Raw genomic sequence first — 72,089 nt, 5'->3', positions numbered from 1 at the left:
CCTTTCGCCTAGTTGAAATTGAAAGTCATGGGAAAATCTCGATTTTCAGCGGAAATATGAGTTTTTGCTTATAACATTCAATATCATCATAAAAACTCGTTATTTCACGAAATTGGAAGTGAAAACACGTTGCCTCGGCGTCTCTCGAGTGCAGTGAGAAATTTCTCCCTGTTTCTTCAGTTTCTTTTGCCTATTTGGAACTGAAGATCATGGCGGAAGGTCGATTTTCAGCGGAAACATGAATTGCGCCTTATAACATACAATTTCATGGTAAAAACTCGTTTTTTCACGAAATTGGAAATGAAAAAACATTGCCTTGGCTTCTCTCCAGGGCCGTGAGGATTTTTTTCTGTTTCTTCTATTCCTTTTGCCTATTTAAAATTGAAAATCATGGGAGAATCTCGATTTTAGAAGAGATATGTATTTCGGTTCATAACATGAAAGTTCGTGATAAAAACTCGTTGTTTCACAATATCGGCAGTGAAAACACGTTGCCTAGGCTTCTCTCGATTGCAATGACACATTTTCCCCTGTTTTTTCAGTTTCTTTTGCTTATTTGGTAATGAAGATCATGAGAGGATCACGATTTTCAGCGGAGACATGATTTTCGCCTTATAACGTTTAATTTCATGATAAAAACTCGTTATTTCACGAAATTGGAACTGAAAACACGTTGCCTTGGCGTCTCTCGAGGGCAGTGAGAAATTTCTTCCTGTTTTATCAGTTTCTTTTGCCTATTTGGAACTGAAGATCATGGTGGAAGGTCGATTTTCAGCGTAGACATGAATTTCGCCTTATAACATACAATTTCATGATGAAAACTCATTTTTTCACGAAATTGGAAGTAAAAACACGTTGCTTTCGCGTCTCTCGAGGGCAATGAGAACGTTTTTCCCGTTCCTTGAGTTCCTTTTGCCTATTTGAAATTGAAAATCATGGGAGAATCACAACTTCATGAATTTCTGCTTATATCATGGAATATCATGATAAATACTCGTTTTTTCACGAAATTGGAAGTGAAAAAACGTTGTCTCGGCTTCTCTCCAGAGTCGTGAGGATTTTTTTTCCGTTTCTTGAGTTCCTTTTGCCTAGTTGAAATTGAAAATCATGGAAAATCTCGATTTTCAGCGGAAATATGAGTTTTTGCTTATAACATTCAATATCATCATAAAAACTCGTTATTTCACGAAATTGGAAGTGAAAACACGTTGCCTTGGCGTCTCTCGAGTGCAGTGAGAAATTTCTCCCTGTTTCTTCAGTTTCTTTTGCCTATTTGGAACTGAAGATCATGGCGGAAGGTCGATTTTCAGCGGAGACATGAATTGCGCCTTATAACATACAATTTCATGATAAAAACTCGTTTTTTCACGAAATTGGAAGTGAAAAAACATTGCCTTGGCTTCTCTCCAGGGCCGTGAGGATTTTTTTCTGTTTCTTCTGTTCCTTTTGCCTATTTAAAATTGAAAATCATTGGAGAATCTCGATTTTAGAAGAGATATGTATTTCGGTTCATAACATGCAAGTTCGTGATAAAAACTCGTTGTTTCACAATATGGGCAGTGAAAACACGTTGCCTTGACGTCTCTCGATTGCAATGACAAATTTTCCCCTGTTTTTTCAGTTTCTTTTGCTTATTTGGTAATGAAAGTCATGAGAGAATCACGATTTTCAGCGGAGACATGATTTTCGCCTTATAACGTTTAATTTCATGATAAAAACTCGTTATTTCACGAAATTGGAAGTGAAAACACGTTGCCTTGGCGTCTCTCGAGGGCAGTGAGAAATTTCTCCCTGTTTCTTCAGTTTCTTTTGCCTATTTGGAACTGAAGATCATGGGAGAATTTCGATTTTCAGCGGAGACATGAATTGCGCCTTATAACATACAATTTCATGATAAAAACTCGTTTTTTCACGAAGTTGGAAGTGAAAAAACGTTGCCTTGGTTTCTCTCCAGGGTCGAGAAGATTTTTATCCCGTTTCTCGAGTTCCTTTTCCCTATTTGAAATTGAAAATCTTTCGAGAATCCCGAGTTTTAGCGGAGATCAAGAGACTCGGCAGAGTCTCGGGACAAGTACATTGACAGCACTGTCGTCTGCTAGCCCGAGGCTCTCGCCCAGAGACTATATTATCTCTGAATAAAACGATTCGCGGTGGTGGGGGTAAAATCGACATGTCATTTTCTTGAATTGCGAAGCTCAGGAGTTATGTCGCAATTTGAAAATTGAACTTTCAGCTAATTAAGAAATTCTCTTTCGATTGCGCCCAAAATCAGCATGATCGGTGGCGTAATTGCTGAAAAAAAACTTTGCACGGGCTCATGATTATGCAAAAAGTACCAACACATTCACGCAGCTGACGTATCCGTATATGGGTTCAGACCGATACATACAAGGGCTTCTTGATGCCCATCATAACCAATCACCGGTGAGAATCTATCCGTCTCGACCAATCGCCGATGAGAAAGTTTCTGATAGTCCTCAATGTTTTCTTGTATACCGTCTGTTATCGTCTGTTATGTTATTATAAAGTGATTGCGATCGTAGCCCCGTGGATCAACGGTGCAAGATTTGAAAATTTCGTTTAAATAAATAACACATTATTGGAAATAGCAGTGGATATAATCAATTTTATTTTTTTCATAAAAGAAGTTTCAATAAGTTTCGAGCCCAATTCACGACAATAATATCTATAATAAATAAAACCTCAAAAGTGGATTAATTGATCTCATACAGTGTACTGAGAGTGAGTAAAATATTGAGAAGTAAAAACGTGAATAATGTGTATCGTGAAAATTAAGAATTATCTGTTCTACTTCGATATCGTAATATATACATAGATAGCAAATTTGCGAGATTTCGCGTCATGTTGACGTTTGGGGTTATGACCGCCGGAGTGCTGTTGCGTGCAGAGTGTAGAAAAATAAAAGTGGTTATTGAAAAGTGGAAGGAATCGATATTATTAATGACGTGACTAATTAGTGTTGAATAATAATAATAATAACAATGAGAAAAAAAACGTTCGTTCATTATAACCTCTAAAATGTTCTTTCCAAACAGAAATTCTATGTTGTGTAATTACATTAAAGAAAGAGGTGGATGGTTGTGTGTAAACGAATTCAAATAAATTTTAAAAAACTTTGGTCAAGTAATTCAATGTATTGTTGTCATAATTTCTTTCATTTAGTTTGGCTGTGTTCACCGGTCCCTTTTTTCCACCTCCTTAGCTTACAGTGTATTGTCATACCAATTTCTATTTGTTCTCCAGACAATACGAGAGATATTCGTATTTCTATTTTTTTATATTAATTTCAACAAGATAATTTGAAATATTTATAACAAAAAGCCTTCATGATTGCTTGTTCATACACCCAAGTTTTGAAAAATCTTTGGGCCATGTAAATGCATAGATATATTCACTTGAGTTGTTACATGATAAATTTGGAAATTTATTTCAATAAGTCATTGGGTGCTTAATTTTCATGATATCAAAATTTGTATCTTCGAAATGCAATGAACACCTCTAAAGTTCGACAAAGTGATGAAGTGACATGTATATTGAATATTTCCAGACCATGTTTGCGATTGGCATTGTGGGTTGAAAAATTCATGTCTGCAAGTCTACACCTGATCATTTTTGGATGTGATCAAATATTTTGTCTGCGGATAACCAAGGAGACATACAAAATTACAGCATTTTGCTTGCTTCAACATGCATCGTATCTGTCACTTTTTTTTTGAATGTGTCATAATAAGTTTCAAAAATGTGGTTCATGTAATTTTGAAGTGTTTTTCCCTATAGCACCAAAGTCTGTATAACTGGTACGTAGCAAGTACCTATGAACTTTGATATTTCTGTGAAATAGCAGGTATGCCAATCTTTTAACTTTTTGGTTCCGACTGGAATATATTAACGAAGATATTCATTAGTAAAGTCTTCACCTACTTATTTCTGAATAGATCTGAAATTACTGTCTTCAGAAACTAATGCACAGATACATGAAACAATTTTGATTTCTGTTCTCTTTCAATTGCGCTGTCTTTTTTCTTTTTAACTATGGCTCTGCTCTTTCCGATCCTTGATTTGACTCCATCGGTTCGCAGTGGATCGATGCATATTATTAATTGGTTGCCTAATATGTGTCCTATGATTTTCTACTATTTCTTCATGCTGATTGTGGTAACGTGATTCAAGAGGTTTCCAATTATGATCATCAATCGCACATTTTGTACATCAGATTCTCAAAACAGTTTCTGGTCTTGATATAAGTGTAGTTATTCTTTTTCCACCTGGTCTGTCGAGTAATAAATTTTGAAACTTGTTCCAAAAAGTCTTTGCATGCTTTTTTTGCTGATAATATGAAAAGTTGAATCTTCGGAATGCGGTAGGCAAACACAAATATTGACAACAATACTTATGAAATGACGTGTATGTTGAGTATTCCTATTCTGCAAACTGCAAATGTGAAATTATTGGTGAAAACATTCATTACGATAAGTGTACAGTTGCTCAGTTTTCGATGCGATTAAGTATAATACCTGCCAACATCATGGAAACTTACAGAATTTCTGAATGTTATGTGCGCTATGTCATTTTAATGTAACATCATGACTTCTAACAACTTTCCACTCCAATACTATAGATTTGGATCATTGAAATACAGCAAAAATCTGCAAACTATAAAATTTATATACTGTGCCATTCATTTTATTTTTTGACTCGCACCGTAACATAAATATCAAGTGAAAAATTCATTACAAAAGTCTTCAGTTGCTCATTTATGGATGGATTTGAAATTGCTGTCTTCCAAACTCATTGCGCAGATACATTGAATCGCAGCAGATACCTGCGAATTTGGAAATTTCTGTGGATAAGTATATGTGCTAAGTATCACCCCCTATCTTTATGGTAATATGTAATGGAACTTTGTTCAGCAAGTTTTGAAGTATTTCTTTTCAAATAGTATTAAAGTTTGTATTACTGCGGTATGGAGCGAATACTTTCAAACTTTGATATTTTTGTGTCGCAGCATGTGCGCCAATTATTTAAATTTTTTACTCCAACCGTAACATGTAATTTCAAAAATTCATCACAAAAGTTTTCAGCTTTACTAATTATCTTAATTTTCCTTTTTCTAAATTCTATGCTAAATTTCTGAATTTAGTAATTTATTTCTAAATTATCCTGAAATGAAATTGTTTTCCTCCACAAGCAATGCAGGTACCTTAAACGTCTTTGAATTCCGTTGTTCTGTTGAATCAAGTACGCTCAGTTTTTTTACTTTTTTGAATTCTGACATAATAAATGTTTCCGGGTGCCTTTTTTGTGCAACTATCAAACTGTAGATAATTGGATCTCCGCGGCCACTTGCAAACTTTGAAAATATATTTCATCGGGGGCATGTTTTGGATGACACGAAAATGTCTAGATTCAGAATGCAAAAACGACATTTAAAAATGGCCAATTCTGTTGTATTCGTTGTGTCTTGAATTTGATCTATCTTTTCTCTTTTCCTTTCTTTTCACTAACGTTATAAGCCGGAAATCATATCTCAGCCCGCAACACGCATTGCTACATGCTCTTGAGTTTCCAATGGACAAAACATATTAGAAGACAAGGAGAAAAATCACCAAAGTCCAAGAACAAACCTCTATCGAAATATTTCCAGTACAATTTTGACGAAATTTAGGTCTTTTTTTGTGGAAACCAACGTTATAAGCCGAAAATCATGTCACGACCTACAACCTGCTTTTCACCGTGCTCTTTGGTTCCTAATTGACAAAACATATTAGAGTACAAGGAAAAAAATCGCCAAAGTCCAAGGAGAGACCTGTGACGAAATATTTTCAGTAAAATTTGGATGAAAAATAGGTCTTTTTTCGTAGAAACCAACGTTATAAGCCGAAAATCATATCTCGGCCTCCAACTCGCTTTCCATCGTGCTCTTTGGTTCCTAATTGACAAAACATATTAAGGTACAAGGAAAAAAATCCCCAAAGGCCAAGAACAAACCTGTGACGAAATATTTCCAGTTCAATTTTTACGAAAAATAAGTTTTTTTTAGTGGAACCCAACGTTATAAGCCGAAAATCATATCCCGGCCTGCAACCCGCTTTCGACCGTGCTCTTGTGTTCCTGATTGACAAAACATATTAGAGTACAAGGAAAAAAATCGCCAAAGTCCAAGAACAGACCTGTGACGAAATATTTCCAGTTCAATTTTTACGAAAAATAGGTCTTTTTTCGTGGAAACCTACGCTATAAGCCGAAAATCATATCCCGGCCTCCAACCCGCTTGCGGCCGTGCTCTTGGGTTCCTAATTGACAAAACATAGTAGAGTACAAGGGAAAAAATCGCCGAAGTCCGAGGACAGACCTGTGACGAAATATGTCCAGTACAATTTTGACGAAAAATAGGTCTTTTTTCGTGAAAACCAACGTTATAAGACGAAAATCATAAATAATTCATAGAAATTTAAACTAAAATCCTATAGTCAACTGAACATAAATAAGGAACTTTTGAGAAAAAAAACGTGTTATCAAACCATAAACTTCCCCTAGGAAAAAAAAGGTTGGGACAAGTACATTGATGGTCCCTCGTTTGCTGATAATTCCATCCATGAAAAAAACTTTAAAACAAAATTTTTATAAAAAATGGGCAAAAAAATTATTGTATAAAAAAAATACAGAACAACATTTTTACGTGATAAACTTTCATATGGCTAAAGGATTTGATAGGTTACCGAAGATTATATCAAGAAATTGACGATCGAAAATAGAAATATAACACGGCATCGTATGAGAAACCCATCCCGCCAACACTATGATTGCAGAATTCATTTCCTTATCGATTAGATATAGTTTATGTTAAAATTGCTCCTCATAGATTATATTATAAAGATTCTAATGTGACCATAAAAATATAGGGCCATCGACTAATTCGAAGAGAATTTTTTAAATAATCTCGATGAAAACTCAGAAAATGGCAGGAGATCGACTGCCATGAAGTAGCTCGATATACTTGGCAACGTTAAGAATGTATACATATATATATATATATTGAAAAACCGGATCAAATAAGCAATCGTAAGATATTTCTAATCATAAATTATTAAACATGGTCTTGTATAAATTTATACGAATACAGTTAAAATTGCCCCAAGATTTATTCAATACAGAAAACCTTTCTTATAAACTATTTTATTTCGACGATTAATAAATAGTCATTTGACCATAGAGTCGCGCGACTCTTACCTTAAAAAAGAATCAAATAACAAGTAAAAAATAAAAACCAAAAAATCGCGCTTGAAATCATTTTGGAAACCGATGCCTCATTCTTCTTATTTGATTCGAAGGGCTAAATCAATTTAAAAAAATTCCATCTAATTTACGTGCAGCATCAAAATTTATTATATCAATTCGAGGCCAATTATTTTCTAATAAATTGAAAAAAGTTACCATTTGAGTTACGGTTTACAGCGGATCGATTCATATTATTAGTTCGTTCCCTAATATGCGTCCTATGATTTTCTACTTCTTCATGATGATTGTGGTAACATGATTCGAGAGGTTTCTAACCATGATCTTGAATTGCACATTTTATAAATCAGATTTTCAAAAAAAAATCTGGTCTTGGTATAGTGTGTAGTTATTGTAATTAAAAAATTGATTATAAAAGTCTTCAGTTGCTCATTTATGGATAGATTTGAAATTGCTGTCTTCGAAGCTCATTGCGCAGATACATTGAACCGCAGCAGATACCTGTGAACTCTGAAATTTTTGTGGATAAATATATATGCGACGGATCACCCCTTATCTTTGATTATGGTAATATATAATGGAACTTGGTTCGGCAAGCTTTTAAGTGTTCCTTTTCAAATAGTATTAAAGTTTATATGACTGATATGCAGCGAATACTTCCAAACTTTGATATTTCTGTGTTGCAGCATGTGTGCCAATCATTCAAATCATTTACTCCAACCGTATCATGTAATCTAGAAAATTCATCACAAAAGTCTGCCGCTTTCCTAAATACTTCAATTTTCCTTTTTCTACTCTATTCTGAGTTTTTGAATTTCTAAATTCATTTCTGAATTGTCCTGAAATGGTTTTCCTCCAAAACCAATGCAGGTACCTTAAACGTCTTTGAATTCTGTTGCTCCGTTGAATTAAGTTCGCCTAGTTTTTTTGCTGCTTTGAGTTCTGGCATAATAAATGTTAGAAGTTTTCGGGTACTTTTCTTCAGCAACTATCAAACTGTGGATAATTGGACTTCAGCGGCCACTTGCAAACTTTGGAAATATATTTCATTGGGGGCACATTTTGGATGAGATGAAATCTCTAGATTCAGAATGCAAAAGCGACATATAAAGTGGGCAAATCTGTTGGATTTTTCGTGTTCTTTCATTTGAATTTTGAAGAAAAGGGATAAATAAAATGTGTTCTATTAAGGAAATCTTTACCTCAGTTTTTTCTTCGTTCAAAGACTTGGAAAAAATTGCCAAAGGCCAAGGACAGACCGGTGACGAAATATTTCCAGTACAATTTTGACGAAAAATAGATCTTTTGTCGCGAAAACCAACGTTATGAGCCGAAAATCATATTACAGCCCACGAGACGCATTTCTTCACTCTTTTGGGTTCCTATTACACAAAACATATGAGAAGATAAGGGGGAAAATCACCAACGTGGAAGAAGAAACCAGTGTCGAAATATTTCCAGTACAATTTTGACGAAAAATAGGTCCTTTTTTGTGGAAACCAACGTTATAAGCCGAAAATCATATCTCGGGCCCCAACCCGCTTTCTACCATTCTCTTGGGTTTCCAAAAAGTATAGCATATTAGAGTAGAAGAAAAAAAATAGCCCAAGTCCATGGACAGACCTGTGACGGAATATTTTCTGTACAATGTTGACGAGAAATTTGTTGTTTTTCGTGGAAACCAACGTTATAGGCCGAAAATCATATTACGGCCCACAACGCGCATTTCTTCATGCTCTTGGGTTCCCAATAGACAAAACATATTAGAAGACAAGGAGAAAAATCACCAAAGTCCAAGACCAAACCACTGCCTATATTTTCAGTACAATTTTGAAGAAAAATTGGTCTTTTACGTGGAAACCAACATTATAAACCGAAATTTATTTCTCGGGCCTCATCCCGGATTCCTCCATGCTGTTGAGTTCCTAATAGGCATAACATATTAGAGTATAAGAGAAAAAATCGCCAAAGTTCAAGAGCAGACTTGTGACGAAATATTTTCACTACAATTTTTACGAAAAATTCGTTTTCTATGGTGGAAACCAACTTTATAAGCCGAACATCATACCCAGGGAAAATAAGATTGTGAAAAGAACATTGATGGTCCCTTATTAGCTGATAATTTCATGAAAAAGATTATCCCATAAAAAAATGTTCGTATGAGAATGGAATCTATAAAAATGTACTAAGCTAATAATTCATAGAAATTTAAACTAAAATCCTATAACCGTCATAACATAAATGAGGAACTTTTGAGAAAAAAGGCGTGATATCAAACCATAAACTTCCCCTTGGGAAAAAAAGGTTGGGACAAGTACATTGATGGTCCCTTGTTTCTGGATGACATAGAAAAAAGATTCAGAACCAGGAAAAAAATTCTATAGAAATAATAAACGAAAAATTGAAAAGTTCAAAAAAATTCATAAATATTGAACAAATTGAAAAATGTACTATCCAAGTTACATGCAGTATAAAAATGTATGATATCAATTAGAGGCCAAGTTTTTATTGATAATTTGGAATATTTATTGAACAAATCGGAAACTTTAATTGAAACTCATGATAATTATTTTCAAGAAAAAAGTTAATGAAAAAAAAGTCATAACGGAAGTTACGTGCAGTACTAAAATGTATTATATCAATTCGAGGTCAAGTATTTATCAGTTATTCGAAATATAATCTCCGGCGACAAATGAGCGTTGAGAATCCTTGTCGGGCTCACAACGTTTTATCAAAATTACTAAAAAATTAATGGAAATGAAATCATTAAAAATTCACATGAAAGTCATTCGTTACTTCAACAAGGTACACACTTTAAAGAATCGATTCCCCTCCGATTTTCAGGATCCCCTGGTATTATTCACAACATTCAACTTCGCTTGGATCGGTACAAATTATGTTCAAATACGTCTTAAACGTACTTGTCCGGCCCATCACTTTTTATTCAAATTGCTCATTCGAAAACAAATCAAAAACAAAGTTAATGCATGTGTTAATATTAAGGAACAGTAATTCCCGAGAAAATAATTTTCCTTCGAATCGCTCTTGTCAAAATGAAACGAAAATGAAAGATAAAGTTGATTAATCTATTTATATCATATAAAGTCAGAATTCACAACAAAATAATTTTTCTCCAAATTCCAGGAATCCACGTGTCGTACTGACTAGTGGTATTTATAAAAATGTGTACGTGACTTTAGAAAAAAAAACATTGCATGGCTGAGTAGGTTCGAAAATTTCTTGTAATGTGCCTGATTATTTCTCATTTTCATTGGTTCTTACCGAATGATATGTGTTCACTAAAGAAAATGAGAAGTGGATATTGCTATACGAACTTGCGAACAATCAAGTTCAAATTACTTAGAGATATTATTTTTATTTCAGACGATTTTATTATATTTGTCATTTTAGAGCAGCCCTGATTTGTTTTCGAATGAGCAATTTGAATAAAAAGTGATGGGCCGGACAAGTACGTTTAAGACGTATTTGAACATAATTTGTACCGATCCAAGCGAAGTTGAATGTTGTGAATAATACCAGGGGATCCTGAAAATCGGAGGGGAATCGATTCTTTAAAGTGTGTACCTTGTTGAAGTAACGAATGACTTTCATGTGAATTTTTAATGATTTCATTTCCATTAATTTTTTAGTAATTTTGATAAAACGTTGTGAGCCCGACAAGGATTCTCAACGCTCATTTGTCGCCGGAGATTATATTTCGAATAACTGATAAATACTTGACCTCGAATTGATATAATACATTTTAGTACTGCACGTAACTTCCGTTATGACTTTTTTTTCATTAACTTTTTTCTTGAAAATAATTATCATGAGTTTCAATTAAAGTTTCCGATTTGTTCAATAAATATTCCAAATTATCAATAAAAACTTGGCCTCTAATTGATATCATACATTTTTATACTGCATGTAACTTGGATAGTACATTTTTCAATTTGTTCAATATTTATGAATTTTTTTGAACTTTTCAATTTTTCGTTTATTATTTCTATAGAATTTTTTTCCTGGTTCTGAATCTTTTTTCTATGTATGAATTTCTGCTTATAACATCCAATATCATGATAAAAACTCGTTATTTCACGAAATTGGAAGTGAAAACTCGTTGCCTTGGCGTCTCTCGAGGGCAGTGAGGATTTTTTTTCTGTTTCTTCTGTTCCTTTTGCCTATTTAAAATTGAAAATCATGGGAGAATCTCGATTTTAGAAGAGATATGTATTTCGGTTCATAACATGCAAGTTCGTGATAAAAACTCGTTGTTTCACAATATGGGAAGTGAAAACACGTTGCCTTGGCGTCTCTCGAATGCAATGACAAATTTTCCCCTGTTTTTTCAGTTTCTTTTGCTTATTTGGTACTGAAGATCATAAGAGAATCACGATTTTCAGCGGAGACATGATTTTCGCCTTATAACGTTTAATTTCATGATAAAAACTCGTTATTTCACGAAATTGGAACTGAAAACACGTTGCGTTGGCGTCTCTCGAGGGCAGTGAGAAATTTCTCCCTGTTTCTTCAGTTTCTTTTGCCTATTTGGAACTGAAGATTATGGGAGAATGTCGATTTTCAGCGGACACATGAATTGCGCCTTTTAACATACAATTTCATGATAAAAACTCGTTTTTTCACGAAATTGGAAGTAAAAACACGTTGCTTTCGCGACTCTCGAGGGCAATGAGAAAGTTTTTCCCGTTTCTTGAGTTCCTTTTGCCTATTTGAAATTGAAAATCATGGGAGAATCCCAGCTTTATGAATTTCTGCTTATATCATGCAATATCATGATAAATACTCGTTTTTTCACGAAATTGGAAGTGAAAAAACGTTGTCTAGTCTTCTCTCCAGAGCCGTGAGGATTTTTTTTCCGTTTCTTGAGTTCCTTTTGCCTAGTTGAAATGGAAAATCATGGGAAAATCTCAATTTTCAGCGGAAATATCAGTTTTTGCTTATAACATTCAATTTTATGATAAAAACTCGTTTTTTCACGAAATTGGAAGTGAAAAAACATTGCCTTGGCTTCTCTCCAGGGCCGTGAGGATTTTTTTTCTGTTTCTTCTGTTCCTTTTGCCTATTTAAAATTGAAAATCTCGGGAGAATCTCGATTTTAGAAGTGATATGTATTTCGGTTCATAACATGCAAGTTCGTGATAAAAACTCGTTGTTTCACAATATGGGCAGTGAAAACACGTTGCCTTGCCGTCTCTCGATTGCAATGACAAATTTTCTCCTGTTTTTTCAGTTCCTTTTGCTTATTTGGTACTGAAGATCATGAGAGAATGACGATTTTCAGCGGAGACATGATTTTCGCCTTATAACGTTTAATTTCATGATAAAAACTCGTTATTTCGAGAAATTGGAAGTGAAAACACGTTGCCTTGGCGTCTCTCGAGGGCAGTGAGAAATTTCTCCCCGTTTCTTCAGTTTCATTTGCCTATTTGGAACTGAAGTTCATGGTGGAAGGTCGATTTTCAGCGGAGACATGAATTTCGCCTTAAAACATACAATTTCATGATGAAAACTCGTTTTTTCACGAAATTGGAAGTATAAACACGTTGCCTTCGTGTCTCTCGAGGGCAATGAGAAAGTTTTTCCCGTTTCTTGAGTTCCTTTTGCCTATTTAAATTGAAAATCGTGGGAAATACCCAACTTTATGAATTTCTGCTTATATCATGCGATATCATGATAAATACTCGTTTTTTCACGAAATTGGAAGTGAAAAAACGTTGTCTTGGCTTCTCTCCAGAGTCGTGAGGATTTTTTTCCCGTTTCTTGAGTTCCTTTCGCCTAGTTGAAATTGAAAATCATGGGAAAATCTCGATTTTCAGCGGAAATATGAGTTTTTGCTTATAACATTCAATATCATCATAAAAACTCGTTATTTCACGAAATTGGAAGTGAAAACACGTTGCCTTGGCGTCTCTCGAGTGCAGTGAGAAATTTCTCCCTGTTTCTTCAGTTTCTTTTGCCTATTTGGAACTGAAGATTATGGGAGAATGTCGATTTTCAGCGGACACATGAATTGCGCCTTATAACATACAATTTCATGATAAAAACTCGTTTTTTCACGAAATTGGAAGTGAAAAAACATTGCCTTGGCTTCTCTCCAGGGCTGTGAGGATTTTTTTTCTGTTTCTTTTGTTCCTTTTGCCTATTTAAAATTGAAAATCATGGGAGAATCTCGATTTTAGAAGAGATATGTATTTCGGTTCATAACATGCAAGTTCGTGATAAAAACTCGTTATTTCACGAAATTGGAAGTGAAAACACGTTGCCTTGGCGTCTCTCGAGGGCAGCAAAAAATTTCTCCCTGTTTCTTCAGTTTCTTTTGCCTATTTGGAACTGAAGATCATGGGAGAATTTCGATTTTCAGCGGAGACATGAATTGCGCCTTATAACATACAATTTCATGATAAAAACTCGTTTTTTCACGAAGTTGGAAGTGAAAAAACGTTGCCTTGATTTCTCTCCAGGGTCGAGAAGATTTTTATCCCGTTTCTCGTGTTCCTTTTCCCTATTTGAATTCGAAAATCTTTCGAGAATCCCGAGTTTTAGCGGAGATATGAATTTCTGCTTATAACATCCAATATCATGATAAAAACTCGTTATTTCACGAAATTGGAAGTGAAAACAAGTGGCCTTGGCGTCTCTCGGCGGCAATGAGAAATTTCTTCCTGTTTTTTCAGTTTCTTTTGCCTATTTGAAACTGAAGATCATGGTGGAAGGTCGATTTTCAGCGGAGACATGAATTTCGCCTTATAACATACAATTTCATGATGAAAACTCGTTTTTTCACGAAATTGGAAGTAAAAACACGTTGCTTTCGCGTCTCTCGAGGGCAATGAGAAAGTTTTTCCCGTTTCTTGAGTTCCTTTTGCCTATTTGAAATGGAAAATCATGGGAGAATCCCAGCTTTATGAATTTCTGCTTATAACATGCGATATCATGATAAATACTGGTTTTTTCACTAAATTGGAAGTGAAAAAACGTTGTCTTGGCTTCTCTCCAGAGTCATGAGAATTTTTTTCCCGTTTCTTGAGTTCCTTTTGCCTAGTTGAATTTGAAAATCATGGGAAAATCTCGTTTTTCAGCGGAAATATGAGTTTCCGCTTATAACATTCAATATCATGATATAAACTCGTTATTTCACGAAATTGGAAATGAAAACACGTTGCCTTGGCGTCTCTCGAGGGCAGTGAGAAATTTCTCCCCGTTTCTTCAGTTTCTTTTGCCTATTTGGAACTGAAGATCATGGTGGAAGGTCGATTTTCAGCGGAGACATGAATTTCGCCTTATAACATACAATTTCATGATAAAAACTCGTTTTTTCACGAAATTGGAAGTGAAAAAACATTGCCTTGGCTTCTCTCCAGGGCTGTGAGGATTTTTTTTCTGTTTCTTTTGTTCCTTTTGCCTATTTAAAATTGAAAATCATGGGAGAATCTCGATTTTAGAAGAGATATGTATTTCGGTTCATAACATGCAAGTTCGTGATAAAAACTCGTTATTTCACGAAATTGGAAGTGAAAACACGTTGCCTTGGCGTCTCTCGAGGGCAGCAAAAAATTTCTCCCTGTTTCTTCAGTTTCTTTTGCCTATTTGGAACTGAAGATCATGGGAGAATTTCGATTTTCAGCGGAGACATGAATTGCGCCTTATAACATACAATTTCATGATAAAAACTCGTTTTTTCACGAAGTTGGAAGTGAAAAAACGTTGCCTTGATTTCTCTCCAGGGTCGAGAAGATTTTTATCCCGTTTCTCGTGTTCCTTTTCCCTATTTGAATTCGAAAATCTTTCGAGAATCCCGAGTTTTAGCGGAGATATGAATTTCTGCTTATAACATCCAATATCATGATAAAAACTCGTTATTTCACGAAATTGGAAGTGAAAACAAGTGGCCTTGGCGTCTCTCGGCGGCAATGAGAAATTTCTTCCTGTTTTTTCAGTTTCTTTTGCCTATTTGGAACTGAAGATCATGGTGGAAGGTCGATTTTCAGCGGAGACATGAATTTCGCCTTATAACATACAATTTCATGATGAAAACTCGTTTTTTCACGAAATTGGAAGTAAAAACACGTTGCTTTCGCGTCTCTCGAGGGCAATGAGAAAGTTTTTCCCGTTTCTTGAGTTCCTTTTGCCTATTTGAAATGGAAAATCATGGGAGAATCCCAGCTTTATGAATTTCTGCTTATAACATGCGATATCATGATAAATACTGGTTTTTTCACTAAATTGGAAGTGAAAAAACGTTGTCTTGGCTTCTCTCCAGAGTCATGAGAATTTTTTTCCCGTTTCTTGAGTTCCTTTTGCCTAGTTGAATTTGAAAATCATGGGAAAATCTCGTTTTTCAGCGGAAATATGAGTTTCCGCTTATAACATTCAATATCATGATATAAACTCGTTATTTCACGAAATTGGAAATGAAAACACGTTGCCTTGGCGTCTCTCGAGGGCAGTGAGAAATTTCTCCCCGTTTCTTCAGTTTCTTTTGCCTATTTGGAACTGAAGATCATGGTGGAAGGTCGATTTTCAGCGGAGACATGAATTTCGCCTTATAACATACAATTTCATGATGAAAAATCGTTTTTTCACGAAATTGGAAGTAAAAACACGTTGCCTTCGCGTCTGTCGAGGGCAATGAGAAAGTTTTTCCCGTTTCGTGAGTTCCTTTTGCCTATTTGAAATTGAAAATCATGGGAGATTCCCAACTTTATGAATTTCTGCTTATATCATGCGATATCAAGCGACGCGGTAGCGGCTCGACGCCAAGTATTAAAAGGAAAAACTGCAGCGCAAAAGAAAAGCCAGCGCGAGCCCTGCCGCTACTCTTATATACGCGAATATGCCGGTTTTATGACGTCACAGAATTTTCAAATGGCTCTCACAAAAAAACCATTTCATAAAAGAACTTGAAAATTTGTGACGATTTTTTTTCGATTTTTCTCTTTCCATTGGTCTTTGTTGCAAGTAAATCCGTCCAGCAGATCCTGAGATATGTAACATTAGTGATTTAAAATCCATCATTTCGGGATTTTCATTTTCTTAGAGACAGAGGGGCGTAAGTTACGCTTGTTTACATTTGGACTTACGTCCTTTGCACGATTTCTTACTTTTGTCACACTCTACGTCACGCACTACGCTGAACGCGGCTACCCCCTCTCCTTCTGCGTCGCCGAGCGAGAGAGACAGAGAATGGGCGCAAAGCGGGGGCAATACCAGCTCCTGGTTTGCGCATAAAATATGTATATAATTATATAATATATATTTTATTTATTAATATTAATTAATAATAAAATATTATTATAATAAATATTTTATTATAATTAATATATAATATAATATATATATTATATTATACTATAATATAAAATGATAATAATACAATAAAATGAAAAAATTGAATAATACGAATAACATTAAATAATAAATAATAAAACTAAATAAATATAAAATTCTGGTCGACGCCGCTGGATTATTCGGGGATGTCTAGGGCGATAGCTCATGGGTTTTGGAGGACTAGGTTTAGGTACATTCTATCGCGATTTTCGATTTCTAGGTGGACGACCCCATAGTTTTTTATGTCCAAATATATTCCTCCATGGCTTTCGTCGTCAAGGTATGTTTTTTCATGGTTTTCGAGGTCTGGGTCGACGGCTCCTTAGTTTTCGATGTTCAGGTATGTTTCTCCATGGTTTTCATGGTTTCGGATAATTCCTCCATGGATTTCGATGTCTAGGTATATTCCTCCATGGTTTCTGATGTGCGAGTGTATTTCTCCATAGTTTTTCATGGCCACGTGTATTTCTCTATAGTTCTTGATGTCTAGGTATATTCCTCCATGGTTTTCGCGATCGAGGTTGACGGCTCCACAGGTTTCGATGTCCAGGTATGTTTCTCCATGGTTTTCGTGGTCTCGGATAATTCCTCTATGGGTTTCGATGTCTAGGTATATTCCTCTATGGTTTCTGATGTGCAGGTGTATTTCTCCATAGTTTTTAATGTCCAGGTGTATTTCTCCATAGTTCTTGATGTCTAAGGTATATTTCTCCATGGTTTTCGTGGTCTAACTAAGTATGTCTCTTCATGGTTTTCGCGGTCGAGGTCGACGGTTCCACAGTTTTCGATGTCTAGGTATGTTTCTCCATGATTTTCGTGGTCTAGGATAATTTCTCCATGGGATTTGATGTCTAGGTATATTCCTTCATGGTTTTCAATGTCTAGACGTGTTCCTTCATGGTTTTCGTGGTCCAGGTATATTCCTCCATGGTTTTCGATGTATGGATATTTTTCTCCATGGTTTTCGTGGTCTAGGTACAATCCTCCATGGTTTTCGTGGTCTAGGTACGTTTCTTCATGGTTTTCAATGTCTAGGCATGTTTCTTCATGGTTTTCGTCATCCAGGTATATTCCTCCATGGTTGTCTCGGTGTAAGTAGATTCCTCCATGGTTTTCGTGGTCTAGGTATGTTTCTTCATGGTGTTCGTAGTCGAGGTCGACGGATCCACAGTTTTCGATGTCCAGGTATGTTTCTCTCGGGTTTTCGTGGTCGAGGATAATTCCTCCATGGGTTTCGATGTCTAGGTATATTCCTCCATAGTTTTCAATGTCTAGGCATGTTTCTTCATGGTTTTCGTGGTCTAGGATAATTCCTCCATGAGTTTTGATGTCTAGGTATATTCCTTCATGGTTTTCGATCTCTGGATATGTTCCTACATGGTTTTCGTGGTCCAGGTATATTCCTCCATGGTTTTCGATGTATGGATATGTTTCTCTATGGTTTTTGTGGTCTACGTAGATTCTTCCATGGTTTTCGTGGTCTAGGTATGTTTCTTCGTGGTTTTCGCAGTCGAGGTCGACGGCTCCACAGTTTTCAATGACCAAATATGAAGGACCACGAAAACCATGTTCCTTCATGGTTTTCGTGGTCCAGGTATATTCCTCCATGTTTTTCGTCGTCCAGGTATATTCCTCCATGGTTTTCAATGTCTAGGCATGTTTCATCATGGTTTTCGTGGTTCAGGTATATTCCTCCATGGTTTTCGATGTCTGGGTATGTTTCTCCATGGTTTTCGTGGTCTAAGTTGATGGTTCCACAGTTTTCGATGGCTAGGTCTGAGTTTCCATAGTTTTTGTTCTCTAGGTATATTTCTTCATCATTTCCGTGATCTAGGTCGATGACTTCATACTTTTCGATGTCTAGGTATGTGTCTACATATTTTTCAGTGTCTAGGTATATTCCTCCATGGTTTTGGATGTCCAGGTATATTTCTTCATAGTTTTAAATGTCTACGTATGTTCCTTCATAGTTTTCGTGGTCCAGGTATATTCCGTCATGGCTTTTGATGCTAGGTCAACAATTCCATAGTTTTCGATGTTTGGTTATGGTTCTCCATGGTTTTCATGGTCTAGGTCGACGGTTCCATTGTTTTTGATGTCTACGTCGACAGCTCCATGGTTTTCGATGGCTAGGTATATTTCTCCATGGCTTTCGTCGTCCTGGTATGTTTTTTCATGCTTTTCGAGGTCTAGATCAACGGCTCCGTAGTTTTCAATGTCCAGGTATGTTTTCCCATTGTTTTCGTGGATTAGGTTGACGACTTCATAGTTTTCACTATCCCGGTCGATAGCTCCATAGTTTCCGATGTTAAGGTGAATTTGTCCATGGTTCCCGATATGAAAGTCAACGGCTCCATAGTTTCCGATAGTGTGGTGAGTTTTTCTAAGGTTGTCGATATCTAGGTCGTCGGCTCTATAGTTTTCGATGTCTAGTTTGGCGACTATAGGGTTTTCGATGTCTAGGTGGATGCCTTCGTATTTTTCAATATATATTCGACAATTTTATATTTCCCGATATTTAGGTAAACGGTGCAATGGTTTACGATATATTTCCTCATAGTTATCGATATCTAGATCTGCGATTTAATAGTTTACATTGACGAGGCAGGTTCAGACGTTACAGAAGAATGATTACATGAAAAAATATCACTGGACACCAATAACCATAAAGCTGTGGTCTTAGACATTGAATACCATGGAAACATCTCCTTGGACACTGCAAACCATTGACAGTATCCATGTCAACATGGAATCCATGAATGAGGAGAAGATAGTTTCAAAAATCATTTTTCCAAGTAAACAAGTGGAGCTTTTCAAAAAAAGGAATAGAAAATGAAAATATCATCCCATTGCATAGGAATTTCCCAATCTTTCATTGGAAAATTCGATTTGCTGAATGCATAATCAAAATCGTCACCATTATTGCTTGTAAAAGGTTTCAACTCACATGAACATAACCGCACAGTTTTCGTCCGTCTACATAGAAAAATTGGCTGTGTCGATTGCTTTTGGCACATAGAGAAAAGCACTCAACTTGAAACAAATCGTTTTAAAAATTTTCGTCGAAGACGAGGAATGTATTTTTTTTCTTAAGTAAATATTATCACGCCTCTAAAAAATAAGCTAAATCACAAAAAAAATAATTGACAAAGTAAAAAAAGAACGCCAATTATTAAAAGGTCGCGACCGTAGTTTCCAATAATTTTCTATATTTGCATTATCAATAAAAAATTTCAAAATATAAAAAAAAATGAGATCGTTTTCTGAAGTTGACAAATATAGTGAATGAAATACGATTCCTATATAGTTGTCACGTCTCGCAAAAAGAAGTGAAATCAGTAAATATTAAAACTTCAAAAAGTAAAAAAGGCACGCCAAGTATTAAAAGGTCGTGACCGTCGTTTTAAATGATTTTCTATATTCGCATTGTCAATAAATAAATTTAAAAAAATGTTTAACTGTGAAAAAATATGAGATCTATTGTAACATATACAGTGAATGAATTACGTTTCCTGTAGGAATTCTGAATTTTGGAAATAAAAAAAAATGAGATCATTTTCTAACGTAGCCAAGTACAGTGAATGAATTAAGGTTCTTGTGGAATTCATTCGTGTACACTTTTAGCCCTAATCCCTCACTTATTCATAAAAATTTTCCAGCAAACGTCACAGAGCAACAAAGGTTTCTCGAATGATTCTGCAATTATTAAGAGATTATCATCTGTTTTTATGCTAGCTCGGGTTATAAACTTAAAACAGTTTACGCGTACAAGTGCATGCATTGTATCTATACGATGAACTGCACAAATTCATTTTCAACATTACACACAAGCTTGGCGTGCATGGTTTTCAATCGGAAGCTCGGCGAAGGAATGCCTCATCCGTCCATATATTTGAAGAAAACTTGATGATCCTCTCATGTAATTGTTTTTTAATTTGCCATCCCTTTTCCATCCAACTATTTTATTGAGTAGTCCGACGTGAGATCCCACGCTGTGTACACAAAGAAAAATATCTATTCTTGACTAGTTTGACTGATAAATTCATTACTCCAAATGTTTCGTATTCAACGCGTTTTCTTTTCTCAAATCAATGTTTACACAGCTTACTTCTTTGTTCATCCATTTCAATACTTGTGTAATTCATCCAATCATCTGCCCATTTGGTAAAAAAAAGAGTGTACGGACAAACGAGTGAAAGTGACGCGTGGATAAATTAAAATGCGTATGGGCATGAAAGAATGGCCGTATCTATCCGTACAAGATAAAGGCATATAAAGGGATTGATTGATTTCATTTCTTTATCCGTTCGTTTAATCGTTCAATTTTATCCACAAATTTCACCCATCTGTATTGTTTACCAAATCATTATATAACAGGGCCCCTCTTATTTTATTGGGGGATCGGTTTTTTTCACACTCGTTCATACAATTCTAATTAATTATTGTTTTCATAGTAAATTTGAACAATTGTCTCTTCCCGAGCTTCCGATTGAAAACCATGCACGCCAAGCTTGTGTGTAATGTTGAAAATGAATTTGTGCAGTTCATCGTATAGATACAATGCATGCACTTGTACGCGTAAACTGTTTTAAGTTTATAACCCGAGCTAGCATAAAAACAGATGATAATCTCTTAATAATTGCAGAATCATTCGAGAAACCTTTGTTGCTCTGTGACGTTTGCTGGAAAATTTTTCTGAATAAGTGAGGGATTAGGGCTAAAAGTGTACACGAATGAATTCCACAAGAACCTTAATTCATTCACTGTACTTGGCTACGTTAGAAAATGATCTCATCAAGAGACTCGGTAGAGTCTCGGGACAAGTACATTGACAGCCCTGTCGTCTGCTGGCCCGAGGCTCTCGCCGAGACTATACTTTCTCTGAATAAAACGATTCGCGGTGGTGGGGGTAAAATTGGCATGTGATTTTCTTTAATTGCGCAGCCTATGAGTTATGTACGACTTGGTAAATTGAACTTTCAGCTAATTGAGAAATTCTCTATCGAATGAGCCCAAAATCAGCATTATTGGTGGCGTAATTGCTGAGAAAAAACTTTGCACGGGCTCAAGATTATGCAAAAGTTACCAACACATTCAAAAATTTATGTGTCTGTATATTATAGTATAACACCATCAAAGGCACTTTGATGCTATCGAGTTTCTGATTGGTTGGATCTGACGACATCCATTTTTAGACGTTGTGATTGGTTGTTGAAATTAGTTGTTGATGATTGGAAATCTGACGTCAACTTCATAACGTAGCACACGACGCAGCACAGCTGGTAACAGCAGTCATAAATTCGATCGATATACATATATATATACAAACCGTGTGTCAGTTTTTGATCGCATGAACAGAGTTTCGACATTACGAAGTGCGTGCGGGATAAATAAAAAAATAATTTTCGTCATCTAAAGAAGTGCATATAACTATTTATTTTGTTAAAATTTGTGATATATTAAACCGGTATCAAAGCGGCCGCGTAAATGTAGTTTGTGATGTGTGTGTGAAAAAGAATATAAAAAATGCGCGATGCATATGTCAACGAAACTTTTCAAGATTTCATTATTTCGTTCGATTGGAAATAAGTGTTGACTGAAATAATCCTTCAATTAAACCAGATTACAAAATATTGTCCAGTGCGAATATATCGTCACTGGCGTGGTTATATATCATGTGTAAATAGGTTATACATACGAATAAATAGAACAAAAACACACGGAACTGTTAGAATGATATTAGAAACTTTACTTGAATAAATGTTTTCTAATTTATTTCTTGTATCAACATTATTTATAAACATTCCCATATTTTGCTTGATATTCAGTTTGGCTCTGCCCTCTCCGATCCTTGTTTTCACTCCATCAGTTTGCAGAGGATCAGTACATATTATTAATTCGTTCCCTAATATGTGTCCTATGATTTTCTACTCCTTCTTCATGATGATTGTGGTAACATGATTCGAGAGGTTTCTAACCATAATCTTGAATTGCACATTTTGTAAATCAGATTTTCAAAAAAATTTCTGGTCTTGGTATACTGGGTAGTTATTCTTTTCCCATTAGGTCTGTCGAGTGATAAATTTGGAAACTAACTACAAATATGGAATTATTATAAAAAAAATTCATTCCGATAAGTCTACAGTTGCTCAGTTTTGGATGTGATCAAATATAGTGCCTACCAACATCCCCAGAAACTTACAGAATTTCTGAATGCAATGTGCGCTATGTCATTTTAATGGGACATCATGACTTTTGACAACTTTTCACTATAATGCTGTAGATTCGGATCATTGAAATACAGCGAAAATCTGCAAACTATACAATTTATATACTGTGCCATTCATTTTACATTTTGACTCTAACCGTAACATATATATGAAGTAAAAAATTGATTATAAAAGTCTTCAGTTGCTCATTTATGGATAGATTTGAAATTGCTGTCTTCGAAGCTCATTGCGCAGATACTGCAACCGCAGCAGATACCTGCGAACTCTGAAATTTCTGTGGATAGATATATATGCTACGGATCACCCCTTATCTTTGATTATGGTAATATGTAATGGAACTTGGTTCAGCAAGTTTTAAGGTGTTTCTTTTCAAATAGTATTGAAAATGTATTACTGTGGTATGGAGCGAAAACCTTCAAACTTTCATATTTTTGTGGCGCAGCATGTGTGCCAATACTGCGGTATGGAGCGAATACCTGCAAACTTTCATATGTTTGTGTCGCAGCATGTGTGCCCATCATTTAAATTTTTTACTCCAACCGTAACATATAATCTCAAAAATTCATCCCAAAAGTCTTCAGCTTTACTAATTAACTTAATTTTCCTTTTTCTAAATTCTATGCTGAATTTCTGAATTTCTAAATTTATTTCTAAATTATCCTGAAATTAAATTGTTTACCTCCACAACCAATGCAGGTACCTTAAACGTCTTTGAATTCCGTTGCTCTGTTGAATTAAGTACGCTCAGTTTTTTTTGCTTCTTTGAGTTCTAACATAATAAATGTTTCCAGGTGCCTTTTTTCGGCAACTATCAAATTGTAGATAATTGGATCGCAGCGGCGACTTGCAAACTTTGGAAATATATTTCGTCGAGGGTACGTTTTGGAAGACACGAAAATGTCTAGATGCAGAATGCAAAAGCGACATTTAAAAATGGCCAATTCTGTTGGATTTGTTGAGTCTTGAATTTGATCTATCTTTCCTCTTTTCTTTTCTTTTTTCTAACGTTATAAGCTGAAAATCACATCTCGGGCCGCAACACGCATTGCTCCATGCTCTTGAGTTCCCAATGGACGAAACATATTAGAAGACAAGGAGAAAAATCACCAAAGTCCAAGAACAAACCTCTATCGAAATAGTTCCAATACAATTTTTACGAAAAATAGGTCTATTTTCGTGGAAACCAAAGTTACAAGCCGAAAAACATATCTCGGCCTCCAACCTGCTTTCCACCGTGCTCTTCGGTTCCTAATTGACAAAACATATTAGAGTTAAAGGAAAAAAATTGCCAAAGTCCAAGAACAGACCTGTGACGAAATATTTGCAGTACATTTTTGACGAAAAATAGGTCTTTTTTCGTGAAAACCAACGTTATAAGCCGAAAATCATAAATAATTCGTAGAAATTTAAACTAAAATCCTATAGTCAACTGAACATAAATAAGGAACTTTAGAGAAAAAATACGTGATATGAAACCATAAACTTCCCCTAGGAAAAAAAAGGTTGGGACAAGTACATTGATGGTCCCTCGTTTGCTAATAAATCCATCCATAAAAAAACTTTAAAAAAAATTTTCTTTAAAAATTGTCAAAAAAATTATTTTATAAAAAAAAATACAGTACAATTCGAAAAAAATTTCACAAATCTAGAAAAAACATTATGTTTTAAAAAAAAATATTCTGTATCTATTTTTTAAAGTTCAAAAAAATCAAATAACAAGTAAAATATAAAAAACCGAAAAATCGCGTTTGAAATCATTATGCAAACCGATGCCTCATCCTTCTTATTTGATTCGAACAGCTAAATCAATTGAAAAAAATTCCATCTAATTTACGTGCAGCATTAAAATTTATTATATCAATTCGAGGCCAAGTATTTTCTAATGAATTGAAAAAAGTTACCACTTGAGTTACGTACAGCACTAAAATTTATGATATCAATCAGTGGACAAGTATTTTATTAGTAACTCCAAATTTTGACATTATTAAAATGTTCTAAGAAGCTTTTAAATCCAAAAAAAATCACATGAAAGCTAGTCATTCGTTACTCTATGGTGGCAAAGACTTATAAGAAAATCGATTTTTCTCAGACTTTCAGGATCCTTTGGTATTATTCACAAAATTCAACGTCGATTGGATCGATACAAATTATGTTTAAATATGTGTTAAAAGTACTTGTCCGGCCCATCACTATGCATTCAATAAAAAATCAATCATAAAAAAATGAAATTGTACGGCAGAATCTGGTTAAAAATTTGTTGAAATGCGATTCATTATTAGTTTAATGCTTTTAATAATAGTAGAGGTTAGTTCTTAGTCCGTATGGAATTCGTTCGCTGGAAGAATAAGTAGGAAGTAAAAATTGACATCATTGAATATAAACTGGAGAGTTATTTTGGAAGCTTGAACATATATATTATGTACAATTTGTTTCATTTATCGATGCAGAATAAAATCCCTTGTATATTGCGGAATAATTTGTTTCCGTCTTTTATTAAATTAGTGCAACTAAGTAAAAATTACGTGAAGATAATTCTCTCAATTCCCTCTGCATGAATACTTGTGACTTGTGAACCATCAGTTCTAGACAAGCCCTGATTTTTATTTGGATAAACAATTTACCCTAGGGAAAAAAAGGTAGGGACAAGTCCATTGATGGTCCCTTGTTTGATGATATAGAAAAAAGATTCAGAACCAGGAAAAAAATTCTATAGAAATAATAAACGAAAAATTGTTAAGTTCAAAAAAATTCAACAAAAATAAAAAACAATCGAAAAAAATTCTGTAAATAAAAATAAAAAATTTTTTTAAAAATTCATAAATATTGAACAAATTGAAAAATGTACTATCCAAGTTACATGCAGTATAAAAATGTATGATATTAATTGGAGGACAAGTTTTTATTGATAATTTGGAATATTTATCGAACAAATCGGAAACTTTCATTGAAAAATTGACGTTTTACGCATAGGAGCCACTAATCATTCATGATAATTATTTTCAAGAAAAAAGTTCTTGAAAAAAAAGTCATAACGGAAGTTACGTGCAGTACTAAAATGTATTATATCAATTCGAGGCCAAGTATTTATCATTTATTCGAAATATTATCTCCGGCGACAAATGAGCGTTGAGAATCCTCGTCGGCTCAGAACGTTTTATCAAAATTACTAAAAAATTAATGGAAATAAAAAATCGCAGAATCTTTCTTTCGAATAATAAGAACGATGTCAAACCATTTCTTTTTAACCAGACCATATAAAAATCGTTAAAAATTCACATGAAAGTCATTCGTTACTTCAACAAGGTACAGACTTTAAAGAATCGATTCCCCTCCGACTTTCAGGATCCTCTGGTATTATTCACAACATTCAACTTCGATTGGATCGGTACAAATTATGTTCAAATACGTCTTAAACGTACTTGTCCGGCCCATCACTTTTTATTCAAATTGCTCATTCGAAAAAAAATCAAAAACGAAGTTAATCCATGTGTTAATATTAAGGAACAGTAAATCCCGAGAAAATAATTTTCCTTGAAATCGCTCTTGTCAAAATGAAACGAAAATGGAAGATGAAGTTGATTAATCTATTTATATTGTATGAAGTCATAATTCACAACAAAATCATTTTTCTCCAAATTCCAGGAATCCACGTGTAGTACTTGACTAGTGATATTTATCAAAATGTGTACGTGACTATATATCGAAAAAAAAACATTGCACGGCTGAATAGGTACGAAAATTTCTTGTAATGTACCTGATTATTTCTCATTTCCATTGGTTCTTACCGAATGGTATGTGTTCCCTGAAGAAAATGAGAAGTGGATATTGCTATACGAACCTGAAAACAATCAAGTTCAAATAACTTGGATATATTATTTTTATTTTTATCCATTTTATTATATTTGGGATTATAGAACAGCCCTCATTTTTTTTCGAATGAGCAATTTGAATAAAAAGTGATGGGCCGGACAAGTACGTTTAAGACGTATTTGAACATAATTTGTACCGATCCAATCGAAGTTGAATGTTGTGAATAATACCAGAGGATCCTGAAAGTCGGAGGGGAATCGATTCTTTAAAGTCTGTACCTTGTTGAAGTAACGAATGACTTTCATGTGAATTTTTAACGATTTTTATATGGTCTGGTTAAAAAGAAATGGTTTGACATCGTTCTTATTATTCGAAAGAAAGATTCTGCGATTTTTTATTTCCATTAATTTTTTAGTAATTTTGATAAAACGTTCTGAGCCGACGAGGATTCTCAACGCTCATTTGTCGCCGGAGATAATATTTCGAATAAATGATAAATACTTGGCCTCGAATTGATATAATACATTTTAGTACTGCACGTAACTTCCGTTATGACTTTTTTTTCAAGAACTTTTTTCTTGAAAATAATTATCATGAATGATTAGTGGCTCCTATGCGTAAAACGTCAATTTTTCAATGAAAGTTTCCGATTTGTTCGATAAATATTCCAAATTATCAATAAAAACTTGTCCTCCAATTAATATCATACATTTTTATACTGCATGTAACTTGGATAGTACATTTTTCAATTTGTTCAATATTTATGAATTTTTAAAAAAATTTTTTATTTTTATTTACAGAATTTTTTTCGATTGTTTTTTATTTTTGTTGAATTTTTTTGAACTTAACAATTTTTCGTTTATTATTTCTATAGAATTTTTTTCCTGGTTCTGAATCTTTTTTCTATATCATCAAACAAGGGACCATCAATGGACTTGTCCCTACCTTTTTTTCCCTAGGGGAAGTTTATGGTTTGATATCACGCCTTTTTTCTCAAAAGTTCCTCATTTATCATTTATGTTATGATGGCTATAGGAATTTAGTTTAAATTTCTATGAATTATTTGCTTAGTACATTTTTATAGATTCCATTCTCATACGAACATTTTTTATGGGATAATCTTTTTCATGAAATTATCAGCAAATAAGGGACCATCAATGTACTTTTCCCAATCTTATTTTCCCTAGGTATGATGTTCGGCTTATAAAGTTGGTTTCCACCATAAAAGACCAATTTTTCGTAAAAATTGTCGTGAAAATATTCCGTCACAAGTCTGCCCTTGAACTTTGGCGATTTTTTTCCTTATACTCTAATATGTTATGCCTATTAAGAACTCAACAGCATGGAGGAATCCGGGATGAGGCCCGAGAAATGAATTTCGGTTTATAATGTTGGTTTCCACGTAAAAGACCAATTTTTCTTCAAAATTGTACTGAAAATATTTCGGCACTGGATTGTTCTTGGACTTTGGTGATTTTTCTCCTTGTCTTCTAATATGTTTTGTCTATTAGGAACCTAAGAGCATGAAGAAATGCGTGTTGTGGGCCATAATATGATTTTCGGCTTATAACGTTGGTTTCCACGAAATAAGATCTATTTTTCGTCAAAATTGTACTGGAAATATTTTGTCACAGGTCTGTCCTTGGACTTTGGCAATTTTTTCCCTTGTACTCTACTATGTTCCGTCTATTTGGAACCCAAGAGCATGAAGAAAAGCGTGTTGCGGGTCGAGATATGATTTTCGGTTAATAACGTTGGTTTCCACGAAAAACAACAAATTTCTCGTCAACATTGTACAGAAAATATTCCGTCACAGATCTGTCCATGGGTTTGGGCGATTTTTTTTCTTCTACTCTAATATGCTATGCTTATTGGGAACCCAAGAGAACGGTAGAAAGCGGGTTGAGGGCCGAGATACGATTTTCGGCTTATAACGTTGGTTTCCACGAAAAAGGACCTATTTTTCGTCAAAATTTTACTGAAAATATTTCGGCACGGGTTTGTTCTTGGACTTCGGTGATTTTTCCCCGTGTCTCCTAATATGTTTTGTCTATTAGGAACCCAAGAGCACGGTGGAAAGTGGGTTGGAGGCCGAGATATGATTTTCGGCTTATAACGTTGGTTTCCCCGAAAAAAGACCGATTTTTCGTCAAAATTATACTGGAAATATTTCGGCACTGGTTTGTTCTTGCACGTCTGTAATATTCCCCCTTATTTTCTAATATGTTTTGTGTATTAGGAATCCAAGAGTGTGAAGAAATGCGTTTCGTGGGCTGTAATATGATTTTCGGCTTATAACGTTGGTTTCCGTGAAAAAAGATCTATTTTTCGTCAAAATTGTACTGGAAATATTTCGTTACAGATCTATTCTTGGACTTTGGCGATTTTTCCCCTTGTCTTCTAATATGTTTTGTCCATTGGGAACTCAAGAGCATGTAGCAATGCGTGTTCGGGCTGAGATATGATTTCCGGCTTATAACGTTAGAAAAAAGAAAGGAAAAGAGGAAAGACAGATCAAATTCAAGACACAACAAATCCAACAGAATTGGCCAATTTTAAATTTCGCTTTTGCATTCTGAATCTAGACGTTTTCGTGTCATCCAAAACATGCCCCTGATGAAATATATTTCCAAAGTTTGCAAGTGGCCGCTGAGATCCAATTATCTACAGTTTGATAGTTGCAGATAAAAGGCACCCGGAAACATTTATTATGTCAGAACTCAAAGAAGCAAAAAAACTGAGCGTACTTAATTCAACAGAACAACGGAAATCAAAGACGTTTAAGGTACCTGCATTGGTTGTGGAGGAAACCAATTTCATTTCAGGATAATTTAGAAATAAATTTAGAAATTCAGAAATTTAGCATGGAATTTAGAAAAAGGAAAATTAAGTTAAATAGTAAAGATGAAAACTTTTGTGATGAATTTTTGAAATTACATGTTACGGTTGGAGTAAAAAATTAAAATGATTGGCACACATGCTGCGACACAAAAATATCAAAATTTGAAGGTATTCGCTCCATACCGCAGTAATAAAAACTTCAATACTATTTGAAAAGAAACACTTTAAAACTTGCTGAATCAAGTTCCATTACATGTTACCATAATTAAAGATAGGAAGTGATACTTAGCATATATATTTATCCACAGAAATTTTAAAGTTCGCAGCTATCTGCTGCAATTCAATGTATCTGCGCAATGAGTTTCGAAAACAGCCAAACAAACCCAAACAAACCCAAAACAGCAATTTCAAATCATTTTCATTCAATTTCAAATCAAATTTCAAAGCATTAATGAGCAACTGAAGACTTTTCTAATGAATTTTTCACTTCATATTTATGTTGCAGTGAGAGTCAAAAAGTAAAATGAATGGCAAAGTATATAAATTTTATAGTTTGCAGATTTTTGCTGTATTTCAATGATCCAAATCTATATAGTATTATAGTGAAAAGTTGTTCAAAGTCATGATGTTACATTAAAATGACATAGCGCACATAACATCCAGAAATTCTGTAGGTTTCCATGATGTTGGCAGGCATTATACTCAATCGCATCCAAAACTGAGCAACTGTAGACATATCGTAATGAATGTTTTCACCAATAATTCCATGTTCGCAGTTTGCGGAATAGGAATACTCAACATACACGTTATTTCATAAGTATTGTTGTCAAAATTTGTGTTTGCCTACCGCATTCCGAAGATTCAACTTTTCATACTATCAGCAAAAAAAACATCCAAAGACTTTTTGGAACAAGTTTCGAAATTTATTACTCGACAGGCCAGGTGGAAAAAGTATAACTACACTTATATCAACACCAGAAACTGTTTTGAGAATCTGATATACAAAATGTGCGAATAATGATCATAGTCGGAAATCACTTGAATCAGGTTACCACAATCAGCATGAAGAAATAGTAGAAAATTAAAGGACACATATTAGGCAACCAATTAATATAATATGTATCGATCCGCTGCAAACCGATGGACTCAAAACAAGGATCGGAAAGAGCAGAGCCAGACTCAATAGGAAGCAAAATATGGGAATATTCAAAAATAATGATGACACAAGAAATAAATTAGAAAACATTTATTCGATTCGAGTTTCTCACATTATACACTAACAATTCCGTGTGTTGTTGATTTATTAATTATCAACCATGATATTTCAGATCGCAAAAACAAAATTTGACGTTATAAGTTGACGAACATTTTTTCTTACAACTTCCAGACCTATTTTTGATAAACTGATTTGCCTTATTTATATTATTCACTAACTATGCGAACGTTTGTTACATATGTCCCGCACTTCGTAACGTCAAACCCCGGCCGGTTCGTTACCACACAGCTATCAAAGGGAACTCGTATATAAGACCTACATTATTACATATGATATGTTATTACGCAACTGATGATATATTTACACTGAACAATATTCCGCGCACTCTGGTTTAATTGAAAGATTATCTCAGTTGACACTTATTTCCAATCGAACGAAATAATGAAATCTTGAAAAGTTTCGTTGACATATACATCGCGCATTTTTTTATATTTTTTATTTGCACACACAGAGTCTACATTTACGCGGCCGCTTTTATACCGGTTTAGTATACCACAAGTTTTAACAAAATAAATATTAACCACTTTTCACTAACCATTTTCATTTATTAATTAGAGTCTGCACACAACAGCACTTTGGGGATTATAACCTCACCTGTCAAAATGACGTTCAGTATGAAAACAAGTTTCAGGTGGTTTCGGATGTGCGTATCGATGTATTGATATCATATAACCTATTTACAAATGATATAAATGATAAACTTATTTTCAGTCAAACGAATTAATGAAATCTTAAAAAGTTTCGTCGACATGCACCGCGTATTTTTTTATTTTATTCTTTTTTACACACGACAGATCACAGACTACATTTACGCGACTTCTTTTATACCGGTTTACTTTAGCATTCCACAGGTTTTAGTACTATGCACTTCGTTAGATGACGAAAGTTTTTTTTTATTTATCCCACACGCATTCCATAATGTCAAAACTCCGTTTGTTTATACGATGATCGAAAACTGACACATGGTTTTTATATATATATATAATATAATATTCACGGAGTCTGAGCGCGGTCGGGGTAAGGCTCAAAAGTTAGAAGGCCTAAAATGGCGAACAGGCATTCTGTATAACGCATATATAGATATACAGAATGCCTGTTCGCTATTTTAGGCCTTCTAACACTTGAGCCTCACCCGCGGTCGGCCTAGCAGCTGGAGGAGCCGACATCGTTGAGCCAATCAGAATGCGTAGAGGCAACAACTCTACTACCACTAACTACGTCAACACGCGTATACGTATACGTCGAACTCGTGATGTGTCAGTAACTTTTGCATAATCTTGAGCCCGTGCAAAGTTTTTTCTCAGCAATTACGCCACCGATCGTGTTGATTTTGGGCGCAATCTAAAGAGAATTTCTTAATTAGCCGAAAGTTCGATTTTCAAAGCCTCAGATGACTCATAACTTCGGTAATTCAAAAAAATCACTTGCCAATTTTACCCCCACCACGGCGAATCGTTTTATTCAGAGAAAGTATACTCGGCGAGAGCCTCGGGCCAGCAGACGACAGGGCTGTCAATGTACTTGTCCCGAGACTCTACCGAGTCTCTTGAAACGGAAAGTGATGGGCCGGACAAGTACTTTTAACACATATTTAAACATAATTTGTATCGATCCAATCGACGTTGAATTTTGTGAATAATATTTTTTTTTATTTTGATAAATACTCGTTTTTTCACGAAATTGGAAGTGAAAAAACGTTGTCTCGGCTTCTCTCCAGAGTCGTGAGGATTTTTTTTTCCGTTTCCTGAGTTCCTTTTGCCTAGTTGAAATTGAAAATCATGGGAAAATCTCGATTTTCAGCGGAAATATGAGTTTTTGCTTATCAAGAGACTCGGTAGAGTCTCGGGACAAGTACATTGACAGCCCTGTCGTCTGCTGGCCCGAGGCTCTCGGCGAGTCTATACTTTCTCTGAATAAAACGATTCGCGGTGGTGGGGGTAAAATTGGCATGTGATTTTATTGAATTACGAAGCTCAGGAGCCATTTAGCAACTTGAAAATTGAAGTTTAAACCAATTGAGTAATTCTCTTTCGATTCCGCCCTAAATCAGCATGATCGGTGTTGTAATTGCTGAGAAAAAACTTTGCACGGGCTCAAGATTATGCAAAAGTTACCAACACATTCAAGAATTTATGCGTCTGTATTTATAAACACCATCAAAGGCACTTTGATGCTCTCGAGTTTCTGATTCGTTGGATCTGACGACATCCATTTTTAGACGTTGTGATTGGTTGTTGAAATTAGTTGTTGATGATTGGAAATCTGACGTCAACTTCAGAACGTAGCACACGGCGCAGCACAGCTGGTAACAGCAGTCATAAATTCGACCGATATACATATATATATGTACAAACCATGTGTCAGTTTTTGATCGTATGAACAGAGTTTCGACATTACGAAGTACGTGCGGGATCAGTAAAAAAAATAATTTTCATCATCTAAAGAAGTGCATATTACTATTTATTTTGTTATTTGTGATATATTAAACCGGTATCAAAGCGGCCGCGTAAATGTAGTCTGTGATGTGTGTGTGAAAAAGAATATAAAAAATGCGCGATGCATGTATGTCAACGAAACTTTTCAAGATTTCATTACTTCGTTCGGTTGGAAATAAGTGTTAACTGAAATAATCTTTCAATTAAACCAGAGTACGAGAAATATTGTCCAGTGCGAATATATTGTCAGTGGCGTGGTTATATATCATGTGTACATAGGTTATATATACGAATAAATAGAACAAAAATACACGCAACTGTTAGAATGATATTAGAAACTTTAATTGAATAAATGTTTTCTAATTTATTTCTTGTGTCGTCATTATTTTTAAACATCCCTACTTTAAAACAAAATTTGTATAAAAAATGGGCAAAAAAATTATTTTATAAAAAAAATACAGAACAATTCGAAAAAAATTTCACAAATCTTGAAAAAGCATTATCTTTAAAAAAAACTAAACTGTATCTCTTTTTTAAAGTGTTAAAAGAATCAAATAACAAGTAAAAAATAAAAACCGAAAAATCGCGCTTGAAATCATTTTGGAAACCGATGCCTCATTCTTCTTATTTGATTCGAAGGGCTAAATCAACTAAAAAAAATTCCATCTAATTTACGTGCAGCATTAAAATTTATTATATCAATTCGAGGCCAAGTATTTTCTAATAAATTGAAAAAAGTTACCATTTGAGTTACGTGCAGCACTAAAATTTATGATATCAATCGAAGGACAAGTAATTTATGAGTAACTCCAAATTTCAACATTATGGAACTGTTTTAAGAAGCTTTTAAATCCAAAAAAATCACATGCAAGCTAGTCATTTCTTACTCTATGATGGCAGAGACAATCGATTTTTTTCAGACTTTCGGGAGCTACTGATATTATTCACAATATTCGACGTCGATTGGATCGATAGAAATTATGTTTAAATATGAGTTAAAAGTACTTGTCCGGCCCATCACTTTCCATTAAACTTATTATATTTAAATAAAAATCAGGGCTTTTTTAGAACTGTTGGAGCACAAATATTCATGCAGAGGGAATTTAGAGAGTTATCTTCAAGTAATTTTCTCTTAATTGCACTAATTTAATAAGAATGGAAACAAATTGTCCTGTAATATACAAAAGATGTTATTGTGCATCGATAAATAAAAAACATTTTGCACATTAAATATGTTGAAGCTTCAAAATAACTCCCCAGTTTGTATTGCTATGACGGCAGTGTTTACTTCTCACTTCTTCCAGCGAACGAATTTCATTCGGCATAACTAACCTAAATCGCATTTCAATAAATTTTTAACCGGATTCTCCCGTACAGTTTCGTTTTTTTATGATTGATTTTTATTTGATTTAAATGAAAAGTGATGGGCCGGACAAGTACTTTTAACTCATATTTAAACATAATTTCTATCGATCCAATCGACGTCGAATATTGTGAATAATATCAGTAGCTCCCGAAAGTCTGAAAAAAATCGATTGTCTCTGCCATCATAGAGTAAGAAATGACTAGCTTGCATGTGATTTTTTTGGATTTAAAAGCTTCTTAAAACAGTTCCATAATGTTGAAATTTGGAGTTACTCATAAATTACTTGTCCTTCGATTGATATCATAAATTTTAGTGCTGCACGTAACTCAAATGGTAACTTTTTTCAATTTATTAGAAAATACTTGGCCTCGAATTGATATAATAAATTTTAATGCTGCACGTAAATTAGATGGAATTTTTTTTAGTTGATTTAGCCCTTCGAATCAAATAAGAAGAATGAGGCATCGGTTTCCAAAATGATTTCAAGCGCGATTTTTCGGTTTTTATTTTTTACTTGTTATTTGATTCTTTTAACACTTTAAAAAAGAGATACAGTTTAGTTTTTTTTAAAGATAATGCTTTTTCAAGATTTGTGAAATTTTTTTCGAATTGTTCTGTATTTTTTTTATAAAATAATTTTTTTGCCCATTTTTTATACAAATTTTGTTTTAAAGTTTTTTTCATGGATGGAATTATCAACAAACGAGGGACCATCAATGTACTTGTCCCAACCTTTTTTTTCCTAGGGGAAGTTTATGGTTTGATATCATGTCTTTTTTCTCAAAAGTTCCTTATTTATGTTCAGTTGACTATAGGATATTAGTTTAAATTTCTATGAATTATTTATGATTTTCGTCTTATAACGTTGGTTTTCACGAAAAAAGACCTATTTTTCGTCAAAACTGTACTGGACATATTTCGTCACAGATCTGTCCTCGGACTTCGGCGATTTTTTCCCTTGTACTCTAATATGTTTTGTCAATTAGGAACCCAAGAGCACGGCCGCAAGCGGGTTTGAGGCCGGGATATGATTTTCGGCTTATAGCGTAGGTTTCCACGAAAAAAGACCTATTTTTCGTAAAAATTGAACTGAAAATATTTCGTCACAGGTCTCTCCTTGGACTTTGGCGATTTTTTCCCTTGTACTCTAATATGTTTTGTCAATTAGGAACCCAAGAGCACGGCCGCAAGCGGGTTTGAGGCCGGGATATGATTTTCGGCTTATAGCGTAGGTTTCCACGAAAAAAGACCTATTTTTCGTAAAAATTGAACTGAAAATATTTCGTCACAGGTCTCTCCTTGGACTTTGGCGATTTTTTTCCTTGTACTCTAATATGTTTTGTAAATTAGGAACCAAAGAGCACGGTGAAAAGCAGGTTGTAGGTCGTGATATGATTTTCGGCTTATAACGTTGGTTTCCACGAAAAAAGACCTAAATTTCGTCAAATTTGAACTGGAAATATTTCGATAGAGGTTTGTTCTTGGACTTTGGTGATTTTTCTCCTTGTTTTCTAATATGTTTTGTCCATTGGAAACTCAAGAGCATGTGGCAATGCGTGTTGCGGGCTGAGATATGATTTCCGGCTTATAACGTTAGTGAAAAGAGAAAAGATAGATCAAATTCAAGACACAACGAATACAACAGAATTGGCCATTTTTAAATGTCGTTTTGGCATTCTGAATCTAGACATTTTCGTGTCATCCAAAACATGCCCCTGATGAAATATATTTCCAAAGTTTGCAAGTGGCCGCGGAGATCCAATTATCTACAGTTTGATAGTTGCAGAAAAAAGGCACCCGGAAACTTTTATTATGTCAGAATTCAAAGAAGTAAAAAAAACTGAGCGTACTTGATTCAACAGAGCAACGGAATTCAAAGACGTTTAAGGTACCTGCATTGCTTGTGGAGGAAAACAATTTCATTTCAGGATAATTTAGAAATAAATTAGGAAATTCAGAAATTTAGCATAGAATTTAGAAAAAGGAAAATTAAGATAATTAGTAAAGCTGAAAACTTTTGTGATGAATTTTTGAAATTACATGTTACGGTTGGAGTAAAAAATTTAAATGATTGGCACACATGCTGCGACACAAAAATATCAAAGTTTGAAGTTATTCGCTCCATACTGCAGTAATACAAACTTCAATACTATTTGAAAAGAAACACTTTAAAACTTGCTGAACAAAGTTCCATTACATATTACCATAATCAAAGATAGGGGGTGATACTTAGCACATATACTTATCCACAGAAATTTCCAAATTCGCAGGTATCGGCTGCAATTCAATGTATCTGCGCAATGAGTTTGGAAGACAGCAGTTTCAAATCCATCCATAAATGAGCAACTGAAGACTTGTGTAATGAATTTTTCACTTCATATTTATGTTACGGTGGGAGTCAAAAAATAAAATGAATGGCACAGTATATAAATTTTATAGTTTGCAGATTTTTGCTGTATTTCAATGATCCAAATCTATAGTATTAGAGTGGAAAGTTGTTAGAAGTCATGATGTTACATTAAAATGACATAGCGCACATAACATTCAGAAATTCTGTAGGTTTCCATGAAGTTGGCAGGTATTATACTTAATCGCATCGAAAACTGAGCAACTGTACACTTATCGTAATGAATGTTTTCACCAATAATTCCACATTTGCAGTTTGCAGAATAGGAATACTCAACATACACGTCATTTCATAAGTATTGTTGTCAATATTTGTGTTTGCCTACCGCACTCCGAAGATTCAAATTTTCATATTATCAGCAAAAAAAGCATCCAAAGACTTTTTGGAACAAGTTTCAAAATTTATTACTCGACAGACCAGGTGGAAAAAGAATAACTACACTTATATCAAGACCAGAAACTGTTTTGAGAATCTGTTGTACAAAATGTGCGATTGATGATCATAATTGGAAACCTTTTGAATCACGTTACCACAATCAGCATGAAGAAATAGTAGAAAATCATAGGACACATATTAGGCAACCAATTAATAATATGCATCGATCCGCTGCAAACCGATGGAGTCAAAACAAGGATAGGAAAGAGCAGAGCCATAGTTAAAAAGAAAAAAGACAGGGCAATTGAAAGAGAACAGAAATCAAAATTGTTTCATGTATCTGTGCATTAGTTTCTGAAGACAGTAATTTCAGATCTATTCAGAAATAAGTAGGTGAAGACTTTAGTAATGAATATCTTCGTTAATATATTCCAGTCGGAACCAAAAAGCTAAAAGATTGGCATACCTGCTATTTCACAGAAATATCAAAGTTCATAGGTACTTGCTACGTACCAGTTATACAGACTTTGGTGCTATAGGGAAAAACACTTCAAAATTATATGAACCACATTTTTGAAACTTATTATGACACATTCAAAAAAAAAGTGACAGATACGATGCATGTTGAAGCAAGCAAAATGCTGTAATTTTGTATGTCTCCATGGTTATCCGCAGACAAAATATTTGATCACATCCAAAAATGATCAGGTGTAGACTTACAGACATGGATTTTTCAACCCACAATACATCAACCCGCAAACATGGTCTGGAAATATTCAATATACATGTCGCTTCATCACTTTGTCGAACTTTAGAGGTGTTCATTGCATTTCAAAGATACAAATTTTGATATCATGAAAATTAAGCACCCAATGACTTATTGAAATAAATTTCCAAATTTATCATGTAACAACTCAAGTGAATATATCTATGCATTTACATGGCTCAAAGATTTTTCAAAACTTGGGTGTATGAACAAGCAATTATGAAGGCTTTTTGTTATAAATATTTCAAATTATCTTTTTGAAATTAATATAAAAAACATAGAAATATGAATATCTCTCGTATTGTCTGGAGAACAAATAGAAATTGGTATGACAATACACTGTAAGCTAAGGAGGTGGAAAAAAGGGACCGGTGAACACAGCCAAACTAAATGAAAGAAATTATGACAACAATACATTGAATTACTTGACCAAAGTTTTTTAAAATTTATTTGAATTCGTTTACACACAACCATCCACCTCTTTATTTAATGTAATTACACAACATAGAATTTCTGTTTGGAAAGAACGTTTTAGAGGTTATAATGAACGAACGTTTTTTTTCTCATTGTTAATATTATTATTATTCAACACTAATTAGTCACGTCATTAATAATATCGATTCCTTCCACTTTTCAATAACCACTTTTATTTTTCTACACTCTGCACGCAACAGCACTCCGGCGGTCATAACCTCAAACGTCAACATGACGCGAAATCTCGCAAATTTGCTATCTATGTATATATTACGATATCGAAGTAGAACAGATAATTCTTAATTTTCACGACACACATTATTCACGTTTTCACTTCTCAATATTTTACTCACTCTCAGTATACTGTATGAGATCAATTAATCCACTTTTGAGGTTTTATTTATTATAGATATTATTGTCGTGAATTGGGCTCGACACTTATTGAAACTTCTTTTATGAAAAAAATAAAATTGATTATATCCACTGCTATTTCCAATAATGTTTTATTTATTTAAACGAAATTTGCAAATCTTGCACCGTTGATCCACGGGACTACGATCGCAATCACTTTATAATAACATAACAGACGATAACAGACGGTATACAAGGAAACATTGAGGACTATCAGAAACTTTCTCATCGGCGATTGGTCGAGACGGATAGATTCTCACCGGTGATTGGTTATGATGGGCATCAAGAAGCCCTTGTATGTATCGGTCTGAACCCATATACGGATACATCAGCTGCGTAAATGTGTTGGTACTTTTTGCATAATCTTGAGCCCGTGCAAAGTTTTTTCTCAGCAAATACGCCACCGAGAATGCTGATTTTGGGCTCGTTCGACAGAGAACTTCTTAATTAGCTTAAAGTTCAATTTTCAAAGCCGTACATAACTCATGAGCTTCGCTATTAAAGAAAATCACATGCCAATTTTACCCCCACCACCGCGAATCGTTTTATTCAGAGAAAGTATAAGTCTCGGCGAGAGCCTCGGGCCAGCAGACGACAGGGCTGTCAATGTACTTGTCCCGAGACTCTACCGAGTCTCTTGATATTTTGCTTGATATTCAGTTTGGCTCTGCCCTCTCCGATCCTTGTTTTCACCCGCTCAGTTTGCAGCGGATCGATTCTTATTATTAATTCGTTCCCTAATATGTGTTCTATGATTTTCTACTCCTTCATGATGATTGTGGTAACATGATTCGAGAGGTTTCTAACCATGATCTTGAATTGCACATTTTGTAAATCAGATTTAAAAAAAAAAATCTGGTCTTGGTATAGTGTGTAGTTATTCTTTTCCCATTAGGTCTGTCGAGTGATAAATTTGGATACTTTTCCAGAAAGCCTTTGGTTGCTTTTTTTGCTAATGATATGAAAAGTCGTATCTTAGGAATGCGGTATGCAAACACAAATTTTGATAACAAAACTTATAGAATGACATGTATGTTGAGTATTTCCACTTTGCAAACTACAAATATGGAATTATTATAAAAAAAATTCATTCCGATAAGTCTACTGTTGCTCAGTTTTGGATGCGATCAAATATGATGCCTACCAACATCCCCAGAAACTTACAGAATTGCTGAATGCAATGTGCGCTATGTCATTTTAATGTAACATCATGACTTTTGATAACTTTTCATTATAATGCTGTAGATTCGGATCATTAAAATACTGCAAAAATCTGTAAACTATACAATTTAAATACTGTGCCATTCATTTTACATTTTGACTCTAACTGTAACATCTATATGAAGTAAAAAATTGATTATAAAAGTCTTCAGTTGCTCATTTATGGATAGATTTGAAATTGCTGTCTTCGAAGCTCATTGCGCAGATACATTGAACCGCAGCAGATACCTGCGAACTCTGAAATTTCTGTGGATAAATATATATGCAACGGATCACCCGTTATCTTTGATTATGGTAATATGTAATGAAACTTGGTTCGGCAAGTTTTTAAGTGTTCCTTTTCAAATAGTATTGAAGTTTGTATGACTGATATACAGCGAATACTTCCAAACTTTGATATTTCTGTGTTGCAGCGTGTGTGCCAATCATTCAAATCATTTACTCCAACCGTATCATGTAATCTAGAAAATTCATCACAAAAGTCTTCCGCTTTTCTAGATACTTCAATTTTCCTTTTTCTACTCCATTGTGAGTTTTCGAATTTCTAAATTAATTTCTGAATTGTCCTGAATAGGTTTTCCTCCAAAACCAATGCAGGTACCTTAAACGTCTTTGAATTCTGTTGCTTTGTTGAATTAAGTTCGCTTAGTTTTTTTTGCTGCTTTGAGTTCTGGCATAATAAATGTTAGAAGTTTTCGGGTACTTTTTTTCAGCAACTATCAAACTGCGGATAATTGGACCTCAGCGGCCACTTGCAAACTTTGGAAATATATTTCATTGAGGGCACGTTTTGGATGAAATGAAATCTCTAGATTCAGAATACAAAAGCGACATTTAAAGTGGGCAAATCTGTTGGATTTTTCGTGTCTTGAATTTGATCTATTTTTCATTTGAATTTTGAAGAAAAGGGATAAATAAAATCTGTTCTATTAAGGAAATCTTTACATCAGTTCTTTCTTGGTATGAAGACTTGGAAAAAATCGCCAAAGGCCAAGGACAGACAGGTGACAAAATATTTTCAGTACAATTTTGACGAAAAATAGATCTTTTGTCGCGGAAACCAACGTTATAAGCCGAAAATCATATTACAGCCCACGAGACGCATTTCTTCACTCTCTTGGGTTCCTTTTACACAAAACATATTAGAAGATAAGGGGGAAAATCACCAACGTGGAAGAACAAACCAATGCCGAAATATTTCCAGTACAATGCTGACGAGAAATTTGTTGTTTTTTGTGGAAACCAACGTTATAGGCCGAAAATCATATCTCGGCCCGCAACACACTTTTCTCCATGCTCTTGGGTTCTTAATAGATGAAACATATTAGACTACAAGGAAAAAAATCGCCAAAGTCTAAAGACAGACCTGTGACGAAATATTTCCAGTACAATTTTAACGAAAAATAGATCTTATTTCGTGGAAACCAACATTATAAGCCGAAAATCATATTATGGCCCACAACACGCATTTTTTCATGCTCTTGGATTCCCAATAGACAAAACATATTAGAAGACAAGGAGAAGAATCACCAAAGTCCAAGACCAAACCAGTGCCGAAATATTTTCAGTACAATTTTGAAGACAAATTGGTCTTTTACGTGGAAACCAACATTATAAACCGAAATTCATTTCACGGGCCTCATCCCGGATTCCTTCATGCTGTTGAGTTCCTAATAGGCATAACATATTAGAGTATAAGGAAAAAAATCGCTAAAGTTCAAGGGCAGACTTGTGACGAAATATTTTCACTACAATTTTTACGAAAAATTGGTCTTTTATGGTGGAAACCAACTTTATAAGCCGAACATCATACCTAGGGAAAATAAGATTGGGAAAAGTACATTGATGGTCCCTTATTTGCTGATAATTTCATAAAAAAGATTATCCCATAAAAAATGTTCGTATGAGAATGGAATCTATAAAAATGTACTAAGCAAATAATTCATAGAAATTTATACTAATATCCTATAACCGTCATAACATAAATGAGGAACTTTTGAGAAAAAAGGCAAGATATCAAACCATAAACTTCCCCTAGGGGAAAAAAGGTTGGGACACGTACATTGATGGTCTCTTGTTTCTGGATGACATAGAAAAAAGATTTAGAACCAGGAAAAAAATTCTATACAAATAATAAACGAAAAATTGAAAAGTTCAAAAAAATTCAACAAAAATAAAAAACAATCGAAAAAATTCTGTAAAGAAAAATAAAAAAATTTCAAAAAAATTCATAAATATTGAAGACATTGAAAAATGTACTATCCAAGTTACATGTAGTATAAAAATGTATGATATCAATTGGAGGCCAAGTTTTTATTGATAATTTGGAATATTTATCCAACAAATTGAAAACTTTAATGAAATTCATGATAATTATTTTCAAGAAAAAAGTTAATGAAACAAAAGTCATAACGGAAGTTACGTGCAGTACTAAAATGTATTATATAAATTCGAGGTCAAGTATTTATCAGTTATTCGAAATATAATCTCCGGCGACAAATGAGCCTTGAGAATCCGTGTCGCGCTCACAACGTTTCATCAAAATTACTAAAAAATTAATGGAAATAAAATCATTAAAAATTCACATGAAAGTCATTCGTTACTTCAACCAGGTACACACTTTAAAGAATCGATTCCCCTCCGACTTTCAGGATCCCCTGGTGTTCAGGATTGAGCGAGGCCTCGACGGTAGCGCGAGAGAATTCGGGCCGGGCTCTCGCGCTCCGCCGCTGGCGTCGCCAGTTCGCGGGTTCGGACATTTTGGGCGCGTGCAATTAGAGCAGCCGGGTGCTCGTTTCACGCGCTCACGGGGGGCGTCGCCACCTCCTGGGCAGTAATTAGCACGGGACCGGGGAAGCACACCGCGCATGTGCGCGGGGCTTCATCATCGATCTCCATGATTGATGGCGCAGTCTTGATCCGGTCGCTGAAGCGTGCAATACGGCTAATCACTGCATCTCACCTTCTCACCAGTTTTCGGTATCAAATTCGGGTTCTCTTATTCATTTTCGGTTCAAATCATTACACGGACTCTGCGCATTTAACGGAACATTCTCTCGGACTCATTTTAACGGTATATCTCTAAAAGTCATCGGGTTCTTTCTCACGAGCACGCTTCGGTCGTCCATCTTGTTCGTCTCGCACGTGCTCGACGAACACCGGGTCCACTCGCCATTTTCATCATCGGGCTTAATCGCACTAATTGTCGGGCAAATACTGTACTTTAACATAGAACAGCGGAACAATAAATTCCTCACTATTTTTCTCGCACCACCGGCGTACTTATTATTCGTTTACCACCTACACCAGACTCCTTGCAAAAACATTTTGGTCCTTCGAGCCGGATCTGGTGGTAAGTGCGCGCGGAGTGGGTGTAAAAAGTGAGTGAAAATTCAGTGGGAACAGTTTCAACGGGCTTTTCACGGCGCATCGCATCTCAACGGGACTTCGAACATTCTCGTCTCCACGGCGTGGTTCGCACGTGGTTCGAGCTCAACGGGCGGCCATCTTGGTCATCGACCGCGCACTCTCATCGATTCTTCGATCTCAACGGGTTTTCTCTCAGTGAGTTTTCACATCGGGTGAGTTTTTCGCAAACTTTATTCATCAATTTATTTGGGAAAATGGACATCAGTGCGGGAAGTGAAGCAAGTGTGCGGTCGCGGGCTCAGCGGTAGCGCTTTCTCTCTCACTCTCGGCGCGCGGGAACATTGGCGTCGATCTCGGCTCTCATTCTCGGGACGCTCACCGCGCGGAGCGGCGCGGCGCTGCGCAGTCGGTAATCAGTCACTGGCGGTAAAGTAACGGTCACATTACCGCGCACCGGTAATTTATCGGTTTTCCACGGGATTCGGACATTCGGCGGCAACTCATCGGCTAAACTCAATGCATGGACAATTCTCACGACCGTTACGGGCAATTACTCGGTTTTTCACACCTTTTTGGGCAATCTTGGGTACTTTTCGGGAGTGGCCAGTGACTTCGGGCAAAATCAACGGACATTTCTCACGGGTTCTAGCAGTGATTAGTGACACTTCGCATTCGGGTTTACAGTGACGTTCCGTTATCGAATTTTGGACAAATTCGCGGGTGCTTTATCGGTATTCTGTGCACTTTCGGGATTAACGGTGACAGGTGGCGCGGGTCGGGCGGGTTCGGGGCCACCTCGTCTCTTCAAGCATTTCGGGCTTGTACAAAAATTACGGGCTGCAGCATTCATACTACGGGACAATATCCTCCGGTTTTTTTGGGGATTTTTGTCGGTTATTGGGCTCCACGCAATTCTTTGGGAGCAATTGGGTCCCTTTCTCATTTGGATCGGATACCTCGCATTTTCGGCCGGTTCTATCATTCGGTTGCGCTCAACAGGTAACATGTCGGACGGGGAATCCTCACACCCAAAAGCGGAGCCGGGCGAAGAGCATCGGGTCCTCCTCGTCCCCACGGGACACGAGGTCGCTCCTCCAACGGGACCACCGGATCCTCCTCACCGCGGCGGGACGTCTCCCCCGCAGCCTCACTCCAGGAGCTGGACGCGGGCAATCGGGATTTGACCTCACGCTCACGGGATAATTCTCGATCGGGCAGCCGGGAACCGTCACCGGGCACACGGAACCCACCTCGAGCGGGTAATCGGGCAACGGGACCGCTCGAGCTCAAGGTGGCGACACAGAACGCGCGGGTAAAACTCCTGGAGTCACTGCTCACTACGGTGACTCAGACGGTCGCACGGGATTTCACCCCTTCGCAGCTCGACAATTTGCGGGTGCAGTCGACGGAGCTGTGGAGCAAATTCTCACAGGTGCACGACGCGATCTCAGAGTCGTGCACGCCAGCGTTCTTATCGGGAGCATACGTCACCGGGGACGTATATTCGCAGGCGTTCCACCTGCACCAGCGCATCACCTCAATCCTTTCTCGGTTTCGGGACGAGATTCAGCCTTCCTCAACGGGAGCTTCCACATCGGGCGGCGCTGCAGCCATCGGGAGGGAGAATCTTCCGAAGATCTCTCTACCCACATTCACCGGGGACTTCTCAGCCTGGATTTCATTTCGGGATCTATTCACATCTTTGGTTCGGGACAACGCATCGCTCACTGATGTCGAGCGTATGCACTATTTGCGGACGGCCACATCGGGAGAGGCGGCCAAACTCATCGCCAGCCTCGCAATAGAAGCCGAATCTTTCGCAACGGCTTGGGAGATTCTCTCGGATCGGTACAACGACACACGGGTGCTCATCCGCTCTCACCTGGACAGCATTTTTCGCACAACGGTCATCTCACCAAACTCTGCACGGGATCTTCGCACTCTCATCCACGACGTCTCGGAGGCGTACAACTCACTCCGGGTTCTGGGGGCACCTATCGACTACTGGGACTGGGTTCTCGAGTATGCGATCACGCGACGTCTCGACACCTCGAGTCGCGTCGCCTGGGAAACAAAAGCGGGCCAATCACCAAATCAGCCAAAATTGGCAGAATTGCGGGCGTTCCTCACCAATCGGGCTCGGGCTCTTGAGGGCTCTGCTGTCTCCACGGGTCCTCCTCACTCTCGGAGCGGAAGCAACACGGGATCGGGCAAATCAGCACCGGGTACATCCTCAAGGCCGTCAGCAAGGGCTCATGCGGCAACAACGGGGAGCCAGCAATCATGCTCGCTCTGCCAGCAGGCGCACTTCATCGTCGCCTGCCCCAAATTTCGGGAGCTCACCAACGAGCAACGGCGGGAAAAGGTGCAGTCCTTGCGGCTGTGCTTTAATTGCTTGGGTCGGCACAACGTGTCGTCGTGCCAGACGACGACGAAGTGCAAGGAGTGCGAACGGAAGCATCACACCATGATCCACGTCGGGTGGAGTCGGGACGGGAGCACTCCTGCACCATCACGTTCGGTCAAGTCAGGCGAGGCATCGGGAGCCTCTACGGCGGGACCATCCTCATCAAGCTCCGCATGAGACAACGGGGCATTAACTTTGTCCGCCTCGGGAGCGGCCAGGCCGGCAGTTCTTCTCGCAACGGGTCAAGCTAACCTCATCACACCACACGGGGCTTCTCACCGGGTACGAATGTTGATCGACACGGGCGCGGAGATCACATTCATCACTGCTTCTCTCGTGCAGCAACTCAAGCTTCACCGGGAAGCATCGGTAATACCGATCATCGGGATCGGCGGGACGCATTCGGGCCACACGCGCGGGGTGGTTAGCGTAAAGCTTCGGTCTATGCACTCATCGGACATTGTCTCAATAAAAGCTCACATTTTGTCAAAGTTAATGCCTACTCTCCCTTCATTTACACCTCCTAACATCTCACTTTCTCATCTGCAAGGTCTTCCACTTGCAGACCCGGAATTTCTCTCACCAGGGTCCATCGATTTAATTCTCGGGGCTGACATCTATGGGCAACTCATTCGGGAGCAGATCAAGCGGGGGCCTCACGGCACACCGATTGCACAGAATACGGTTTTCGGGTGGATCGTTCTCGGTCCTATGGACTCTTCTCAACAGTCAGCCGGGTTGGTTCATCACGCTGCAGTGGATCACGGGTATCAGGAGCTTCAGGATCTCCTCACACAGTTTTGGGTACAGGAAGAAGTCTCGGGCTCGGGCGAATCGCACCTCACTCCTGATGAGCAGGAATGTGAGACTCATTTCTTGACGACACACAAACGGGACTCAGACGGGCGGTACGTCGTCAGATTGCCGGTTCAATCCGCATCGGGGACATTGGGCGGGTCTTTTCACACAGCTTCTTCTTGTCTCCATCGACTACAATGCAAACTCAATCGGGATTCAAGCTACAAGGGCCTCTACAACACGTTTCTCGGGGAATATGAATCATTGGGGCACATGACTCGAGTTGCGGGCAACCACGCCCCTCTCGGGCCTATTTACTACTTGCCACACCACGGGGTGCTCACCACAAAGTTACGTGTTGTATTCAACGGGTCGTGTAATACAGATTCGGGAATTTCGCTTAACGACATTCTGCACACGGGCGCGAAACTGCAGCGGGATATTTCGGACGTTCTCTTGTGGGTCAGACGACACCGTTTCGTCTTCGCGACCGACATCGTTAAGATGTTCCGGCAAATTCGGGTTCACGAAAGTGATTGGGACTTACAACGCATTTTATGGGTGGACGAGGGCGGGCGGGTCGTTCCATTCCATCTCACCACGGTCACTTACGGTACTCGGTCAGCACCATTCCTCGCGGGACGGGCCCTGGATCAACTGGTTACAGACGAGGGCGGGAAATATCCCGAAGCTGTCGCCCCTCTTACAAAGGGGCGATATGTGGACGATATTTACGGCGGTGCTGACCAGCTCGCAGATCTCATCACGCAAGCGGAGCAACTCATCGGGATTTGTACAGCGGGCTGCTTTCCTCTGGCCAAGTGGCAGAGCAATCATCCGGAGCTTCTCACGGCGGTCGGAGCGACCTCATCAACGGAAAACGCTCGGGTATTTGAAGAATGGGAGACAAAAGTCCTTGGTCTCGCATGGCTTCCTCACACGGACGTGTTCAAATTCACGGTTCACAAGTACACAGCCGGGGACGGAATCACGAAACGCATCATTCTCTCGGAGATCGCACAATTATACGATCCATTGGGTTTTCTCTCACCGGTAACGATTCGGGCCAAAGTTCTCTTACAAAGGCTTTGGTTAGAAAAGTTAAATTGGGATGACCTTGTGTCAACGGAAGTTCGCAACTCTTGGGTCGCGTTTCGGCAGGAACTATCGCATCTCGGGACGGTTTCGGTACCGCGGTGGCTCAACATCGCGACGGGTACATCGGTCGAACTACACGGGTTTTCGGATGCATCTCAACTAGCAATGGGCGCAGCTGTGTACGTTCGGGTTTCGGGCGCGGGTAATCAAACAACGGTCTCACTAGTCTGCGCTAAGTCTAAGGTCGCACCGATCAAACGGCTCACAATTCCTCGGTTGGAGCTCGCAGCAGCGGTGCTGCTTGCTAAACTCACACACCACGTGCAAAACGTGCTGGGCCTTGATGACTCACGGGTATACCTATGGACGGACTCAATGGTAACGCTCACTTGGGTCACTTCTCATCCTTCACGGTGGAAGGATTTTGTTCGGAATCGGGTATCACTGGCACAGGAGCTCGTGCCACGGGCCCAATGAAGATTCACACCGGGTCGGGACAATCCAGCGGATTGCGCATCACGGGGGCTAACCATCTCACAACTCGCGCGACATTCATCATGGTGGGACGGGCCTCACTGGTTAGCAAAAGACTCATTCCATTGGCCAACTCATCGCATCGGGACGGGGGACGCAGCGGCGCTCGAAGAGCGGCCAGGTCTTACACTCTCACTCGCAACATCACCCTCACCGGTTTACGATCTCATCTTGAAATACTCATCTCTCACACGGTTGTTGCGAATCACCTCATGGCTCTTCAAGGTGATTACAAACCTGAAAAGAGCGGGCGACGGTACATCGGGTTCAGCCAACATCACACCGGGAGACCTGGAGAACTCACGGCTTTATTGGGTGAAAGCCATTCAGGGAGCATACTTCACTTCAGAGCTTAAAACACTCACATCGGGCTACACTCTCCCGAAATCGCATCCGATCACGCGATTAACGGGCTTCATAGATCATCAAGGCATTCTCAGGGTGGGAGGACGGCTGAAGCACTCAGCCTTACAACCTGATTGCAAGCACTCAGTCATTCTCCCTCGGGACTCACCACTTACGGCACTTCTCATCGCTGATGCCCACGAGCGCACTCTCCACGGCGGGACTCAACTCACGTTGGCTTATCTACGGCAGAGCTGCTGGATCATCGGCGGGCGTGGGCCAGTACGCTCATACATTTTGCGTTGCGTGCGGTGCGCGCGCTTCCAGGCGCTCAAGGCACAGCAACTAATGGGTCAGTTGCCAATCTCACGGGTTACGCCGGCAAGGCCGTTTCTCTTCTCGGGGGTCGACTACGCGGGGCCAGTTTCACTCAAAAGCTGGCGCGGGCGTGGGAGCAAATGTCACAAAGGCTGGTTGTGCATTTTCGTTTGTTTCGCTACCTCCGCTATGCACCTTGAAGTTGTTACAGATTTAACCACGGACGGGTTCCTCGCAGCACTCAGACGGTTCACGGGCAGACGCGGGATTCCGCACACGATCCAAAGTGATTGCGGAACCAACTTTCAGGGTGCAGCAGCGGAGCTACGACAATTATTCAAAACGGGTACACGGGAATCCGAACTCATTCAGCACACTGGGGCAACTGACGGGATTAAATGGGTGTTCAACCCACCGGGGGCACCTCATATGGGCGGAAAATGGGAGGCCGCAGTAAAATCGGTCAAGTATCATCTCCGGCGGACGATTGGGGATGCCAGTCTCACGTTTGAAGAATTTACGACTCTTCTCACACAAATTGAGGGCATACTCAACTCGGGGCCGTTGGAGCCTCTGTCGGATGACCCGGATGATTATTCGGTTCTCACCCCTGGGCATTTTCTCATCGGGGACACACTCACCTCCATTCCTGAGCCCTCATTACGGGATGTGCCTCAAGGTCGCCTCACACGGTGGCAATGGCTCCAGGAACGGGTTCAATACTACTGGGAGCACTGGTCATCAGGATACCTGCAACGGCAGCAGGCTATATCAAAATGGCATCATCCGAGTCACGACATCCGGGTCGGGTCTATGGTTCTACTCATGAACGAAAACACGTCACCCACAAAGTGGCCACGGGCACGGGTCACACAACTACATCCGGGAAAGGACGGGCTCACACGGGTGGTTACTCTCAAAACGGCGACGACCACACTCACACGGCCTATCACCAAACTGGCACTCTTGCCAGTGCCTCAACCGGGATCAATCGACAGCACTGCTGCCGATGGCGGGCGGAATGTTCAGGATTGAGCGAGGCCTCGACGGTAGCGCGAGAGAATTCGGGCCGGGCTCTCGCGCTCCGCCGCTGGCGTCGCCAGTTCGCGGGTTCGGACATTTTGGGCGCGTGCAATTAGAGCAGCCGGGTGCTCGTTTCACGCGCTCACGGGGGGCGTCGCCACCTCCTGGGCAGTAATTAGCACGGGACCGGGGAAGCACACCGCGCATGTGCGCGGGGCTTCATCATCGATCTCCATGATTGATGGCGCAGTCTTGATCCGGTCGCTGAAGCGTGCAATACGGCTAATCACTGCATCTCACCTTCTCACCAGTTTTCGGTATCAAATTCGGGTTCTCTTATTCATTTTCGGTTCAAATCATTACACGGACTCTGCGCATTTAACGGAACATTCTCTCGGACTCATTTTAACGGTATATCTCTAAAAGTCATCGGGTTCTTTCTCACGAGCACGCTTCGGTCGACCATCTTGTTCGTCTCGCACGTGCTCGACGAACACCGGGTCCACTCGCCATTTTCATCATCGGGCTTAATCGCACTAATTGTCGGGCAAATACTGTACTTTAACATAGAACAGCGGAACAATAAATTCCTCACTATTTTTCTCGCACCACCGGCGTACTTATTATTCGTTTACCACCTACACCAGACTCCTTGCAAAAACACCTGGTATTATTCACAACATTCAACTTCGATTGGATCGGTACAAATTATGTTCAAATACGTCTTAAACGTACTTGTCCGGCCCATCACTTTTTATTCAAATTGCTCATTCGAAAACAAATCAGGGCTGTTCTATAATGACAAATATAATAAAATGGATAGAAATAAAAATAAGATCTCCAATTAATTTGAACTTGATTGTTCGCAAGTTCGTATAGCAATATCCACTTATTCTCATTTTCTTCAGTGAACCAATGAAAATGAGAAATAATCAGGCGCATTACTAGAAATTTTCGAACCTACTCAGCCATGCAATGTTTTTTGTCTATAGTCACGTACACATTTTGATAAATATCACTAGTCGAGTACGACACGTGGATTCCCGGAATTTGGAGAAAAATGATTTTGTTGTGAATTATGACTCCATATAATATAAATAGATTAATCAACTTCATCTTTCATTTTCGTTTCATTTTGACAAGAGCGATTCGAAGGAAAATTATTTTCTCGGGAATTACTATTCCTTAATATTAACACATGCATTAACTTCGTTTTTGATTTGTTTTCGAATGAGCAATTTGAATAAAAAGTGATGGGCCGGACAAGTACGTTTAAGACGTATTTGAACATAATTTGTACCGATCCAATCGAAGTTGAATGTTGTGAATAATACCAGGGGATCCTGAAAGTCGGAGGGGAATCGATTCTTTAAAGTGTGTACCTGGTTGAAGTAACGAATGACTTTCATGTGAATTTTTAATGATTTTATTTCCATTAATTTTTTAGTAATTTTGATGAAACGTTGTGAGCGCGACACGGATTCTCAAGGCTCATTTGTCGCCGGAGATTATATTTCGAATAACTGATAAATACTTGACCTCGAATTTATATAATACATTTTAGTACTGCACGTAACTTCCGTTATGACTTTTGTTTCATTCACTTTTTTCTTGAAAATAATTATCATGAATAACATTAAAGTTTTCAATTTGGTGGATAAATATTCCAAATTATCAATAAAAACTTGGCCTCCAATTGATATCATACATTTTTATACTACATGTAACTTGGATAGTACATTTTTCAATGTCTTCAATATTTATGAATTTTTTAAAAATTTTTTTATTTTTCTTTACAGAATGTTTTCGATTGTTTATTATTTTTGTTGAATTTTTTTGAACTTTTCAATTTTTCGTTTATTATTTTTATAGAATTTTTTTCCTGGTTCTAAATCTTTTTTCTATGTCATCCAGAAACAAGAGACCATCAATGTACTTGTCCCAACCTTTTTTCCCCTAGGGTAACATTCAATATCATCATAAAAACTCGTTATTTCACGAAATTGGAAGTAAAAACACGTTGCCTTGGCGTCTCTCGAGGGCAGCAAGAAAAATCTCCCTGTTTCTTCAGTTTCTTTTGCCTATTTGGAACTGAAGATCATGGGAGAATGTCGATTTTCAGCGGAGACATGAATTGCGCCTTGTAACATACAATTTCATGATAAACCTCGTTTTTTCACGAAATTGGAAGTGAAAAACGTTCTCTCCAGAGTCGTGAGGATTTTTTTCCCGTTTCTTGAGTTCCTTTCGCCTAGTTGAAATTGAAAATCATGGGAAAATCTCGATTTTCAGCGGAAATATGAGTTTTTGCTTATAACATTCAATATCGTCATAAAAACTCGTTTTTTCACGAAATTGGTAGTGAAAACACGTTGCCTTGGCGTCTCTCGAGGGCAGTGAGAAAGTTTTTCCCGTTTCGTGAGTTCCTTTTGCCTATTTGAAATTGAAAATCATGGGAGAATCCCAACTTTATGAATTTCTGCTTATAACATGCGATATCATGAAAAATACTGGTTTTTTCACTAAATTGGAAGTGAAAAAACGTTGCCTTGGCGTCTCTCGAGGGCAGCAAGAAATTTCTCCCTGTTTCTTCAGTTTCTTTTGCCTATTTGGAACTGAAGATCATGGTAGAAGGTCGATTTTCAGCGAAGACATGAATTTCGCCTTATAACATACAATTTCATGATGAAAACTCGTTTTTTCACCAAATTGGAAGTAAAAAAACCTTGCCTTCGCGTCTCTCGAGGGCAATGAGAAAGTCTTTCCCGTTTCTTCTGTTCCTTTTGCCTATTTAAAATTGAAAATCATGGGAGAATCACAACTTCATGAATTTCTGCTTATATCATGGAATATCATGATAAATACTCGTTTTTTCACGAAATTGGAAGTGAAAACACGTTGCCTTGGCTTCTCTCCAGGGCAGTGAGATATATCTCCCTGTTTCTTCAGTTCCTTTTGCCTATTTGGAACTGAAGATCATGGTGGAAGGTCGATTTTCAGCGGAGACATGAACTGCGCCTTATAACATACAATTTCATGATAAAAACTCGTTTTTTCACGAAATTGGAAGTGAAAAAACATTGCCTTGGCTTCTCTCCAGGGCCGTGAAGATTTTTTTTCTGTTTCTTCTGTTCCTTTTGCCTATTCAAAATTGAAAATCATGGGAGAATCTCGATTTTAGAAGAGATATGTATTTCGGTTCATAACATGCAAGTTCGTGATAAAAACTCGTTGTTTCACAATATGGGCAGTGAAAACACGTTGCCTTGGCGTCTCTCGATTGCAATGACAAATTTTCCCCTGTTTTTTCAGTTTCTTTTGCTTATTTGGTACTGAAGATCATGAGAGAATGACGATTTTCAGCGGAGACATGATTTTCGCCTTATAACGTTTAATTTCATGATAAAAACTTGTTCGTTCACGAAATTGGAAGTGAAAACACGTTGCCTTGGCGTCTCTCGAGGGCAGTGAGAAATTTCTCCCCGTTTCTTCAGTTTTTTTTGCCTATTTGGAACTGAAGATCATGGTGGAAGGTCGATTTTCAGCGGAGAGATGAATTGCGCCTTATAACATACAATTTCATGATAAAAACTCGTTTTTTTACGAAATTGGAAGTGAAAACACGTCGCCTTGGCGTCTCTCGAGGGCAGTGAGAAATTTCTCCCCGTTTCTTCAGTTTCTTTTGCCTATTTGGAACTGAAGATCATGGTGGAAGGTCGTTTTTCAGCGGAGACATGAATTTCGCCTTATAACATACAATTTCATGATGAAAACTCGTTTTTTCACGAAATTGGAAGTAAAAACACGTTGCTTACGCGTCTCTCGAGGGCAATGAGAAAGTTTTTCCCGTTCCTTGAGTTCCTTTTGCCTATTTGAAATTGAAAATCATGGGAGAATCACAACTTCATGAATTTCTGCTTATAACATGCGATATCATGATAAATATTGGTTTTTTCACTAAATTGGATGTGATAAAACGTTGTCTTGGCTTCTCTCCAGAGTCGTGAGGATTTTTTTCCCGTTTCTTGAGTTCCTTTTGACTAGTTGAAATTGAAAATCATGGGAAAATCTCGATTTTTAGCGGAAATATAAGTTTCCGCTTATAACATTCAATATCATGATATAAACTCGTTATTTCACGAAATTGGAAGTGAAAACTCGTTGCCTTGGCGTCTCTCGAGGGCAGTGAGAAATTTCTCCCCATTTCTTCAGTTTCTTTTGCCTATTTGGAACTGAAGATCATAGCGGAAGTTCGATTTTCAGCGGAGACATGAATTGCGCCTTATAACATACAATTTCATGATAAAAACTCGTTTTTTCACGAAATTGGAAGTGAAAAAACATTGCCTTGGCTTCTCTCCAGGGCCGTGATTATTTTTTTTCTGTTTCTTCTGTTCCTTTTGCCTATTTAAAATTGAAAATCATGGGAGAATCTCGATTTTAGAAGAGATATGTATTTCGGTTCATAACATGCAAGTTCGTGATAAAAACTCGTTGTTTCACAATATGGGCAGTGAAAACACGTTGCCTTGGCGTCTCTCGATTGCAATGACAAATATTCCCCTGTTTTTTCAGTTTCTTTTGCTTATTTGGTACTGAAGATCATGAGAGAATGACGATTTTCAGCGGAGACATGATTTTCGCCTTATAACGTTTAATTTCATGATAAAAACTCGTTATTTCACGAAATTGGAAGTGAAAACACGTTGCCTTGGCGTCTCTCGAGGGCAGTGAGAAATTTCTCCCCGTTTCTTCAGTTTCATTTGCCTATTTGGAACTGAAGTTCATGGTGGAAGGTCGATTTTCAGCGGAGACATGAATTTCGCCTTATAACATACAATTTCATGATGAAAACTCGTTTTTTCACGAAATTGGAAGTAAAAACACGTTGCCTTCGCGTCTCTCGAGGGCAATGAGAAAGTTTTTCCCGTTTCTTGAGTTCCTTTTGCCTATTTGAAATTGAAAATCATGGGAGAATCCCAACTTTATGAATTTCTGCTTATATCATGCGATATCATGATGAATACTCGTTTTTTCACGAAATTGGAAGTGAAAAAACGTTGTCTCGGCTTCTCTCCAGAGTCGTGAGGATTTTTTTTCCGTTTCTTGAGTTCCTTTTGCCTAGTTGAAATGGAAAATCATGGGAAAATCTCGATTTTCAGCGGAAATATAAGTTTCCGCTTATAACATTCAATATCATGATATAAACTCGTTATTTCACGAAATTGGAAGTGAAAACTCGTTGCCTTGGCGTCTCTCGAGGGCAGTGAGAAATTTCTCCCCATTTCTTCAGTTTCTTTTGCCTATTTGGAACTGAAGATCATAGCGGAAGTTCGATTTTCAGCGGAGACATGAATTGCGCCTTATAACATACAATTTCATGATAAAAACTCGTTTTTTCACGAAATTGGAAGTGAAAAAACATTGCCTTGGCTTCTCTCCAGGGCCGTGATTATTTTTTTTCTGTTTCTTCTGTTCCTTTTGCCTATTTAAAATTGAAAATCATGGGAGAATCTCGATTTTAGAAGAGATATGTATTTCGGTTCATAACATGCAAGTTCGTGATAAAAACTCGTTGTTTCACAATATGGGCAGTGAAAACACGTTGCCTTGGCGTCTCTCGATTGCAATGACAAATATTCCCCTGTTTTTTCAGTTTCTTTTGCTTATTTGGTACTGAAGATCATGAGAGAATGACGATTTTCAGCGGAGACATGATTTTCGCCTTATAACGTTTAATTTCATGATAAAAACTCGTTATTTCACGAAATTGGAAGTGAAAACACGTTGCCTTGGCGTCTCTCGAGGGCAGTGAGAAATTTCTCCCCGTTTCTTCAGTTTCATTTGCCTATTTGGAACTGAAGTTCATGGTGGAAGGTCGATTTTCAGCGGAGACATGAATTTCGCCTTATAACATACAATTTCATGATGAAAACTCGTTTTTTCACGAAATTGGAAGTAAAAACACGTTGCCTTCGCGTCTCTCGAGGGCAATGAGAAAGTTTTTCCCGTTTCTTGAGTTCCTTTTGCCTATTTGAAATTGAAAATCATGGGAGAATCCCAACTTTATGAATTTCTGCTTATATCATGCGATATCATGATGAATACTCGTTTTTTCACGAAATTGGAAGTGAAAAAACGTTGTCTCGGCTTCTCTCCAGAGTCGTGAGGATTTTTTTTCCGTTTCTTGAGTTCCTTTTGCCTAGTTGAAATGGAAAATCATGGGAAAATCTCGATTTTCAGCGGAAATATGAGTTTTTGCTTATAACATTCAATATCATGATAAAAACTCGTTATTTCACGAAATTGGAAGTGAAAACACGTTGCCTTGGCGTCTCTCGAGGGCAGTGGGAACTGAAGATCATGGTGGAAGGTCGATTTCTTGAATTTCGCCTTATAACATACAATTTCATGATGAAAACTCGTTTTTTCACGAAATTGGAAGTAAAAACACGTTGCTTTCGCGTCTCTCGAGGGCAATCAGAAAGTTTTTCCCGTTTCTTGAGTTCCTTTTGCCTATTTGAAATTGAAAATCATGGGAGAATCCCAACTTTATGAATTTCTGCTTATATCATGACATAACATGATAAATACTCGTTTTTTCACGAAATTGGAAGTGAAAAAACGTTGTCTCGCCTTCTCTCCAGAGTCGTGAGGATTTTTATTCCGTTTCTTGAGTTCCTTGTGCCTAGTTGAAATTGAAAATCATGGGAAAATCTCGATTTTCAGCGGAAATATGAGTTTTTGCTTATAACATTCAATATCGTCATAAAAACTCGTTTTTTCACGAAATTGGTAGTGAAAACACGTTGCCTTGGCGTCTCTCGAGGGCAGTGAGAAAGTTTTTCCCGTTTCGTGAGTTCCTTTTGCCTATTTGAAATTGAAAATCATGGGAGAATCCCAACTTTATGAATTTCTGCTTATAACATGCGATATCATGAAAAATACTGGTTTTTTCACTAAATTGGAAGTGAAAAAACGTTGCCTTGGCGTCTCTCGAGGGCAGCAAGAAATTTCTCCCTGTTTCTTCAGTTTCTTTTGCCTATTTGGAACTGAAGATCATGGTAGAAGGTCGATTTTCAGCGAAGACATGAATTTCGCCTTATAACATACAATTTCATGATGAAAACTCGTTTTTTCACCAAATTGGAAGTAAAAAAACCTTGCCTTCGCGTCTCTCGAGGGCAATGAGAAAGTCTTTCCCGTTTCTTCTGTTCCTTTTGCCTATTTAAAATTGAAAATCATGGGAGAATCACAACTTCATGAATTTCTGCTTATATCATGGAATATCATGATAAATACTCGTTTTTTCACGAAATTGGAAGTGAAAAAACGTTGTCTCGGCTTCTCTCCAGAGTCGTGAGGATTTTTTTTCCGTTTCTTGAGTTCCTTTTGCCTAGTTGAAATTGAAAATCATGGAAAAATCTCGATTTTCAGCGGAAATATGAGTATTTGCTTATAACATTCAATATCTTCATAAAAACTCGTTATTTCACGAAATTGGAAGTGAAAACACGTTGCCTTGGCGTCTCTCGAGTGCAGTGAGAAATTTCTCCCTGTTTCTTCAGTTTCTTAGGCCTATTTGGAACTGAAGATCATGGGAGAATGTCGATTTTCAGCAGAGACATGAATTGCGCCTTATAACATACAATTTCATGATAAAAACTCGTTTTTTCACGAAGTTGGAAGTGAAAAAACATTGCCTTGACTTCTCTCCAGGGCCGTGAGGATTTTTTTCTGTTTCTTCTGTTCCTTTTGCCTATTTAAAATTGAGAATCATGGGAGAATCTCGATTTTAGAAGAGATATGTATTTCGGTTCATAACATGAAAGTTCGTGATAAAAACTCGTTGTTTCACAATATGGGCAGTGAAAACACGTTGCCTTGGCGTCTCTCGATTGCAATAACAAATTTTCCCCTGTTTTTTTCAGTTTCTTTTGCTTATTTGGTAATGAAAATCATGAGAGAATCACGATTTTCAGCGGAGACATGATTTTCGCCTTATAACGTTTAATTTCATGATAAAAACTCGTTATTTCACGAAATTGGAACTGAAAACACGTTGCCTTGGCGTCTCTCGAGGGCAGCAAGAAATTTTTCCCTGTTTCTTCAGTTTCTTTCGCCTATTTGGAATTGAAGATTATGGGAGAATGTCGATTTTCAGCGGAAACATGAATTGCGCCTTATAACATACAGTTTCATGATAAAAACTCGTTTTTTCACGAAATTGCAAGTGAAAAAACATTGCCTTGGCTTCTCTCCAGGGCCGTGAGGATTTTTTTCTGTTTCTTCTGTTCCTTTTGCCTATTCAAAATTGAAAATCATGGGAGAATCTCGATTTTAGAAGAGATATGTATTTCGGTTCATAACATGCAAGTTCGGGATAAAAACTCGTTATTTCATGAAATTGGAAGTGAAAACTCGTTGCCTTGGCGTCTCTCGAGGGCAGCAAGAAATTTCTCCCTGTTTCTTCAGTTTCTTTTGCCTATTTGGAACTGAAGATCATGGGAGAATGTCGATTTTCAGCGGAGACATGAATTGCGCCTTATAACATACAATTTCATGATAAAAACTCGTTTTTTCACGAAGTTGGAAGTGAAAAAACGTTGCCTTGGTTTCTCTCCAGGGTCGTGAAGATTTTTATCCCGTTTCTTGAGTTCCTTTTCCCTATTTGGAATTGAAAATCTTTCGAGAATCCCGAGTTTTAGCGGAGATATGAATTTCTGCTTATAACATCCAATATCATGATAAAAACTCGTTATTTCACGAAATTGGAAGTGAAAACAAGTGGCCTTGGCGTCTCTCGGCGGCAATGAGAAATTTCTTCCTGTTTTTTCAGTTTCTTTTGCCTATTTGGAACTGAAGATCATGGTGGAAGGTCGATTTTCAGCGGAGACATGAATTTCGCCTTATAACATACAATTTCATGATGAAAACTCGTTTTTTCACGAAATTGGAAGTAAAAACACGTTGCTTTCGCGTCTCTCGAGGGCAATGAGAAAGTTTTTCCCGTTTCTTGAGTTCCTTTTGCCTATTTGAAATTGAAAATCATGGGAGAATCCCAGCTTTATGAATTTCTGCTTATAACATGCGATATCATGATAAATACTGGTTTTTTCACTAAATTGGAAGTGAAAAAACGTTGTTTTGGCTTCTCTCCAGAGTCGTGAGAATTTTTTTCCCGTTTCTTGAGTTCCTTTTGCCTAGTTGAAATTGAAAATCATGGGAAAATCTCGTTTTTCAGCGGAAATATGAGTTTCCGCTTATAACATTCAATATCATGATAAAAACTCGTTATTTCACGAAATTGGAAGTGAAAACACGTTGCCTTGGCGTCTCTCGAGGGCAGCAAAAAATTTCTCCCTGTTTCTTCAGTTTCTTTTGCCTATTTGGAACTGAAGATCATGGGAGAATTTCGATTTTCAGCGGAGACATGAATTGCGCCTTATAACATACAATTTCATGATGAAAACTCGTTTTTTCACCAAATTGGAAGTAAAAACACCTTGCCTTCGCGTCTCTCGAGGGCAATGAGAAAGTTTTTCCCGTTTCTTCTGTTCCTTTTGCCTATTTAAAATTGAAAATCATGGGAGAATCACAACTTCATGAATTTCTGCTTATATCATGGAATATCATGATAAATACTCGTTTTTTCACGAAATTGGAAGTGAAAAAACGTTGTCTCGGCTTCTCTCCAGAGTCGTGAGGATTTTTTTTCCGTTTCTTGAGTTCCTTTTGCCTATTTGAAATTGAAAATCATGGAAAAATCTCGATTTTCAGCGGAAATATGAGTTTTTGCTTATAACATTCAATATCTTCATAAAAACTCGTTATTTCACGAAATTGGAAGTGAAAACACGTTGCCTTGGCGTCTCTCGAGTGCAGTGAGAAATTTCTCCCTGTTTCTTCAGTTTCTTAGGCCTATTTGGAACTGAAGATCATGGGAGAATGTCGATTTTCAGCAGAGACATGAATTGCGCCTTATAACATAAAATTTCATGATAAAAACTCGTTTTTTCACGAAGTTGGAAGTGAAAAAACATTGCCTTGGCTTCTCTCCAGGGCCGTGAGGATTTTTCTTCTGATTCTTCTGTTCCTTTTGCCTATTCAAAATTGAAAATCATGGGAAAATCTCGATTTTCAGCGGAAATATGAGTTTTTGCTTATAACATTCAATATCATCATAAAAACACGTTATTTCACGAAATTGGAAGTGAAAACTCGTTGCCTTGGCGTCTCTCGAGGGCAGCAAGAAATTTCTCCCTGTTTCTTCAGTTTCATTTGCCTATTTGGAACTGAAGATGATGGCGGAAGGTCGATTTTCAGCGGAGACATGAATTGCGCCTTATAACATACAATTTCATGATAAAAACTCGTTTTTTCACGAAATTGGAAATGAAAAAACATTGCCTTGGCTTCTCTCCGGGGCCGTGAGGATTTTTTTCTGTTTCTTCTGTTCCTTTTGCCTATTTAAAATTGAAAATCATGGGAGAATCTCGATTTTAGAAGAGATATGTATTTCGGTTCATAAGATGAAAGTTCGTGATAAAAACTCGTTGTTTCACAATATGGGCAGTGAAAACACGTTGCCTTGGCGTCTCTCGATTGCAATGACAAATTTTCCCCTGTTTTTTCAGTTTCTTTTGCTTATTTGGTAATGAAAATCATGAGAGAATCACGGCTTTCAGCGGAGACATGATTTTCGCCTTATCTAGAGTCGCGGCAGCGACTCTGAGACAAGTACATTTATAAGATATGATGAGTTGCTGCCAGAGACTCTTTACCGGAGCGATAGCGTTTCCAATTGTTTTCGAAAATTTTCAAAATTTGTTTCTTCAATAATTAATTAACTATATCATTTCGGAGATTATTATACGTTGACATATTTTTTATTATTTTTTTTCTTTCGATTGCGACCTCATCGAACTCTGTAGGTTGACGCGTTGAAGAGATATTAATTATTTATTTTTTAATTGCGTCAAAAAATGGGTCGGATTTTCGCACACATTTTTGATGTTTATTTGTTTTATATCTAGTGACAAATCTGGTGCCATAATACATTTTATATACCGATATATTTTTTTTCTGGTGCCATAATACCAATATATACCTATATATTTTCGTGTCGTATGACGTATGGTGTGTTGTTTATGCTGATAGATGATGAGGTTATAAAGATCACGATTTGACAGTTCACCGATATCCCGGTCGGTAGTACAAGTATATACCTATATATTTCCGTTATGATATGACGTATGGTGTGTTATTTCAATGCTAACTAAATGAGGTTATAAAGATCGCGAATGTTACAATTCACCGAAACTGTTCCAATTTTTTCCGGTTCTGTAGAAAATAAATAAAAGCAGTACAATGTTTTAGTGAAAGTGGTGAGAAAAAAGTGAAGAAGAAAGAGATAAAGACCGAGGAATCCAAGAGTGTTGTGTAACGGAAAAAAAACCGAAAATTGTCAACAACGTTTGGATTGATGGTAAAAATATTTAGAAAGGTTAGATTTTTTCTATATATATCTTGAGATGTAGTCCGGATTCTGAAACATTAGAAATAAAAATCCATGCCTTCGCTCTTTCTCATCAGCTCTCTCTCTGATTGTATCATCAGACTTGTCGATGTTTGTTATTGCAGAATATCTAAAGACGCGGCATCGTCTTGTAATAAAATAACCCAAAACAGGAATGACGAAAAAGAGCCAGGGACTACAAAAATATAGAAAGGCAGTATAATCGCATTGTCTGTAAACGTATAACAGACTATTCGAAAGTGCTTGATTACAAAATTTCTATTGGCAAATCGAAACTGAGGCAATCAGTATTTTTTTTGCATTCGTGGAAATTTTTTCATCAAAAGGACTAAATTGATAATCACGGAGAGTTTTCACTTCAATTCCAACAAAGTAAAATTTAAGTTCGAAATAAAATATGTCCGCGTGTGTGTATATGTGTGTATTAGGGTGGTAAAATAGCTAGAAAATTTTTGAAAAAAATCACACGTATTCTTTAGAAGATTCTCAATACTTTTTGTTCTGGAACATTTCTTTGTTATGTCAAGACTTTCGAGAAAAAAAATCATACAGATTTTCATCATGCTGTTTTGCAAAAGCCGCCATTATGCAAAAACTGAGTAAGAAAAAAGTGTTTATAACCAGTGTTCTGGACTCGTCAGACCTTAAGAACATCTTTGCTGGCGATAATATGGTTATTTGAGAGCAGCAACAGTAAGGGAAATCGCTTTGAAAAAAAAAAATGTTAGAAAATCTTGACTTTTCAATTAAAAACGAATAAATAATGAAGATTTTGATTTAATTTTACAAAATAAATGCAAGATTCTGAAAGAGCACTCTCAAAAACCCCCTATATCAGATTTTGTTCTTTAGTTAAAACTGCGTACTTGAAATTGTGTGTCCAAAATTGTCGTTTTGCGCATTAATGGGTTCTTATAGTGATGCTATACAACATTTTAAGGGTAGGAGTTTTGAAAATTTTTTTCGTGTAGCAACATGCTTGTAAAACAATTTATGGAAATTTCAAGATTTTCCAAATGTATTGAGGCCCACAGTATAATCGTGACCACAAACGCAGAAAAATTCCATGTATTATGAACAGAAAACTTCAACCCCCATGGTCGAAAGTTGAGCATTGTTCTACAAATCTGACAAAATTACAGCATTACTTTTTATGTATTTCGAACCAATTTAGGGGGCGAAAAGGGTAAAATAAATTTGATCCCAAATAACTACCACCCTAGTGGGTATTAAAATACCTAAAACAACTTGCATGCATAATAAAACGATTTTTATTTTCAAAAAAACTGATTCGGCTTGAGGAGGTCACCCCCCATGGCAGCCGCATTTTTTGGGGTTTCCTCGATTTTTTGCGACGAGAAAAAAACACAGACTTAAAATATAAAGAGTTTATTCATTGGTATTTCAACTTTATGATAGAATTTTTTAACTCTGATGTCTCGAGTTAATTCCGTGTAAAATTAATCCACAGGATCCCATATGCTTCTCCATGGTGTCCACGATTCCCGGGGGTTCCGTTTATCTGCGGTCAAAAAACCGAGGAGCGTTTTGATTTGTAAAGCAGTGGGCTATTGCCTGAACTAAAATCATACAGAAATATCGAAATTGAAGGATTATTGAGCTATGCAACATTTTGAAAAATTGAAATAAGGTTTTTCTAAACGGAAAAATCCTTCAATGTTTAATATTTCTGTATAATTTTAATTCAGGTGATAACCACTGCTTTACTAATCCAAACGCTCCTTGGTTTTTTGATCTCAGATAAACCGATCCCCTAGAATCGTGGAGACTATGAAGAAACATATGGGTTCCTGTGGAGTAGCTTTACACCGAATCTACCAGAGATATCAGAGTTAAAAAATTCTACCATCGAGTTGAAATACCATTGAATAAACCCTTTAAATTTCAAAAGTCTATGTTTTTTTTCTTTGCCGCAAGAAAATTGCGAAAAAACCCTACAAAATTCGGCCGCCATGCGGGGTGACCCCCTATGTTGGATTTAATTATTCCAATCGAACAATATCGCGTTATCTTGAAAAAAGATTCGAGTGCCTTAGTCATTGAAATCCTGTCGTTATTTAACGACATCGAAATTTATTATTCCTTGTAATTTTTTGAGTTTTTAAATAAATTAGCCGTAATTTGATTAAAAAATTTTTGTTTCCTTTTTTTTGATATCTCTTTCAATGAGACAGGGAATAATTTTAATTAAAAAATTTTTCAATAAATGTCTTTTCGCAAGTACACTCTGATGGGTGATAATATGATCATTACATCTGAAAGGTAGTCTCAGTGAATAAACCCTACATATGTTACTCATACATGTAGTGTGCATTTCTTGGTACGAACAAAAAATGAATTAATAATAACAGAATGTCATCTATATTGTGCCCTAATATGAAGAATTTGATTTTCCAATATCCTGTAAAATTTTTTCAAGTTCACAGTGCACAAAAAGTAGTCAAATCAAACCATAAGTAACAGCACGAGTGCTGTTAAAAAATTGGAGACAAGTACATTTATGTTTGATGTCACCTGGACAGTAGTCTCAGTGAAACCCTATGAGACACTCATGTAGTTCAAAACACAAATGCACGATGATTTATAAGAAGAAGTTGTTCGATCTGTTCTCTCGAAACTTGCTTTAAATGAGCAATTCATTACTAAAGGATATAAAAAAAAACCATTTCAAACGCAATGAATAAAAAAATGAATCTGTTAAATCATGGTAATGCGTGAAAAACGTTTGGTTCAAAGGAACAAAACGTGGTCAAATAAATGCAAAAGTGACGAGTACATCGGATGACGAGTGAAAAAAATTCAAAACATAATAGTATGTAAAAAAAATTACGAAACCAATTGTAAATAATTTCAACAAAACAATTAAGAAAAGCTTTTACAAATCATGAAAAAATATTATATTAAAAAAAAATACAAATCTGTAATTATATTGTAAAGGGAAAAAAAAATTTAAATAGGACGTGAGAAATTTAATCTTACGGGAAGCACCCGGAACTTGAGAAAGTTCAAGTGAATCAAAAAAGTTACCATCTGAGTTATGTGCAGCACTACAATTTATGAAATCAATCGGAGGATAAGTATTTTATTAGTATATAATACATAATTTTTCACAATATGAAATTATTCTGAGAAACGTTCAAATCCAAAAAAAAATCGCATCGAAGGTAAAAGTCATTTATTTTGTTACTCTATGGTGGCAGAGACTTACTTAGAAGAAAATCGATTCTTCTCAGACTTTCAGGATCCCCTGGTATTCACAATATTCGACGTCGATTTCGTATCGGTACAAATTATGTTTAAATATGTGCTAAAAGTACTTGTCCGGCCCATCACTTTTCATTCAAATTGCTCATTCAAATAAAAATCAAACTAGACGTTAATTTCTGCGTTATTTTTATGGAACTAGCATTAACGCTGGCGTTACACGCCCACTTGAATTTGGACATCATTCCACATATGCTCGGCGGCAACTATCTCTTCGCAACAATTCATGGCATCGAGTAAACAAAACCATTGCAACGGATAGAGACTTTACATTCTGATATATCGAAAATTTTTTTTTAAGAAAGTGTATATAGTAATACACTAGGGAATCACTTTTCATCGAATTTCAACAAATGCCCGTGTCGCACTCATTTTTTAATGTTGATTTCAACAAAGTGCAATTGTGTACGTGACCATAAAAAAATGAAATTGTACAGACGAATCTGCTCGAAAATTTATTGAATTGCGATTTATTATCAGCTGAATATCTTCAGTAATAGAATAGATTAGTTGTTATAACGAATAAAATTCGTTTGAAGAATAAAATGTGTAGTAAAAATTGCCGTCATTTCAATATAAACTGGGGAGTTAATTTGGAGGCTGGACAATGCTTATCGTGCGAAGGATACTTTTTCATAAATACACAATAATATCTCTTGGATATTACAGAAAAATTTATTTGCATGTTTTTATAATGAATGCAATTAAGTTAAAATCTCTTGGAGGTAATTTTTTAAATTCCCTCTGTTTCCCTCTGTACGCATAGATGTGATCCATCAGATCTAGAAGAGCCCTGATTTTTATTTGAATGAGCAATTTGAATGAAAAGTGATGGGCCGGACAAGTACTTTTAGCACATATTTAAACATAATTTGTACCGATACGAAATCGACGTCGAATATTGTGAATACCAGGGGATCCTGAAAGTCTGAGAAGAATCGATTTTCTTCTAAGTAAGTCTCTGCCACCATAGAGTAACAAAATAAATGACTTTTACCTTCGATGCGATTTTTTTTTGGATTTGAACGTTTCTCAGAATAATTTCATATTGTGAAAAATTATGTATTATATACTAATAAAATACTTATCCTCCGATTGATTTCATAAATTGTAGTGCTGCACATAACTCAGATGGTAACTTTTTTGATTCACTTGAACTTTCTCAAGTTCCGGGTGCTTCCCGTAAGATTAAATTTCTCACGTCCTATTTAAATTTTTTTTTCCCTTTACAATATAATTACAGATTTGTATTTTTTTTTAATATAATATTTTTTCATGATTTGTAAAAGCTTTTCTTAATTGTTTTGTTGAAATTATTTACAATTGGTTTCGTAATTTTTTTTACATACTATTATGTTTTGAATTTTTTTCACTCGTCATCCGATGTACTCGTCACTTTTGCATTTATTTGACCACGTTTTGTTCCTTTGAACCAAACGTTTTTCACGCATTACCATGATTTAACAGATTCATTTTTTTATTCATTGCGTTTGAAATGGTTTTTTTTTTATATCCTTTAGTAATGAATTGCTCATTTAAAGCAAGTTTCGAGAGAACAGATCGAACAACTTCTTCTTATAAATCATCGTGCATTTGTGTTTTGAACTACATGAGTGTCTCATAGGGTTTCACTGATAACGTTTAATTTCCTGATAAAAACTCGTTATTTCACGAAATTGGAACTGAAAACACGTTGCCTTGGCGTCTCTCGAGGGCAGTGAGAAATTTCTCCCTGTTTCTTCAGTTTCTTTTGCCTATTTGGAACTGAAGATTATGGGGAATGTCGATTTTCAGCGGAAACATGAATTGCGCCTTATAACATACAGTTTCATGATAAAAACTCGTTTTTTCACGAAATTGGAAGTGAAAAAACATTCCTTGGCTTCTCTCCAGGGCCGTGAGGATTTTTTTCTGTTTCTTCTGTTCCTTTTGCCTTTTCAAAATTGAAAATCATGGGAGAATCTCGATTTTAGAAGAGATATGTATTTCGGTTCATAACATGCAAGTTCGTGATAAAAACTCGTTATTTCACGAAATTGGAAGTGAAAACTCGTTGCCTTGGCATCTCTCGAGGGCAGCAAGAAATTTCTCCCGGTTTCTTCAGTTTCTTAGGCCTATTTGGAACTGAAGATCATGGGAGAATGTCGATTTTCAGCAGAGACATGAATTGCGCCTTATAACATACAATTTCATGATAAAAACTCGTTTTTTCACGAAGTTGGAAGTGAAAAAACATTGCCTTGGCTTCTCTCCAGGGCCGTGAGGATTATTTTTCTGTTTCTTCTGTTCCTTTTGCCTATTTAAAATTGAAAATCATGGGAGAATCTCGATTTTAGAAGAGATATGTATTTCGGTTCATAACATGCAAGTCCGTGATAAAAACTCGTTGTTTCACAATATGGGAAGTGAAAACACGTTGCCTTGGCGTCTCTCGATTGCAATGACAAATTTTCCCCTGTTTTTTCAGTTTCTTTTGCTTATTTGGTACTGAAGATCATAAGAGAATCACGATTTTCAGCGGAGACATGATTTTCGCCTTATAACGTTTAATTTCATGATGAAAACTCGTTATTTCACGAAATTGGAACTGAAAACACGATGCCTTGGCGTCTCTCGAGGGCAGTGAGAAATTTCTTCCTGTTTTTTCAGTTTCTTTTGCCTATTTGGAACTGAAGATCATGGTGGAAGGTCGATTTTCAGCGGAGATATGAATTTCGCCTTATAACATACAATTTCATGATGAAAACTCGTTTTTTCACAAAATTAGAAGTAAAAACACGTTGCTTTCGCGACTCTCGAGGGCAATGAGAAAGTTTTTCCCGTTTCTTGAGTTCCTTTTGCCTATTTGAAATTGAAAATCATGGGAGAATCCCAGCTTTATGAATTTCTGCTTATATCATGCAATATCATGATAAATACTCGTTTTTTCACGAAATTGGAAGTGAAAAAACGTTGTCTCGTCTTCTCTCCAGAGTCGTGAGGATTTTTTTTCCGTTTCTTGAGTTCCTTTTGCTTCTTGAAATTGAAAATCATGGGAAAGTCTCGATTTTCAGCGGAAATATGAGTTTTTGCTTATAACATTCAATATCATCATAAAAACTCGTTATTTCACGAAATTGGAAGTGAAAACACGTTGCCTTGGCGTCTCTCGAGTGCAGTGAGAAATTTCTCCCTGTTTCTTCAGTTTCTTTTGCCTATTTGGAACTGAAGATCATGGCGGAAGGTCGATTTTCAGCGGAGACATGAATTGCGCCTTATAACATAAAATTTCATGATAAAAACTCGTTTTTTCACGAAATTGGAAGTGAAAAAACATTGCCTTGGCTTCTCTCCAGGGCCGTGAGGATTTTTCTTCTGATTCTTCTGTTCCTTTTGCCTATTCAAAATTGAAAATCATGGGAAAATCTCGATTTTCAGCGGAAATATGAGTTTTTGCTTATAACATTCAATATCATCATAAAAACTCGTTATTTCACGAAATTGGAAGTGAAAACTCGTTGCCTTGGCGTCTCTCGAGGGCAGCAAGAAATTTCTCCCTGTTTCTTCAGTTTCATTTGCCTATTTGGAACTGAAGATGATGGCGGAAGGTCGATTTTCAGCGGAGACATGAATTGCGCCTTATAACATACAATTTCATGATAAAAACTCGTTTTTTCACGAAATTGGAAATGAAAAAACATTGCCTTGGCTTCTCTCCTGGGCCGTGAGGATTTTTTTCTGTTTCTTCTGTTCCTTTTGCCTATTTAAAATTGAAAATTATGGGAGAATCTCGATTTTAGAAGAGATATGTATTTCGGTTCATAAGATGAAAGTTCGTGATAAAAACTCGTTGTTTCACAATATGGGCAGTGAAAACACGTTGACTTGGCGTCTCTCGATTGCAATGACAAATTTTCCCCTGTTTTTTCAGTTTCTTTTGCTTATTTGGTAATGAAAATCATGAGAGAATCACGGCTTTCAGCGGAGACATGATTTTCGCTTTATAACGTTTAATTTCATGATAAAAACTCGTTATTTCACGAAATTGGACCTGAAAACACGTTGCCTTGGCGTCTCTCGAGGGCAGTGAGAAATTTCTCCCTGTTTCTTCAGTTTCTTTTGCCTATTTGGAACTGAAGATTATGGGGAATGTCGATTTTCAGCGGAAACATGAATTGCGGCTTATAACATACAGTTTCATGATAAAAACTCGTTTTTTCACAAAATTGGAAGTGAAAAAACATTCCTTGGCTTCTCCCCAGGGCCGTGTGGATTTTTTTCTGTTTCTTCTGTTCCTTTTGCCTTTTCAAAATTGAAAATCATGGGAGAATCTCGATTTTAGAAGAGATATGTATTTCGGTTCATAACATGCAAGTTCGTGATAAAAACTCGTTATTTCACGAAATTGGAAGTGAAAACTCGTTGCCTTGGCGTCTCTCGAGGGCAGCAAGAAAATTCTCCCTGTTTCTTCAGTTTCTTTTGCCTATTTGGAACTGAAGATCATGGGAGAATGTCGATTTTCAGCGGAGACATGAATTGCGCCTTATAACATACAATTTCATGATAAAAACTCGTTTTTTCACGAAGTTGGAAGTGAAAAAACGTTGCCTTGGTTTCTCTCCAGGGTCGTGAAGATTTTTATCCCGTTTCTTGAGTTCCTTTTCCCTATTTGAAATTGAAAATCTTTCGAGAATCCCGAGTTTTAGCGGAGATATGAATTTCTGCTTATAAGATCCAATATCATGATAAAAACTCGTTATTTCACGAAATTGGAAGTGAAAACAAGTGGCCTTGGCGTCTCTCGGCGGCAATGAGAAATTTCTCCCCGTTTCTTCAGTTTCTTTTGCCTATTTGGAACTGAAGATCATGGTGGAAGGTCGATTTTCAGCGGAGACATGAATTTCGCCTTATAACATACAATTTCATGATGAAAAATCGTTTTTTTCACGAAATTGGAAGTAAAAACACGTTGCCTTCGCGTCTCTCGAGGGCAATGAGAAAGTTTTTCCCCTTTCGTGAGTTCCTTTTGCCTATTTGAAATTGAAAATCATGGGAGAATCCCAACTTTATGAATTTCTGCTTATATCATGCGATATCATGATAAATACTCGTTTTTTCACGAAATTGGAAGTGAAAAAACGTTGTCTCGGCTTCTCTCCAGAGTCGTGAGGATTTTTTTTCCATTTCCTGAGTTCCTTTTGCCTAGTTGAAATTGAAAATCATGGGAAAATCTCGATTTTCAGCGGAAATATGAGTTTTTGCTTATAACATTCAATATCATCATAAAAACTCGTTATTTCACGAAATTGGAACTGAAAACACGGTGCCTTGGCGTCTCTCGAGGGCAGCAAGAAATTTCTCCCTGTTTCTTCAGTTTCTTTTGCCTATTTGGAACTGAAGATCATGGGAGAATGTCGATTTTCAGCGGAGACATGAATTGCGCCTTATAACATACAATTTCATGATGAAAACTCGTTTTTTCACGAAATTGGAAGTAAAAACACGTTGCTTTCGCGACTCTCGAGGGCAATGAGAAAGTTTTTCCCGTTTCTTGAGTTCCTTTTGCCTATTTGAAATTGAAAATCATGGGAGAATCCCAGCTTTATGATTTTCTGCTTATATCATGCAATATCATGATAAATACTCGTTTTTTCACGAAATTGGAAGTGAAAAAACGTTGTCTCGTCTTCTCTCCAGAGTCGTGAGGATTTTTTTTCCGTTTCTTGAGTTCCTTTTGCTTCTTGAAATTGAAAATCATGGGAAAGTCTCGATTTTCAGCGGAAATATGAGTTTTTGCTTATAACATTCAATATCATCATAAAAACTCGTTATTTCACGAAATTGGAAGTGAAAACACGTTGCCTTGGCGTCTCTCGAGGGCTGTAGGAAATTTCTCCCTGTTTCTTCAGTTTCTTTTGCCTATTTGGAACTGAAGATTATGGGAGAATGTCGATTTTCAGCGGACACATGAATTGCGCCTTATAACATACAATTTCATGATAAAAACTCGTTTTTTCACGAAATTGGAAGTGAAAAAACATTGCCTTGGCTTCTCTCCAGGGCCGTGAGGATTTTTTTTCTGTTTCTTCTGTTCCTTTTGCCTATTTAAAATTGAAAATCATGGGAGAATCTCGATTTTAGAAGAGATATGTATTTCGGTTCATAACATGCAAGTTCGTGATAAAAACTCGTTGTTTCACAACATGGGCAGTGAAAACACGTTGCCTTGGCGTCTCTCGATTGCAATGACAAATTTTCTCCTGTTTTTTCAGTTTCTTTTGCTTATTTGGTACTGAAGATCATGAGAGAATGACGATTTTGAGCGGAGACATGATTTTCGCTTTATAACGTTTAATTTCATGATAAAAACTCGTTATTTCACGAAATTGGAACTGAAAACACGGTGCCTTGGCGTCTCTCGAGGGCAGTGAGAAATTTCTCCCCGTTTCTTCAGTTTCTTTTGCCTATTTGGAACTGAAGATCATGGTGGAAGGTCGATATTCAGCGGAGACATGAATTTCGCCTTATAACATACAATTTCATGATGAAAACTCTTTTTTTCACGAAATTGGAAGTAAAAACACGTTGCTTTCGCGTCTCTCGAGGGCAATGAGGAAGTTTTTCCCGTTTCTTAAGTTTCTTTTGCCTATTTGATATTGAAAATCATGAGAGAATCCCAACTTTATGAATTTCTGCTTATATCATGCGATATCATGATAAATACTCGTTTTTTCACGAAATTGGAAGTGAAACAACGTTGTCTCGGCTTCTCTCCAGAGTCGCGAGGATTTGTTTGCTGTTTCTTGAGTTCCTTTTGCCTAGTTGAAATTAAAAATCATGGGAAAGTCTCGATTTTCAGCGGAAATATGAGTTTCCGCTTATAACATTGAATATCATGATAAAAACTCGTTATTTCACGAAATTGGAAGTGAAAACTCGTTGCCTTGGCGTCTCTCGAGGGCAGTGAGAAATTTCTTCCTGTTTTTTCAGTTTCTTTTGCCTATTTGGAACTGAAGATCATGGTGGTAGGTCGATTTTCAGCGGAGACATCAATTTCGCCTTATAACATACAATTTCATGATGAAAACTCGTTTTTTCACGAAATTGGAAGTAAAAACACGTTGCCTTCGCGTCTCTCGAGGGCAATGAGAAAGTTTTTCCCGTTTCTTGAGTTCCT

The 72,089-nt window shown here is 37.0% G+C and overlaps 2 protein-coding genes across 2 annotated transcripts; both read left to right on the top strand.

Moving 5' to 3' along the window:
- Positions 1-46,281: 46,281 nt before the first annotated feature.
- Positions 46,282-48,366, top strand: LOC122414804 (uncharacterized). The gene has a single exon (XM_043426400.1). The coding sequence runs from the start codon at positions 46,282-46,284 to the stop codon at positions 48,364-48,366; it is 2,085 nt and encodes a 694-aa protein (XP_043282335.1).
- Positions 48,363-50,121, top strand: LOC122414803 (uncharacterized). The gene is made up of 2 exons (XM_043426399.1): positions 48,363-48,648; positions 48,695-50,121. The coding sequence occupies exons 1-2, from the start codon at positions 48,363-48,365 to the stop codon at positions 50,119-50,121; spliced, it is 1,713 nt and encodes a 570-aa protein (XP_043282334.1).
- Positions 50,122-72,089: the final 21,968 nt, after the last annotated feature.

This window comes from Venturia canescens, chromosome 8 (assembly GCF_019457755.1).
Source record: "Venturia canescens isolate UGA chromosome 8, ASM1945775v1, whole genome shotgun sequence".
Classification (NCBI taxonomy): domain Eukaryota; kingdom Metazoa; phylum Arthropoda; class Insecta; order Hymenoptera; family Ichneumonidae; genus Venturia; species Venturia canescens.
Note: the sequence above shows the minus strand (reverse complement) of the source record. Positions and strands in the feature narration are given on the sequence as shown.

Bases quoted from the DNA above. Each gene is read 5' to 3' on its own strand.
- LOC122414804 (XM_043426400.1), top strand. From the start codon at position 46,282: ATGTTGATCGACACGGGCGCGGAGATCACATTCATCACTGCTTCTCTC.
- LOC122414803 (XM_043426399.1), top strand. From the start codon at position 48,363: ATGAAGATTCACACCGGGTCGGGACAATCCAGCGGATTGCGCATCACG. The intron at 48,649-48,694 runs GTGATTACAAAC...CATCGGGTTCAG, and splicing joins TCACCTCATGGCTCTTCAAG to CCAACATCACACCGGGAGAC.